Here is a 70,105-nt window from a genome sequence, read left to right on the forward strand (position 1 = left end):
AACAGATAGGAAACCCACTGATTAGACATGAGCTTTTGTAACAATCTAGGTTCCAGCAACCATTCCCTGAGGAATGCAAAATTGTGGGGATTCAGTGATGAGTATGATGGGGATTTTATAGCCCGAAATTGTCAACTACAAACGCACAGAATTCACGCAAAAGTTTGACCCCAGGGCAATAAAAGAAAAAGGCTCCGGCTAGATGGGAATGTGTTGTGTGTTCTGTCTGGGGGCCAGATAAGCCCTACTCTCTCCATAAAAGCCAATTAAATAGCAAACAAGAAGAAGGAAGACACCCAATAGCAACACTAAGAACTCAAACCTTACACAGAAGATAACATGCTCAATTTTCAACTTGCCATAATATACATTATGTTTTACAGTATTTAAGCCAGTTTATATTTCAACGGTTTATTTTATTTAGCATTTTTTTATTGCTAATTTAATATAATTGATAACTTTAAGTCGTATTAGTAGAACTCTTAGTGTGATAGTTATGGGTTTGACACTATGATATCAACTTCCAGCGCATTTGGTAATATCCAATCGATTGCAAAGGCCATGACATCTGTATAAATATTGGCGTCGGAATTATTATGGCTTAAAATTCCTTTTTGAAAAAAAATTTCCTCTGTAATTGTTGTGTTGGGGCTACCAATGAGCCCAAAAGGTGATTCGTCGGTGTTTGGGCTAGAGCACCAATAGAGACAAAGCCACCATCGTTTTTTTTCAGACTCTTGAATTTTTGGATGGCTTATCCGAAAAGTAGATTGATACAATTTTTTTTGCGCATTTACCTCAATGCATATCGGTTGTATATGGGGCTTATATACAACATCCTCTTGCAATCTAAGTAGACCTATATTATTCTGATGATTTTTTTGGAAATAGGACCTGTGTATAATGGCCCCCCTCACTTTTATATCTTCATATATGTAATTGTGATTGCTATTCTTTTTATATCCATCGAACTCTCCCAAGCGAACGATACTGTTAAAGTAAGATTAAAATATTGTTATTATAACGAGATGATGTGCTACTATGACTTACAGTTTGCCTTGGTTGTATATGCAGCTAGCAGCCGTCAAAACAAATCCTAAAAAACAAAAGCACTTTATTTAATAGGATGAACAATAATTTCTATTTTGAGAACTAACGTTCGTTTATAAGGCTGCCAGCGCAAAAAAATTCGGAATATGTTTCAGTTCGAATTTTAGCCAGCCAAGGAGAGGAGAATAAGGGATTTTGAAGTCGGCCACAATTTTGCTCCAAGGTAACAAATGATCCATATGATATCCCAAGTATTAGCAGAATGCAAAAAGCTACGTTCCGTGCAGTGGTCATCATTCCAAACGTAGAGACACTGTTCAACTGATTTCAACTCAAATACATTATGAAAGAGCGAACCTTATCAGAGATTAATTTTAAAAGTGAATCACCATCAAAACAAAAACTGTGAAGCGATTCAGATTTGTTTCGAGAGCTTAAGAATCTCCCTTATCGGCATCGGCTGTCTTATAAAGCTTGAATAACAGTTGCAGATAAGACTATCAGCTTTATATGGTCCCACAAATTTCGGATGGACAATGTAGGTATTACCCATTATAATTATTTTTTTAAACCAAAAAATATTAGATTTAGCTATCCGTTTTTAAACTATCAATACAAGCGTCACCGAAAATATAAGTATATATTCTAATCTGTTCAAAGATCATATACAAATGTGTGCGACGTGCCGAAAATAAATACCAAACAAATTTGTATTTTTGGTTGTTTTTTCTTTAAAGAATTACTCTATTTAAAATGTATATCCACTTACAACCGTTGTTCTAACCTAAAATTACTTGTTTTCCTTAATATATAAAATTAAATTTAGAAAGTGCTTTAGATGAGTTCAGACTAATAAAATTATTTGCGCCAAATAATCTATGAAGCTCTTAATATTTTAAACATGCTCCTATTACAGTCTAGATTAATAAAAAAAAGCACACCTATATTTTGTATTGTGTATTCGACGAGCTCTGAGCATTATCAGAACTGTTAAGCTTATTTGAATACAAAAATTTAATTGGAAGCCAGCTTGAAATCAGTTCGACTGAGTCTTTTGATTTGGAATGATGCCATCCGCACGATGGATAGCTCTATGCACCTTGCTGCTGTTCCAAAATGGGTTAGCTATATTTTTGGAACAGAATTGTGGCAAAGTTTTCTCCAACCGAACATCAGGAAGTCGCGAACCTTGGCTGGCTAAAATTCTTACTAAAAAGGAACGCAAATTCATCTGCAGTGGCACGCTTATAAACAGACGTAAGTATCTGAAATATAGTTTGATTATTATAACTTATTAACAGTATTCTTCTTCTTAGATTACGTACTGACAACTGCGACTTGCTTAGAAAATCAACTAGAGCTGTAAGTCATTCTTACATAGTTAATTTTTAAAAAAAATAAGCATTAAACACTTGATTTCTTTCAACAGCAACGTGTGCCTGGGAAATTGCGACGCAAATGTTGATGGAGAAACCGAAGTTACGACTCGCATCACCCACAAATCATATTCGGCAAACAGCCATGTAAACGATATAGGTTTAATCAACTTGGTACCGGACGTTGAGTACAAGGCAAATATAAAACCGATATGCATTTTGTTGCATCCCGAACAGATTTGGCCTAAATCAAACTTCGATAGCACTTTATGGTCTGGCATTGAATATAAGCCAAATTTTGTAAACTCTACCTGTTCTGGCCCACCATGCAAAGCTATTGGTAAGGCCTTAAGCATACCAAATGATAATGGACTCTTCGTACTTCAAGGAATCCTAAGTTTTCGAGACCACAGAACTAATGCTTACGTTTATACCAATGTTTTCGCCTTTAGCGAGTGGTTGGTAGCAAATGTTCTAGATGTTGATATATTTTTAAGCTAACCGGCAGGAAATGAAACCATTAAAATTGATCGCTAAAAACGTTTTTAATCTTTTTTTGCCTTGTCTGTGCCGTAAAACAATTCAATAGTTTAACTTCAAGATACAGTTGAGGTGTATTTTCTATAGAGGAGTAGGAGTAATGTAACAAAGAGAGAGAAAATCGAAATATAATTATTATAATATTATTTGGTAAACACACATTTTCTCAACACTGTAAATAAGAATATTTAATGAGCTTGATGACTCAAAAGGCCTGCAATTTTTTATATAAAAAGTTTTGTTAATTGAATAATACATATTTATTGGTATATAAAAGATACATTCCTTGCTTCAATTAATAATTAAATCTGTCTTGGAGAATTCCATTGGTTCGTTCGGAATTCGGTATTGCTTCAACTTCCAATACTTGTGCTACAATCCAATCGGCATAGGCGAAAACATTGGTATACACATCAGCATATGTTTCACGATCTCTATAGCTCAGAACTCCGTGTTGTGTATAGCGCAGTAGGGGTCCAGTAGTGATTGTTTTGTTCCAGGGACTCCCAATGAGAATAGAGGCCAAGTATTCCTCTTTTTTTTCGTCAGCACAAGAACTACCAAAAAATGCACCTATTCCGCACCAAAAGTCTTTTTTGTACTTCTCGTTTGGTATTTCAAAGGTGAGCGAATCAGTTTTGAGTTCGGAATTTTCCACTATGCATATTGGTTTTATATGGCGTTTATATTGCACCGACGATGGCATCTTAAGCACACCTATATTATGCCTTTTTGTGTCTGCCGAATATGACTTGTGAATGATGGCCTTTGTTACGTAGTATTCCTCATAGGTTTGGTCAGATGTACCATCATCTTCAAAATTGCTTTTCGATCCGTCAAACTTGCCCAAGCGAACGATGCTGTTAAAAAACAAGACAGATGTACATTTTTCGTGTTATCGTAAAAAAGTTTTTTTTTTGTCATAACTTACAGTTGGTTTTGGTTAGCTATGCAACTCGCGGCTGTCAAGACATATTCTAAAAAAATATTTGATACTAAAGAAGTCCGAAGGTATAAATTCTTTATATATACATACGTTCGTTAATAAGGGTGCCAGCGCAGATTATTTTAGATTTCGTTCGAATTTGAGCCAGCCAAGGAGTGGTAAGAGGCCTCTTAAGCCCGACATAGGGATTAAAAATGCCACATTGCTCCTCTAGAAATTGAGCCGATCCCTGGTTAATCAGCAAAAGTGTGCACAAAGCTAGCCATAGCACACTCATCTTTCCAAGCGAAAAATCAATAAAGAACTGATCTGAAAGTCGCGCGCTGAGTTTGATTTCCATCTTCTGTAGAGAACTAAGGTTATCAGCCCCTTTATTTACGAGTTCAGATCAAGCTGTGTTTCGGAATTCCCAAGTTTTCTGTGTTGTCATATGTTTTCTATGTGCAGCATGGCAATTCAAGAATCAGAATCAGCTCAAAGACAAAGTCAACGCAATGAATTATCACTTTAATTTCAATTTCAGTCTGGGCCCAGCATATGTGTCGTCCGCTTTATATCCCCCACCCTCCCTCTATATCTTTCTCTCCTTGTTTTTCTCAGTCCGTCTCTGTTTCTCCGGCGAACCACCTGCCAGAAAGCATTGGCCATAATTCTAAAGTCAGAGACGGATCATAAATTTGAAACTTTTCTGCCAAACGGCAGCGGAAGAAACAACAACAAGCGTTCGAGATGAGCGACATAAGATGAATCCATGGGAACCATTGACGGTCAATGACGAAAGCATCAAACGCAAAAACCGATTGCCATCATATTGAAAATATTGAGTTCAACACTGGAGAAGGTTGAGAGTTGACAATGACAAATCCCAAATGCTCTGTTTGAATTTATGGTTTGAAAACAGCAAGTTTAAAAACAAGATTATTTAGAAATTTTAAATGGTGTCATTTATGCCTAAAATGTAAATAAGGAGAAAATTCAATTTCTCACAAATTCAGTTATAATTTGTTATCAATTTTTCAGACTGTCGTTTACAAGAAGTTAATACATATAAAAATAATCTTTTAGCTTCACAAAGGTTAACATTATACAAGCGCAAATTTCTGAAAACGATAAGAGATATTGCAAGCGTACATTAAAACACACACACTAGGAATTTCTATAAGAAATGCATGGAACTGTCAAACCAAACACCATTTATTAATGCATAAAAATACTTATTATTTTTGAACTTTTGCGTTATATTTATAAAATTTTGTGAAACATGTATCACTGAGGAATGATGAGTAAAATAGTTTGGAATCTTGATTTTCTAATTGTCCATGATGATTTCTCAGGAACAAGGACCTTCGTTTCAAAAGGGTATGCCAGAAGAGCGGTTGTCAGCAAAAGAATAACAACGACAGGCAAAGCAACTGCAAATTACACTTAAATGGAACACAGAGAGCAATTGGGAAAATGGGAAAATCCAGGGCGGAAAGCGACCAGAGCAAAAGGTAAACGACAAGAATACGATTGGAAAACGATTTTCATTTCTGCAGCTAATATGAGCGACAAATCTAACTGAAGTGGGGTGAAGTGGGCGTGGCTATTACATATACACACACACTCACAAACACACACACCATACTCCCAAACACACCATGCAAAGGGACAATTTCGAAATCAATATTTATGACTGCCCCAGCAGATTTATTGCAACTAGCGAAGAGGGTTTTGAATTTTGCCTCGTTCTAGTTGAATACTTTTCTCTATTTTTATGTTTTACTTTTTTCCTCATTGCTTCTTCTGTTGCTTTTTGCCGAGCTCACAAAATAATAATATGCCGTGTTTGATTTTCGTATGCAAACGCATATCTATTTATTGTCTGTGTGTATTTGTGCATTGCTTCGTTTACTGCACTGACACTGCAGCATTTGATGATTTATGCATTTTAACAAAATGTCAGCAAATGGACGTATATAAAGGAGCTGCAATTCTTTTCATTCGTATATTTTTCGTTCGTTCTCCAGCAAAGTGATCAAAGAAATTCCAGTTGCCGAAGCATTTTGATGCTATACTACTGCAATTGCAACTACATTCAATTAACACACATACACGCAGTACGCCTTCAGCGAACCTTTCTGCTGAAGCATCAGTGCACAGAAAGAAATTAACTTTCACTTCATTAAATAATTATAATATTTCTAAACGATCTTTTCTTTCAGTTTTAAAACAAATCAGTTGGTGGGAAAATATAATATTACAACTAGCTTTGATTAACTAATCCCAAAAGAGTGAAAAATCTTAATTTGGTAGAATTATTAAATTTATTAATTAATTAAATTAATTTTTCCAGATCCTAAACATCAATGTTGGCGTGAAATAAAAAATATATATTTATTCACCAAATATCATTATTTCCTATTGTGTAGTTGTGTAATTCCATTTGTTGGTCTCGGGTTTTGTTGTTGCTGCCAGCCAAGCACAACTTCAATTGAATTATGAATTTCAAATCTCAAATCTACTACTTCGGCTGCAACGGCAACAATAAGAAATGCATAAGCAAACAGTAATTGCTACCTAACCAAAGTGAGGGAAAGGCCTCAAAGCGCTTTTGTTTGTTCACTCCATCGTCCGTTTGGTTTGGTTTTTGGTTTGGTTTAGTTTGGTTCTGGCCCAACAGACGTTGAAATGTAAAACTACCCACCTACCGCTCGGTCAGCCTAATGTCCATCAAGGTTTTAAGCTGTTTGTCAGCCACAAACACACTGACGGCCAGACAAACACACGGACGCAGGGATTTAGGCTCATAAAAAGGTCTAAACATTGCATCGATTCATCAAAGGGGAAGATTGCAACGAAGCAGACTTCACTCCGACATCTGTCATCGGCAGAAGGCAGAGGGGTGTGGCATGGGGACTGAGGCTGGGGACTGGGAATGGGCAAGGGGCCCCTGATCAACATAGTCGATTTCAATTAGGAAATCTGAACTCAGATTTTGGCCGGACTTTGAATGGTTTCTGTCTGCATTTCAGGGTGGCCCACTATATGAAATGAAATATATGCAGTGTTAATCCATATGCCTCCATTTTTAAATTAAGTTTTATAAGTGCTCAACACAAGTCTAAGTGCAAGTAAATTAAATTTCATTTATACAGAAAAATTGATTGTTCAATAAAAATGTCACTGCCATTCTGTTAACATTAAATCTAAAATATATTGCAAAGTCTTTGTTAAATTTTACTTTTATTGGTTAGGAAATTAATAACACATGTTTATAAACGGCATCAATATATTTATTTATTAATGTTTTTAAAAAGGCATTTCTAAAGGATTTATATTGGTCTTAAATTGATAAATAATTAACTCTTACAATTTACAATTCACCAAAAAAGTTTCACCCTATTCAACACTACACGTTGCTTTCGTGTGTGTCAGAGATTCTGATTACGCTTCTGTTTTTGTTTAATTTCGAGTATAATATTTGATATGATTGCTACTTTCCGATTTCGATATATACTGTACAAACACAAAACCATATTAATTTGATGGCTCTACATACAATGGACGTAGAACATACGGAGTTGCCATGGAGATGAGTAGGGGAGTGTAAGCTCAGCCTCTTGATGCTGCAGTTGTGTTCAGAGCCTGTGAGTTCTGACCCGGCCTAATGAGCCGCATTTAATGAGCCGCAAACACGATAAACATGCAACAGAAACAGCGGCAGTTTGATGTACGGCATCCTGGCCCCCATAAACCCATCCAAGGTAAAAACATACTGGAGCATACACTAACATCCGTATTTGACTCGCGGCGCTTTTATCAAGTTTCGCGAACAACCGCACAAACACACACACGTGAAATAGGCGAGGACCTCGCTCAGGATTCGACATTTCATTAAGAGGACACAGCCTGGAACAGAAAACGCCAGAGGCCTTTCCTGGTAGTTAACGCTAACAATGTGGCTTGATGTGGCTAACTTTGAATGTTTGTCGACGGAGAAGAGACATGAAACGTGTACAAAGCGCCCACAGTTGAAGTTTAAAGTGGAGTGGAAGGGCATTTACTATAATTCGTGATTGAAAGTTATAAGGTTTCCGGCACAAAATGCAGGTAAATACGGTAAAGGCTTATCCCCTTTAAAGGGTGAGTTGTGCATAAATATAAGTTTTGAGACTTTTAATGTTGTTAGAAAATTTATTTGGCTTACTTATTTAATTAAATGGATAGATTGCATACTGCTGAAAACATAAATGAAACAAATTAGATTGAAATAGATTTGAAGACAACTATTGAAATTATGGAAATTCAAATAAATGTTAGTATTATTACTTTTAAACGACATACCAATATGTAATAAGATTTGTGAATGAAAGTTATTAAGTATCCGGCAGAAAATGCTATTAAATACGGTAAGCTAAGAAACAACTATTAGATTTGAAATGAGTTTTGAAAGTCTTTTAATTTTGTAAAAAATGTATTTAAATTAATAAAAGGTACCGAAAATCTTAAGAGTACTTTACTTTACCACAAATGAAATTAAATATTATAGATTAGACAACATAATTTCAATAATAGATTTTGAAAGTATGCAAAATCATACAATATTACTACTAGCCTGGTTTATAATTCTAAAACGACCATCCTTAACATACTTTTTATATCAAAAGTTTACATTCGTGGAAGCACTTCCATTATGTAAAGACCCTTTTGAGGAGAACTTTTTAATTTTTGCCACAATCAGCTTATGCATTTAACTATGCTCAATTAGGGCACCTAATCAGGATTCCAGAACCCTGTGGTGAAGGTCAAAGGCAACTTTCAGTCCGGTTGTGCGAGAAACCCTCAAGTGAAGAGTCAAAAGCGCAGCTCTCTGTGAAGAAGTATGGCACGAATAATTGTTTTATTGCCCACACAGCCAAATATTTGTGCCTAATTGGGTGCCAATTAGGCACTGCCGGCCACCACTTTGTGTAGATCCTCTTCACAACACCCTAAACACCCTAAACACCCTAAACACCCTAACCACCCTACCAACCCTTCATCCCCCAGTTCTGAGAGCATTTTGTTTAAACTTTTTATTTTACGGAAAAGTTTGGCGTCGACCAAAGCGAAGACAAACGAGGGACGAAAAGCGAAAACTTAATTAAACTGTCAATTGGTTTCTAATGAATGAATGCAAAGATGAATGAGTAATGAAGCTAATTATGCCCGGCAAATACGTCAAAGTAGCCATAACCCACTCGTACACACACACACATACATTAAAATATACAAAGGATCGGCGGGGTGAATGTTGTGTATTTTATGTGCTGGTATTATAATTAATTCATGACCAGATTGTCGGCACATGGCAGGTTCTTAATAGACAGGCGGAGAATCTATTCAACTCTTTCGACAGATCAAAGTACTGGATGGACTAATTGATAGCACGCGTCTTTAATATCTTAAGTTTCAGGTTGGCATTCCCTTTATTACATTTTTGGTGCCAACAAAATAATACCAAATAAAGAACAATCGATTTTATGCAGAACATTGTAGAAATATTACAAACAAACAAAGAAAATAGAAGTGAAATTGTTTTTTTTTTACACTGAAATTTTATATTAATGCAGTAATGGAGGTTTAAAAATTAGTAGAACTTTGAATTCTCTTATGAAGTAAAAAAATAAGTTTTTCTCATACAATAAATCCATTCAAATTTAGTGTTTAAAATATATTTTTGCAATGGTGATTTCTGTAGCTACGACAAGAAACTATTTGGCATTGTGAATCACAATAAATAAGTTTAAAATGGAGAACCATTTCGGCGAACTTTTTTATTATTAAATAAAACCTTGCTAAAAAGTGCGCTCCCATAGTTGCTTTGCTTTGCCTGCTATTTATTTTTGGGTAACAATTGACATTTTGACATCTTAATCGCAGCATGTGTAAAATTAAAAAACTTTTTTCATTTCGTGAGGCAATTCCGTTTGACGTGACTCCGGCGCCGGAATGCAAATGTGCAGCAGACGAAGCAGCAGCAGTAGCTTGGATGCTGGCTGGAAATTTAATGAAAATGCAGTAGATGGGTTGGGGCAAGGAAGGCAGAGAGGGCAGGTTAAGGAAGAGCAGGTGGCTGCAGCAGGTAAATCACCTTGCGCAGCATGCAAATTGATTAGCCTAGGCTCGAGCACGAACTGCAATCCGGACACCTGGCAACGGCACAATAGCCAAAAGCAATGGCCGAAGAATTGGTAGTAGGAGCAGCAGCAGAATCAGAAGCAGAAGCAGAAGCAGAAGCAGGAGCAGGAGCTGAAAGTCCACTCGCCAGCTTGTTGTTATCCCAATGCAATTTGCAAACAAGTGCAAGGCATTAGGCCTAAGTACAACGGCAGCCGCATCGAGTGCAGAAGGATGCTTAGGATGCGAAGAAGCAGAAGGACGATCCCAATTGACAGGACTCAGAGCAACTTAGGCCCAGTTTGAGGCTTTTCTCTCGGGAAGCGCATATCAATGGCTCGAGCAGCCCCCCTACAACTTAAATCTCTGCTTGCAGGTTACACCAGAAAAAAAATATATTAAGACATCCTAGCTGGAATTCTTTAAATTGTTTTTCAAATACATATGCCATTTATACTTACAAAAACCATATTTGCATAAAAGATATTGCAACAAATTCAGTTATCTGATTTTAGGCAGCTACAATATATTAAATTCAAAAAGCAGAGATGAACAGCTTTAAGAAAAATAAAGGAATTCCTTTTTCCAAACTAAGAAAATTTTAAAAACTATATTTAATATGACTTTTACCAATATTTGGATACACAGTTATATTTTAATCAGCAATCAAGAGCAGTAAAAAACTAATCAAGTTTTAAAATCCAAATTTGTTAAAAATTAATTAATATTACGGTATACAGATATTTTTTATAAGAAACCAAAAGCAGTAAAAATTATAATCTTATCCAATTTTAATAATATTTAAAGTTTAAAATTTGTATTGATTTAAGACATTGCACATATTTTTAATTTTCTTCGCTGTAAATATAACCGCAGAGCATAGTAACAAAAAATTTAAAAAGGGGAACAAAATATACCTCTGCCGATGCTATTATTTAGGGTGAAGGTATTTCGGCAGTGTGAGTGCTTAATTACTAACGAGCCCATGGCCACGCCCATTTCGCACACAAACACACACCGAAACAGGCGCACATGCACAGACGAACACGCACACCAACACAGCCACCACTCGGCCAAGATTAAAATGCCGGCTTAGTGAAGACTTTTGCATGTGAAATTAGTAGCTTAAACTGTGCAGCAGGCCTTGTGTTGCTTATGCTGCTGCTGCAGCTTGTTGTGGCCAGGACTTTACATGCCTTTACCCTGTTTTAGCTTTTGTTTTTGTTTTTGTTGCTGCTGCATGCGTATGATAAAATAATTCACTCGACTGCAACTCATAAATTCTCTAAGGTAGCGCATAAATTCTCAACAAATCTCGACAAAATACCGCAAAGCAGGCGCAAACCTCAGACTGGGCTATATGGGATTGGATCTCACCCTCGTTGGCGCCACATACTTAGCTGTTTTGGCTGTTAAGTCTAGCTGTTGGCAAACATGGCCACATATATTAGTTTCAGCCAATTAGATGAATGGTGCCTATGGCCTTGTCTTTCTGACCTAAAACCTAATCGAAAATGTTGCCATGTTTACATTGGCAAAAACCAAATAGAGGAGAAACAAGCAAATAACCGTATTTTACAAATGAATGCATCTAAAAGTAAATATCAAATAAAATAAATTAAATTTCATTTTAACTACGCACTTAGCATGATATTCAAGTGCAATTTTAAATAAAATGTATATGATGGATGGATTATAAAACAGTGAGATGGTTTAAACACAAATTTTAATTCTTAAAAAGTAAGTAGGTATATTTAACAAAAGGCTAACCACCACATAATGTATTCACCATCCACAATAGCAAAGTTTTAAAACGTATAAATATTTATAGCAAATTTGGCGAAAAAAAAATAAATTGGAAATGTATAAAAAAAACCTTAAGCGCTGTTTACGACACCTGCAACGTTATTGAATAATCACCAAAAAAAACATAAAAGGATAGGAAAACCCGCATTTTACAGCGAAAAAATGTCCGCATAACTAACTTTGTTTAACATGATGCAGCACAATGATTTTATGCCCGCGCATAAATTGCACACAAAACTAATGTAAATCGCCGGAGATATCAAAAAAGGCGGCCGCCCATTGAAAAGGCCGCCCACCGATGCACTTACCATATTTTATTGCCCCATGCGGCGGCCATGTCAACATTTTTGATTTTTTCACTTGATAAAATCAATGCATTTTTATGCGGACAATGGCAAAACAACAGCAGGAGCATCAGCTACAATAACGAATAATGGAAAAGCGCTTTCCATGTAATGTGCTCTATGCGGTAACAACACGAGAGAAAAGCTGGAAAATCGAGGAAAATAAGGGAAACGGCGACGAAAAGAGAAGGGCGAAAAAATTACCATTTAAAAAAATGCCGAAAAATTGATGCTGTTGCATTTTGTTCGCATCATTGGGACTCAATGGAGTGTGCACACACTGATACAAAATGTCGGCGTGTCGTTCCCTCAATGTGTGTGTAAGTGAACGGTGTGTGTGTGTGTGTGTGTTTGTGTGAGTGTGTGTGTTCGCATGGCCATAAAACAAAAAGTTTGCAAAAGCTCAATTCGCATCGTCTTCGATTTGTATTTTGTTTGCGAATTGCCAATTGTTTGTTTCTTTGGAGGAAACGTGCCGCGGCCTCTAAGTAAATCAAAAGGTTTTCTTTCCTACACACACATACACTCATACCAAACAAGGACTTACACTCAGAAGGACATACACACTCGCACACACTCTCACGGTCTAATAAACGGAAACGGAAAAGCGAGCATGCAACTTTTGCTGGCTGCCAAAAGTGCGAAAGAAAAACTGGCTGCAACTTTTCTGCGCCGCCAAACAAGTCACATAAATTGCAAGCATTCGCAGGCTGGGCATTTAAAACTCAGTCTATTGCAAATGAACAGGGAGAAAAAAATAAACTAAATATTCGAATTAATTAATAATAACATTATGGTTATTTTTAATATTTTCTTTGTCAAATTTATGCAATATTTAATACTTAATTTTCGGTTAATGAATTGGTATACCTTTTCAAATCCTTACATTTTTTTCATTGAGGATTGGCTTTTTCTTTGTTTATTTTGCTTTAACCTAATGAATAAGAATTTTATTTTTATTTCCTAAACTTACTGTTACAAAAAGTGGGTATTTATATAGATTACTCTTTATATGTATATAAAATGGTAGTTTTAAAGACTAGTTTATCTCAGTGAACGCAATTGGCTTCGGCATCACTTGCAAGGACGAAGGCCAAAAAGGCACTATTGATTAAGTCGGCAGCGATGGCAATCCCTTAAGATTCTAATTTATATCATCGGCAAAACTTATTTCCTATTTCCGCGCGCGCGCTTCTGAAAATGTCGTACGTGATTCAATTATAAATGCGGTCTCTCAAATCGTTGCAAAATTTATGTATTTCATTTTATTTTCCCACATCGGACATCCTGAGGCCTCCTTGCCGACTGTCTGTGTGTTAGTGAGAATGTTAGAGTGTGTCTGTTGCGACACATGTGGTCCCATTTTAATGGACCTGCCTCGTAAAATGGCACAAAAAGTGTCACAAATTTATGCGCGCCCATTCATAAAAGGCCGCAAAATGTTTAACAAAAATGCCTTAAGCAATAAGACCCTGAAGGAATGTAAGAGACAGGACTAGCACCAAAGAAAAGTACAGACAATAATGTGTTTGAGGTGTAATTTTCCCCACATAAAAATAACTTATTTCTTTTATTAAAAAAATACAAAAATAAATAAGGAGAACAACTAGAACTAGGCACAACAAGTCTCAGAAAAAAGGAAAATTTTTAGGAAATTAAAAATAACAATTTTCATATAGCACACTAAAAAAAAGGTATATTATTCTTCCCCTACATTTGTTAAATTCGAGTATATACAAGTAATATGTTATAGGCTCCCAAAATGCGTCCACATTTTCGGTCAAACTAAGCAATTCCACTAGAGAAGAAATTTATAATAAATAACTGTACAATAACTATTTTTAAAGCTCCAATCGCCTTAACTCACCTAACACCTTTTTGGTTGTACAACATTGCTCTTACTTCCGCTCGAGTGGAGTGCAGCTGCCTTCAAATTGGCAAATTAATTATGCAGCATTCGATTGGATCTCGGAGGAAAGCCGCTTGTGGCATTGGCATTGTTTTAGGCCAACTGCATTGGCGGCTAATTGAGCAATTGGCGCTGCGGTGCCGCAGCTAAGATGCCTATCAATTTGCGCACTAAATTGGTGATTAACCTCAGGATCCCGATGGTAATGCCCTTGCGTTGATGGGTAATATCCTTGAAGGAGAATGCTACTATTATGGCGATTTTATGAATATGTTCGCCACGGCACAAGAAGTGACAGGCGGTTTGCGATTCCCTGACATTTGTTTGTCCTGCCGTCACTCACGCTGGCACACAAAAGTCATAAATCGCGATGCGTGGATTATGCAATTTTCATGTTTGCATTGCATTCGCCCGGAGAAAAAGTAGCGCGTCCAAAAGGATGTGGCACGCGCTGCCGCTGACAACAATAACAATGCGTTATGGTTAGAAGGAGCGGGAGCAATAAAATTACACAAAAAAGCGCTGGGGAATGCTAAATGTATTCCTGGGGAGTGGAAATAGGGATGCGTATGTGCTTGTGACAACAAGAGGAGCTGCCACAATGGCAACGAATACGGCAACAGGAAGCGCTTCAGCCAAAAAGGAAGCTTAAGTAGCAAGGATATGCGGCAGCAGCAGCAGCGGAAGCCATCAAACAATGACGCGAAAATGCAATTCCATGTGCAAATATGCCACAAGATGTCAGGCGAAACAGACACAAAGCATTATGGTTAATAGTAAAAAATACACAAGCTGAGCGGCACGCCAAAAAACCATCTCCGCGAGTAGTTTACATTCTCGTAAATAAAACATATTACAAAAAATCGCGCTGCTGAAACCTTGATCGCAAGTCATCATAACATAACGTACCTACGTTTATAATTTATATTTGTTTAAATACGTACACAAATCTGTATTAAAACAGTCTATTTCTTGCAATGGGCATTTACTGATCTTAAATGACAGACTTTTTATTATTAAACGACAGTTTTGCTTAATAATACACCGTTCCGAATTCTGACCTCTTATTTTAGATTTACTTAAACATTTAATTGCCTTATATCGATCCTGTGGTAGCGATATGATATCGTTTTACAATTTCAATAAAATTAAAAGCGCAATTCTGAACAGTCAAATTATTAATAAGTCATAAAAAATAGAAAAGTTACATTACAACTCTATGTTATAGTCGTCCGATGTTGATGAAATATTAACCGTTATTCTAAAACATTTAATCATTACTATATGTTAAAGAACTTACAATTTTTATTTTGTCTCCTTCACTGCGTTGCAAACTTCTGATTGAAATTACAATACCCTCTAAACGGGTATAAAGAAGGGCAAGGCTTATAACAAGGAGATCTAAAGCTAATTTTAAAATTAAATTGAATAGCTTATTTGATTTTGTAAGCTTTGTAAGCACGTGTTGCTTTAAGAAAACGATTTTTGTATAGAACTGCAGCTTCCGGTATTTGCGCTCATCCAGCCAAAATTAATAAGTAACCGAGTTGCACCTGACAAAATCCACAAAAGCCACTCGCTTACTCGCTGAATCCGGCTGCCGGTCAGAAATGCAGCGTTAAGCCAACAAAAAATCTTATTAAAAACCCCAGGCATTCCCCCGGCGCAAACAGCCACACCCACACCCACACAAAGTTTCTTGTTCCGAACTCATCCATGCAAAATTGCTAATCATAATGAACGCACCGTCAAAAGCTTTTGGCCGTGTGATCCCCCCAACAGAGTTGCGTATGTATAGTACATATATTTTCCAAGGGGTTTGGGAAAAACCAGCAGCGCATTTTCAACGCAAATCAAGCGCTGAAAAGTGCACACCAAAAGATCCAAATGAAAGGCGAATGGCGGGGAGATATCCGGGTGGTTTTCCAACGAGGGTAGACAAAATCAAATTTCACTGCAAGAGCAGTGGGAGGCTGCTACGCAGGCGACGACCGGTTGGTCGGCAACCAACTGCCATGTGTGAAAATTTTTAATACATCAACTCAAAGGCAACTGGCAACGCAACCCGACAGACAACCCCCGCCCAAAAACCATACCCGTTCCCAAAGTTACCTCCCAGCAGACCCAAATGAAATGCATAAATAAAGTTCACGCGGAGTCTGGTCTGGACACGGATAGTGTCTCGGTGGTACACTCTGGAAAAAGTGTAAGTTAGAAGTTGCAACCTTTAATTTTAGTGGAATAACTATGAATTTTTTCCTTTATGGTATTAATTCATATAGTTTTTTACTTGCTTTAAATATTAACAATAAATATTTGGAAGTAGTAAAAATCAAGAACGCTACAAAAGGTTGACATTTAATAAAAAGATATTTACTGAACTAAATTTTAATACTAATTTATGATTCTGTCTTTATTAGTGTACCCAGTATCTTAATAGGAATCATACACCTTGACATTTGGTAAATCAATTTTTACTGAATTAAAATATTTATATAATTCCGTCAATAATAATTTATAATTTTTTCTGCTTTAAATGTACCTAGAAGCTCATTATTTAAAGAATAATCATACTTGCAATGCATACGTAAAGGTTATTAAAACAATATACTGTTATTAAAAAAAGGTTGTTATTAACTCTTCTCTGACATTCAAAGAATACAATTTTACTGAACTTAAGTATATACATATTACTTTCGACAATAATTTCCTTTTTTACTGTGTACGCAAGGCTCAAACCACTTTTTCGACAGAGTCAAAGGCTGCCGCTGCCACATAATCACGGCCATGAAAACCGAGGATTCACTGTGGGCGTCGGATTCGAATGGGGTAAAGAGGGTGGGAGGTATCGTGGCTACGGGTTGAGAGTGTGTTTGTGCCCTCGGCAAATAGACATGCGAAACTTAAAGGCAACAACGAGTGCAGCAACCAAAACAATTTAAATATAAATAATTCGGTTACTCGTGTTCATGCTCATTGTGCGGCCTCTTCCTGTTGCTTCTGTCATTATTGTTGTTGCTGCTGCTTTTGTTGCTGTTGCTGTTGCTGCTGCTGCTGATTCTGGTGCAGACTCATGCATTATAAAGTGTCTGGGGCAATCATTTGAAGCCCGGCCATGTCAGTGAGTTTTTGGCCAGCTGCCGACTCGACTGGCCAGTTGCATCGTGGTCGCACTCGCGCATCGGACTACTTGCCTCTGCTTTCCGGCCACACAACTAAATAATTTAGTTGCACAAAGGCCAGAGATTGGGGCCAAAAACCAGATGCTCCTGACCATCTGTGGTTGACCATTCGACCGACGACCGCCCACCCGCCGACGATTCACTGCAGGTCCATGTAAACGTTAAATGTTAAATGCAAAACGTTAATACGAATGCAGAGACTTAAAACCCTTTCGAATTCTCAGTAACTGAAAACCAGTGAACAAACTAATAAACGAAGCTTTACTTTTTGTTCGACAAATAAGAGTATTTACCCCACAACATACAAAACTGAGTTTGGCCAAAAACTCAAATTATTAGTTGGACCACATTAAATATTTTGAAACTTAGTAATCATAAATGCATTTATATTTACTTAATTGTATTGCAGACTATAAAATTAGACAAGTTTTCTAAAACAAAAATATTTTATAAGTTTGGTTTAGTTAGTTAAAATTAACAAGATACAATATACTCTTTACAAAGGTTTTTAAATTCTAGACATACTAAATATTAAATTTAGTAAATATGGTTACCACTTTATTGAGAAGATAATTTAGCGACTGAAAGTTCTTGATTTAAGAATTCTTAAATAATGAATTCACTAACCATTCCAATATTAAATTATTTGGAAGTTACTAAACTTAAATGCTTTTAAATTTAATTACTTTTATTAGAGTCTATATAAATAAAACAAGTTTTCTAAAACAAAAATGTTTAGTTAAAGATTTGTATAAATAAATGATTCTAGAGTGAAGTAAAAGATTAATAGGTAGCTTTAAATGAACCAGAATAGAAATTATATTTCAAAATGCTTACAAAATATTAAAACACTAAATAATTAATTTAGTATGGATAATTAGGTATGATAGTCTTTGGGTCTCAAACGTGTATAGGCAAACCATTCCACTATCAAAATATTTACGAATAGTCCTCATTATACAATTGCTTTTCGGAGGTTTGTGGTTTTGTATGAAACCTTTCATTAAAATTTGAATTTCGATTCAATAGAATAGCCCTGGGCATTTCCTTTATGTTCAAGTATCCAATAGATGGCTTGCAATTGCCCTTTTAATAACAACCGCAAATAGTCTGGGAAAAGCGTCAAAAGGTTCTTCGATTGCCTAATTTTGCTACTCCTTCTCCATTTCCATCTAAACATTGCCCTGTGTGACAAGTAATTGAAAATTAATTTGATCTCATCGGCGAGAGAGTGTCAAGCCATTTTTGTTTATTATTAATTTGCATTTTGATTGAAATTCGACACTGTCAATGGACTGACAGCTCTGCTCGACATGTGAAATAAACAAAATTACATTCGCCGTCTCCTTGAGATGCCAGAAACCGACACTGACGGACGCTTCCGGCGATTTGTTCAACATTAACATTTCGCAAGCCCTTTTTAAAAATTATTTTGCCATCAGTTAATAGCCGATAGTCAGTTGTTGTTTGTAGCTGTCTTTATTTGTTGTTGTTGTTTTCAGCCGAAAGCAGAGCAGTAAATTGTTTGCAATAATTGATTAATGAAGGCGTGGGAAGCCATTCCCCGATTTTTCTTATCATTGGCAGTCGTCTCGTTTGCCACTGAAGGCGGGGGAAAAGTTTTACCATTTAGTTTCGGTTGGCAGCAGCCTTGGCGCACATAATTAACATGGCAGCCAAGTGGAAACTGCGAGCGGGAAAAGCGGGAAAACTGGAAAACTTGGTGGCCCCAACGCCGCGGGCACATTGCGTTTTGTGTTGTGCCGCGCTGAGCTAATTTAAATTAATTGAATATGCTTTGATAGCATTTCAATTAACTTTTGTGCCGGCACACGGCCTTGTGCCACATATTTTTCCCCCATTTCTCCATTTTTTTTTTCCTTTTCTCCATGAATTTCAATGCATTTCAAGTGAACCGGGGGGCTGTATCTATCCGTGGTTGTACCACTGCCTCGCAGGCATTTCAGCCATGCAATATAAATGAGACGAGCTCCATCATGACATGTCCAACCCATTTGGGCGCCTTTTTAGCCCCCGGTCATCATCCGTCGGTCCATGTGCGGCATTTTGCATAATAAGTAGGCACACTGCGAAAAAATATCACCTTAACTTTTGGACCTCAATCAGGAATTCAGAATTCAGTTAAGAATTTTTGAAATAGTCCGCATGGGTTTTAAATTTTCTCTTTTTCTTCACAGTTTTTTTTCTATTTTTCACATTATTTATTAAAAAAGAAATACTTTTTAGTTGTCTACAGACTTTAACAATCTTAGTAAAACTGTGTTTAAAAAGAAATTAAAAAGAAATGTTTCAAGGCGTTACAAAAATAAACACATTTTTTCCTTTCCTCATTAATATAAGCAACTGAAAAAAAATGTGTCAAACAAATTAAGCTGTTCTCAATATATAATTTACTTTACAATTCTTTCAATACCTTTTTTGATAGTTTTAAATTGGCTGCAGACATTATGTTTATGAATATGTAATATAAGGCGTCACAAAAAATAAGCCTTTTTTACTACAAATTTGTATTTCCTTTTTTTTATTCTAAGCCTAACACAGTTTTTGCTTTCTCTGTATATGACACAGCCGTAGACGTTCGCTACTCGGCTCATGCCATTTGGCGAGCCAACTAAATCACCAGAAATCAGTTATAAATTCGTTGGCCGTTGGATCCTGGTTCTGGGCACTGAACACTGTGGCACTGGGGTCTCCGCTCTGGTTTCCAGTCTTCGTTCTGTTTCGGCTGCGGTGTGCTACAGGACATTAGATTGGGAAATACATATGCATAATTCCCTTTGCCGTAAAGCATTGCGACTGCTGACAGCCAGACAGTCCTCGATCTGTGAGTGTATGCGCCTTTTAATTATTCAAATAATTTGACTTCGGTCAAATTGCTGGCAGGACTCCATACACATTTGGTTTCGTAGAGTTGTGAGTTGAACAGGTAGAAAATATATTATATTATCAGTTTAAGGGCTGGTATTGTAGCCAGCTTACAAAGATAATTTTATTTTCTATATTATAACAAGTAGCAAAGTCTGTACATATTTCTACATTTACTGATTACATGAAAGAAAACCAATTTAACGAATATTTTAAGAAATGTACTGTTTATTTTCACAAAGATTCACAAACATATAAAGCACAAAACCATCAAACATCAGAAGCAATTATTTGAAACTTAATTAGCATATGTCTCCCAGAAACGGGAAAATTTACTACATGTGCCTTGCAGTTTCTATATTACAGACTTTAAATCCAATATGGCTCCAATAAAGTAATAAATTTCTAAGCATTAATGCTATAATTTTCATCATCTCTCTTATCAAAACAAAAAGCAATTGAATTTCGGAAAGGTCAGTTAACGAATTCAATGTCTTCCACCTCAAACATCCCCTCTTTAACAATCTAATTAATTGTGCACATTAAACACCGATTAAGAGGTATTACAACTAATAACATATCCGAAAGAAATCAACGCTCTAGTCATCTTCCATACGTGCTGATGGATGTAGAAAAAGTCAATTTGATTGATAACACCAGAAAAGCAAGAGCAGCTAGCAGCTTTACCTAGTGGTTGATGGTTTTTCTGGTGGTTCTGGTGGTGGTGCTGGGACTGGTGATGTCGACCACTCTGTCAAGTGCCAATTAAACTAAAGCAGGGCAACAAGCGAGAGCAACAGGACGCATGACGCAGGACTCAGGACATCGAGCGTATGGGGGCCCGATAAAAATGCCAGATATTTTTTTCACGACTTGCGGGCGAACAAGTTTTTTGCCGCCACTTTTTCCAAACTAATGACACACGGCCCGGCCGTGACCGCGTTGACGTTGATAGGCCACAACAATTTTCATTGGACAGCCATTTACAATAAACGTCAGCGAAGGGTAGCTAGGCGAAAAAAAACGAAAAATAGCATCTACGACCGAAGTTTAGAATACCCTTGCTTATGAACTAGTTCTGAGCCAGCTTAAGGTTATGCTTGTCAGAAAGTCTCAAGTTCAGTTAAAATTAGTAATAATTTTAACGAGATATATGTCAAACCAAAAAGAACTAAGTCTTTAAAAATTAAAAAAGAAATTAAAATTTAGCATAAATACAAACAATTAATAATATTTTTAGCATAAACAGTTAAAAAGGTTTAAAAATAAAACGTTTAAACTAATTTAATTCAAATGTATTTAATTCATAATCTGCTAAGACTTAAATTTTTCTGACTCGCAAATTGCAGACAAAAATTTTACTATCCCTTAATAGAGTATAAAAAGACGCCGTAGTTTATGGCGAAAATCAAACAGCCATTGAGTGGCGGGACAGATCTGTCTGTGCCGTTTGATAAGCGCTAATGAATGGTTTTCTTATACGCTCCATTGGGCCGAGGCTGTTACCGTAGCCTCGTGGTGAAGAAAATCCGAGAAGGGTGGTAGTTATTGGAGGGGAAGGAAACACTGGGCACGGCCACTTGTCGCGGTTTTGGGCAATTTAAGCGGCGGTTGCCGTTGTCATTGTCACGACGTCGAATGCGGTTGCCACTGACGCAAATGTTTGGCTTTGAGGCAATTAACGAGGCCAGAAAACGACATGGCAAAAGGGGGGTGGTGTGGGGTGGTGTGGTGGTTTGTGTAAAAAAAGCGCTGCAGAGAACTAAAGTGAGGCGGTTCGATGCATTTTTCTTTCCTCGCTTTTTTGCAGCTCTGTTTTCCGGCTTGTAATAAAATGGCAAACGTATGCCCGGGCAATCAATAAGCCCCCGCCCCGAAAAGCATGCTACGGTTTTTTTAAGAGCTCACCGAAAAAACCACAACACTACAAGGACATGCTGCAAAGGAGCGACCAACCAACAAGCGACTTAATACTGGCCAACTTGATGAAGATACAAGACAGATGGATAACGGCAGGTGAGCCGGGCATACAAATAAGAAATTTTCCCCTTTTCTTTTTGTGAGAAATTGGGGGCAACTTCAGCCGGAAGATCTGCAAAGGGACAAAACTTTTAAACAAGATTCGACACTCGATACAGACACACACAATAGCACACACACACACACACAAACAGACTCGGACTCAGCCTCTTTTATCCTTGCCCATTGTCCAATACAAATCGTTACCAATTTTCAGCCCCGAATCGGGGGGCGGGCCAGCGAGAGAGCGGCGTGGTCGGTGGCAGGCCATAAGCAATGGTCAACTATATATGGACAAACAGGAGGCGCACACCTTTCATTTATTGCTCGTGTCCGCTCTCTTTTCTCTCTTTGTTCCTTTCTGTAGCTGGTGGCGTATACGTAACGTGAGGCATGCTCATATGGAAACATATGCACAGGCAGAAACATAGTACGAAATTGGTGCATTGGTGCTGAAATACAATGTTTTTTTATTGAGGTAATTTTAATAAAAATAAGTTTAAATACAATAAATTTGTAATATTAAAACTCTTTTGACTCTAAAGCAATAAAAGAATAAACACATTTATGATTTTTATATTCACAGCTTTCCCTATACTAACTAAAAGATTTTACCTGTGCTTTTAGCGAAAAAAATAAAACGCCATTTAGTTTATTTATTAAATGCTAATCTCAGCAAATCCCTTATTATTAATATGTTCTTTGTTCTGTAATTTAAATGCAAATCCGTAAAGATAAATTCTTATATATTAAATTTAAGTCTTGAACAAGGAAATGTTCTTATAGGACCAAATTTTCTGTTTGACATTTAATTGAAATTCGAGAAATAATTCTCAAATATCCAATTCTAAAAGAATCCCAATATATATTTATTTAAAGTTCTTAATGGTACCGAATCGCTATCTTTAATGTTGAAATGAACAATGCAGATATATTTGATTTTAAGCTGAACCACAATAAACACGTCGCCCAAGAGGTTAATTAAGAAATGCCATTTCTATGCTCATTTTTCTTCGTGTACGCTTCCAACTTGCAGGTGGCTGAGGTGGTGGTGCTGGTGGTGCTGGCGGAGTGGTGCAGTTGGTGGTGCATCGGCTTTATGTTGTGTATATGTCTGGTCGGGGTCTTTACGTTGGCTTGATTGGATTTGCCGATGCAAATGAAGAATCCAATTTTTAAAGTTTGTTTTTCGTTATCGTTACGTCTCCTGTTAGTGGTGGAAAACCTCCGACTGGTGTCTCCGCTTTTCCTTTCCTTTCCATTCCTTCCGTTTTCCCATTTTTCTCATGCAGCTCACGACACACAGTGGGTCTTGGCCATTCTGCGCACTTTTTTTTCTGGTCGCCGTCGTCCACCACCACGTTTGTTTTATATTTTCATTTTTTGTTTTTATGTTTTTATACGCCCTGCTCGTCCCGTTTTGTTGGTCACATCGGCACACTGGACTCAGGACGTCAGGAGAAACAGCCAACAATAACCAGGGACAATTCAAACAAACCGACATGGGAGGCACCAAAAATTTGTTTGCCGTACAGAACAAAACGAAACGAAACGAAAAAAAAGTGTTGGGAACAGAAAAAATTTGAAAAAGAAAAGTTTTTGCTTTTTGGTTTGGCACGCCATTTGTTTGTGTCCCGATGCCTTTTGCCTTACCACAAAATCGAATTTTCACTTTTAAACAATTGACGTTACCGCATACGGGGATACACCTGCATGTGTGCCACTGAACGGGTACATTTTCTTCTCATTTTTTTTTTTTGAACTTTTTATTGTGATCAACTTTTTGTGTGTTCGTTTATTTTTCCTTTTCTCATTTCATGCCTTTCAATTTGTTGTTTACTCTTTGTTTTTGCCTCGGTCAGCTTAATTCAGCTCTGGCCAAGTGCCTCTCATCGTTGCCACTGGCTTTTGTGTGCAGTTTATTTGGCAAATAAATTTACCAACTATTTCTGCTAAACTGACGAGGCGGTGGTGTGCGATGGGTTTTTTTTGATTGGTTTTTGTTTTCGAAATCAACCAAAATGCTTTTCGGCAAATTGAAAGCGAAAAGATTCATTTTAATCATCGCTTGGACAAATTGTGTTTGCATTAAAAACACCACACGATACGTGTCAAATCGAGTTGTGTGCGCTATGTTATAAGCACATCCGATCATCTGTAATAATCAATTAAGCCGCAGGGGCTGGCAAATCGCCGAATATAACGAAAACATGGCATTTGCAATTTGTTTATTTGCAATTATTAGAATTAACAATGCATCGATGATTGATGCGAAATTATCGCTGGCCAAACATTAACGACGTGCAGCCATGGCAACGCGATATTCGAGTACGCTAAATGGCAATTAGTGGGAATGAAACTTGATAGCTCAATAGTTGGCAGTTGAGCGGGCTTATTAAATAATTGAGCACCGATTGCCGGCAATTTATCACAAATGATTTGTTGGAGGGCTGGCGAAAAAAGCGAAGACCACGCCATCCCGCTGAACGCTTGTATAAATCTCCGGGAATACGATCCCCTGACAGGCAGCTACAATTACACCCGACAATCGCCGGAGTATCGATAAATTAATCAACATCTTGTTGTCGGGGCAAACGCTTGCCCAGCTGCCATTAAATCGCCAGATGCTATTTTAAGCAGCATTCCAAGTTTACCGACCACATTCTGCTATTAATGTTTTACTGGCCAATGGCATGGTCAGCGGCACTGAAAATTAGCCCAAAACGCATATGCCATAAATCCTGACCCGAGAGCTGAGAGCTGAGAGCCAGACAACCGCTCAAACTATGAAACGAAACTTTATTGACCCACAAATAACGTGCAGATAATTACAAAAACAAAGGCAACTGCCCCCAGGAAAACAAATGTGTCCGTTGTGGGGGATGGAAAAAAGGCAGACAAAAAAGGCAGGAAGTGAGGACTAAGTGACTGGACTAAAAAAGTACCCAGTAAATATGTTTAAAGTTCAGTATTTATTTAATTTGATAATATAACCTTTACTGAAACCTTTTTTTTTTTTTAATAAATTTCCATTAGTAAACATAATATTTATGTTTCACCTTGCACAGACAAAAACAAATGGAATTGTAAAAATAGATAAATATGGCTAATTCATTTAAAATTTTCTATTTATTTGTCAATTTCAAATTATAATATTAAATGCAATGCATATTAAATTACATTGATTTTGTCTTAACTTATTTGCATTAATATAGAAAACATTAGATTGAAAATTACAAATTTTAAAGTTAATTATTTAATTATTTAATATGACTTAAACTTATATTTGAAATTATTTTAGATATTATTTCGAAAACAGTCAAATTAAATATTGAACATTTAAATATTTTCTTATTTAAAATAAATAAAACTAGCAATGAATGCAAATCAAAGCTGATAATATTTAACAACAACTTAATCACTAGGTTTTTCATCAGTGTGACATAACAAAACGTACATGCCATTTTCTAAGGGTCATAACCCTGAGGTTCCGAGGTGTTCATGCTGATGGACGAAAATAAGTGATTAGATCGATTAATATAGAAGAATTTAAGTACCAAACAAGATAAAAAGAGATACAATTTAATATACTCTAGCACCCAGAGAGTACCAGGTATTGAGGAAAAGAAAAGAAAATACCATGGCAAAGTGGAAAAACTACTTACAAGTATGTTAACATGCGCAATTGTTGCCGTTGTCCAGCTCCAGGACCTCCGGGCAAGCTCAAGCCAAGGAGCAGCAGCAACAATGCCACGGAAATCTTTTCTTTTCCGGCCAGAGTTTTCCCCCTCCTCTGCGCTGCGCCGCTGTGGGTTTTTCCCAAAGATGTTCAAGTTTATTTGTTGTGGTCATGGCAGAAAGTAATCCAAAAGATAAAATACAATAAAATAAAAGGCCAGGGCGGTGAGTTATGTCCGAAGTTGTTGTTTCTGTTGCTGCTGTTGCTGTTGTTGCTGTTGTTGCTGTTGCTGGAGCTGCATTGGTGGGCAGGTCTCGCATAGACAATACCTTAAAGCAACCCATGTGTTGTCGTCTGTCGAGCGAGTGTGCATAATTTATATGGCGAGCTTCAGCCATGTTTTTGGCTAAATTATTTCCCTGGCCCCGAAGCACGTGCTGCCACCGGCCACGCGGCCTTCAGGTCAACCGTTTGGGCCATAAATTTAGACGCCTGCCCTGCGACACGCTCTATGACATTATTGAACTTGAAAGGGATATGGCCGGGCAGCAAAACAATAAGCAAAATCGGAAGACGAGGTGCAGGATCAGAGGGCCAAGAACACAAAATTCACTGAATTGACCTTGTTAACTCCTGGCAACACAATATTTTAGAGGGCTATGTTTAATTCTGGTCTTTGTAGGGCCAAACCCATCTATTTAAGAGCATAAGCCGGTGTAATTTACTGAAACAAAAACAAGGTTCAAACTCACTTATAAAGCTGTAAATCCAACTTATATACACTAATAAAAAGATGGAATAGAAAAATATATAATATTTAAATGAAATATTAAATCATAATATAAAATACAATGTATATTAAATGCATGACTTAATATTCAAATATTTTAAGTTAGATAAGATTTAAATTGGTATTAAACTTTCAAATACTTAAATAAATTCCGAAAATAATCAAATGACGAATTTTAAGAACTTAGGGTCAAAATATTTGGATTAACTATTTTTTTTAGCCAGTGTACTTATATACCTAATCAGGGAATGTTTTTTTGCTTAGTTTTTTTTTAACTTTAATAAAATTAGTTATAATTTCTTCTAAATAGAATTTGAAATTTGCACAAACTCTTCATATTCTATGTGCTGAATAATTTGTTCCCAGTCCAAAAAAATTCGTTAAATGTATAGTTGATCTGTAATCCAAGCAATTAAACTGATAACATTTTGCGTTAATTTGAATTCTGAGTACAAATGCTGATAAGAAAGAGGTTTTATGTCGGAAATGCCCCTCTATATAAGAAATATTTTTCTCAGTGCCGGTGATGATAAGCATTCAGCTTATCTGTCAATGGGATATAACATTAAACACAGCTCGCTTTTGCTCTAGTAGATGCGAATCGTTTTGTTTGGAATGATGATTGCTGCTGCTTGCTTTTTTCTATTCGCATTGCTGATTCATCAAGAATCAGCTCAGCTTTTGGATTGGAATTGTGTAAAAGACCCACCGGATCACAACGAACGCGTTCCTTGGCTGGCATTTATAATGACGCCCTCAAAGAACTGCTCGGGAGCGCTTATAAGCAAACGTTGGTATTATTGCTTGTGATTTCAACACACTTACCAAAACAATTATTAAATTTCAGAATTTGTCATAACCGCTGCGAACTGCGTGGTTGCTGAAAAGGAAAGGTGAGTCGACTTCATAAACTATATATTCGGTTTCAAACCAATTACCTTTAATCAGCTCAGTTCGTTTGAACTCCGAAGTTTACCCCGTCCAATATACCTACTTAACTTCCAATGACAGTTTTACGATGGATATAGCTCTGCTAAAGCTTAAAGAGCCTGTAATCTATAAACCCTATGTGAGGCCAATATGCATTTTGTTGAGCGATCTTGTGCTAAAAACCGGCAGGATTTTAAAAGACACCCGTTGGGGCTTAACTGGATCGCCTGCAACGAAAACAATTACTAAATTTAAGAATGCAAAGTGCTATAGCTCCTTCGGAAAGCGGCTCAATGAATTCCAGATCTGTGCTGGCTACAGCAACAACGATCAATGCGAGGAAATGGGAAGTCCATTGGGAATTGATGCAAATAGTCAGAATGCAAATATTTACATACTAGCCGGAATTCAGAGCTATGGCGCTTTAGGAACTTGTGTCTACTCCAATATCTTAAGGTACATCGGTTGGATAGTAGGAGTCGTCCTAGAGGTCGATGTCTTTGTTCACCATTAAAATTATATGTAATAAAGCAAACTTGTGTATCCGAACAACTAAACAGATAACCACATATTTTAAAGAACCTACGAAGCATAATTTCCCATACAAAATTTCGGTCAAGTTTTTGCTAGACGTGTTTTAAAAAAGGAAGCCAATTTGTAGCATTTTTTTCTTAAAACTATTTTTTATTTTCCTTATGGAACATATTTCCTTGAGTCTTAAATCCAACAATAAATTTATGAATGTTCCATCGGAGTCTCAATGTTAAAGCTATGAAACTGATAAGGAAGTGAATTTGCTGATAACATTTTGGAAGCAAAGTAATTAGAGTTTTTTTTATAATTTCTAGAAAATTCACCAAAATCCCAATCTAATTTTAGATTTTAGATGGTTTCTGATGAACATTATATTGAAACTCAAAACAAGTAACCTTAAAATTGCTTGGCTTTTCCTACTTAAATTACTAATGATTACTAATAAAACATCCGAAATAAACAATTCTAATCCAAAGTAAATAATCTAATAAAAAAATACAAAATTTCTGAGAAAGATTTTTTTCTTTCAGTACTGATAAGGCCCAAGTTTTGTTATTGAACACACGTCGCTAGTGTTTCAGTTGTGGAAAAGCATTTGGTCTGGAACGATGACTTTCTTTGTTTTTGGTGTTTTGTTCTCATGTCTGCTGCTTCATCAGGGATCGGCCCAGCTTCTGGATTTAAATTGTGCCGACATATCCAAAAATTCGATATCAAAAAGTCCATGGATGGCATTGGTTCAACTGCCCGATAAAAATTGCAGTGGCACCCTGATTCACAAACGTTTGTATAAAGATAAGGCTCTTATTAGAAAATTTAAACATAAAAGATTTTTGTTTTAGAATTTGTGGTAGCATCAACAAATTGTGTGTTTAATCAAAGCGAACTGTAAGTCTGCTGAGCTTTATGAAGCTTTTTAACGTTAACTAAGTTGTTTCCTTTCAACAGCACCGTTCTTTTGGGCGTTTTCAACAGTAAACTACACAAAAAGCATTACGACATGTATCCCACCATGCAAATTTCTGTCCAAAACGTCTTCATTCACAATAAATTTGACAGAGACAACTATAAAAATGATTTAGCTCTGCTCCAACTAGAACAACCTGTGCCCTATAAAGAAAACATACGGCCCATATGCATTTGGTTAAACAGAAAGAAAATCCAAAACGAAAAAAAAATTATGAAAACAACACTTTGGGACGTAACTAAGAAAATGGTGTTTCCAATTCCACAAACCAGAAACGTAACTCTCTTTTCACCAATCGAGTGTAAGCATGTCTTGGATGTTTCTCCCGATGAATCGCATATTTGTGCTGGTTACAAGTTTAATGCCTCGTGCGTGGAAGCTGGAAGTCCTTTGTTTCAAAAGTTGAACATTTGGAATACAAATCGTACCACACTTATTGGAATTCAGAGTTATGGCGTTTCGGGAACTTGTCTATTTACGAGTATCTCTAGCTATATTGATTGGATAGTTGGGATCGTGATGGAGGTAGATGTTATAGTTTCGAATTGAGAAGATATAAATTAACGAAAAATAAATTTTCTAAATAAACTATATGAAACAAAAATAATACTTGAGAACGTCTAAGTCATGGAAAAACTATGGGTGTCTTAAATCATAAATTATTCTTCATACCCTGTTCAAAATGCTAATTTCTTTCTGTTAAGACATTAATTAAAAATGTATCTACTGCTTGTGAGTTTAGAAGCTTTGTGTAGAAATTCTTTTTTAGCAGTTTATTTTATTAAGTAGATTTTGATTTGGATTTTCACAATTTTATTATAAACATGCACTTCCAAAAAAATGCTAATTTCTTACTGTTACGATTTAAATTTAAATTTATCTTCAGTTTGTGAGTTTAGAAATTCTGATTTCTTAGCAGCCAGTTTGATTGGCCTGGCCTTAAAGCCAAAAGCTGCTGCCTTGCCGCTATTTATGTTGTTGTGGCTGCAATTGCTTTGGGACCGTTTAGCATTTTTCAAGTAACCACATGGGGTTGAGACCGACAGCAGATAGGTCCCGAACCTTAATAGCAGCAAAGCGGGGGCGTTGAAGTATTACAAAACTCTAACAGGCGCAAAAAGTTTGGCCAAAGAAAATGTTCTTAATTTGATTTCTTCAACGCCCCTGGAGTGCAGTATTTGCGGCCAGGGAGACGTCTAAATGTGCCTGTATTTTATAAAATATATACTATATATTCCAACATACAGCATGGTATATAAGCCATTGGCAGACAAGGTCTAATAAAAAGGCTTGGGCACAAAAGTTTTTAATAAAGTTTTTATGCCCCAGCTACAAGCATAAAGCTCAGGCAACAGAAAAGGAAATGGAAATAATTGAGGCAATTTGTTACGCAGGGAATAAAGGTAGGAGGGTTAAGGGAACTCCAACTTCACATTTTATTCGCTTTCCTTTTTGTTTAAACCTTGAAATAGCCAAATAATCGCTTTGATCCTGCCCACAAAGATGTCAACTTTCTACTTGGAATTTGTTAAAACCAGAAAACGTATGAAACACGCTTCAAGTTTCGAGGTCGCAGAGTGCACGCACAGAACAATATGCACCGTTTCGCAATGCAGTTTGAATTTCATTTCAAAACAATTTGTAACAGTCTTTCCAATATAACACACACACTAACACACAGGCGCGCGGCAATCGAAGTTTGGTTTGGCAGCTAAGCAAATTTGCTGCAAGTCTGCCGCTGCCACTGCCGAGTCAGCAGTGCATCCTCCATCCTGCGTTCTGCGTCCTCCATTCGACCAGATCCGCTTACCATGCACTCTGGGAAATATTTCATAACATTACAAAAAAATATTGCAATTTTCCTTCATAGAAAAATTAAATCTAGATCTATGGCATTTAATGCTTAACCTACTTATTAATATTATTAGGGTTAGTGGCACCACAAAACATAAGCAAATTAGTTTTATTTGTATTGTTTTGTTGAAATATGTTTGAAATTTCATTTCAATGCCAAACCAAAACGACAATATATAGGGGCATATTTTAAAGAAGCATCAACAAGTAAATAACTTTGAACATAAAATCAAGTTTTTAAAGCTTTAGAATTATGTAATACAATGCGAATTTTTTATTACCTATTTTTATTATTTTATTTTATGAAAACAATTCAAGAGTTACATTGCTTAATATATTACGCTGCGTACTTATATATAAGTTAACGTATTTATTTATTTACTAAATATATTTTGTTTGTTTAAATTAACTTATGTATTTGCTTTGAGCGCATGTAAGTAGATTAGCAAAGTGATAAGTTTTGTTAAAAAACGGAAATTTAAAGTTTATCACTCATACGCACTGTTGCCTTTAAGCTCTAATCTTAACGAAAGTCAAAGAGGTTTTTAAATATTTATTTAAATAGATTTGCAAGTTAAAAGGCCCTTTTTAAATCATTTTAAAATCAGACTTTCTTGAAGTGTTCGATGCGTGTGCATGTCAATAATTTTGCGCGTTCGCTGGCGCTCTTCGCTGCCTTTTTCTTTTTGATGAATTGACAGGCAATGCTATTTGTCAGCAGTCAATGTGTTTGTTACATTTTATTGCCAGCTGGTTGCTGTTGCTGATGTGGCTGCTTCTAATGTTGCTGCTGTTGCCGTTGCTGCTGCATTGTTAATGTCAGGCGTTAGGGCATACGCTAAACATGCGGAGCAAGTTATTTGTCTGCATTTTATATGCAATTTCTCTATGCATCTCGCTGTTCGACAGACGGCCTGACAGGACAAAAGGACGAAAGGACGAGAAGGACGAAGAGGGGCACTAGTAGCAGCAAATTGTGTTGTATTGTGCTCGCATGCATCCGACAGTCGACAGTCGACAGCTGAGATGGCTATAGCTTCTTCGATTTGCATGGTCGCTGTTTGAAATAGATTACGCATCCGGCGTGCCAATTGCCCCTTGAACTTTGATCAGCGGACGGAGCGGAAGCGGAGGTCACTGCTGTCAATCAAAGGAATCGTTCTGCCTTTCAATTGATTGAATGCAATCAACTTGTTTTCAATGATAGTGCAAATTTCATAACTCGCAATTTCCGATGCAGGTGAAGCAGTTGCCCCTGGTAACGCTTTTAATCAAATTTTGTCGAGGAAAAAAAATATGTATTGCAAGGAATTTAATTAGTTAATACACCTCAGCCTACCCTTATTTAATCTTAAGAATTTTTCACCCCTTTCCGTCAGGTGCTGATTTTTCTTTCATCACATTTCGCAGATCTGTCTCGAATTGCATTGAAATTTATTTACGGAAAAGTAAACGAGAAACCATTTCGCTCGACTCCACTTACACGAATCCTTTGGCACTGTCAATTCAATGGAATCGGTTTGAGTTTTTTTCATTTTTTTACGTTTAAAGTTTGCAAATCTTTAAATCAACTTTTGATAAAAGGAAAATATTTTTCTTTGTAATAGCTCTGGCGAATAGCCCTTTATACAATGCACTTCACAGTTTTCACATGTACACCTAACACAACGACTGACGTCAGAATACTCGACCCAAAAATAAGTGAAAAATCAGCGGCAGTCTGGTTTCATTTGTAGTTTCCGGTTAAAATGTTACGGTTGCGTTTTAATAATAAGTGCATGTCAACATAAATTAAAATACTCCCGGTTGATTAATAATGCACAACGAAAATGTCACAAGGAAATATGATTGTGCGACGGTTCCGTCACTTAATTCCCTCTACTTCTACAGCAGCTCACTGAAAAGTAACCTGAACGAAACATCAACAAGGCAACTGGAACAAAGGATGTTGCAAAATAGGGAAACTAATTTTCGAAATGCCCTTAAAATTGTTAAAGGTTTTTTGTAATATTCTATAAAGAAATTAAATGTTTTTTATCGAAATTGTCAAATGAAACAAAATAAAACACATACATAACTACATTTATTTTATGAATTCTTCTTTTTTAAAGCTTTTTTTTTTGTTTTTATTAATTTTTTGGGTTTTAACAAAGTTTTTAAAATTCATTTAAATAAAACGTTACCACTATTAATGTTTAAAGTAGTAATTTATTTTAAATTGGTCTTTTGAGAAATCTTTTAATACAAAGTACCAACCATAGTCACTGAACTCCACTCAGTTGTAAGGGAGTGAATACATTTTATGCCAGCACAAAAATAAAGTCATTAAAATTGTAAATATGTATACAAGTGGCAGCCAAGAAAGGAGGAGTTTTGCGGGGGACGAGGGAGCAGGAAAAAGAAGGACGAGATGACGCAGCCATCCTGTGTGCGTGCAAGAAATGGAAATGCGGTTAATTTCCGTAAAGTATGCAATAATTTCTGGCACTGAGCATAAGCAAGTCCACCCAGTGTATTTTTGTGTGCGAGTGCGATTGCATGTGGATATGCGAGCATATGTATGTATGTGCCTGTGCGAGTGCAGCACAACAAAAGGCAAAGAGTTAAATAACTGCCACGCCTCCCCGCCACTTGCAAGTAAATCTCTTTGGCAGACTGCGAAGACGGAACTAACGAACAAACGGACATTCATCAATATAAATCAACCGACGGCCACAAGCCAGGCCCAGTTGCAAGGATTCGGGAGGAATTGGCGGTAGTTCACATTTAGTGATGACAACAGGACCGATAAAATAGTGGTATAGCAAAAATAGATAGTCTACAATCAAAAAAGAAATATGTATCGATTTTAGGAATAATTATAATTAAAAACTCATATAATAAAATAAAAGATGCCTTATAAATTAAGAAAAACATAACCTAATAATGGCTTAAGGTAGGAGAATTGATGGTTTGCTCGTTCTAAAGAGTTCTTTAAGAGCCATAACATTTAAACGAAAGTTCAATAACATTTTGCTAAGACAAATATTTTATTTATTTGTTTTAAGGCGGTTATCTTAAAAAATATGAATGGTCCCAAGTGATATGGCATAATAAAATTTGAGTGCTTTTCGAATAAGTAAGTATTGAAGAAGGTATTAATTAATAAAATCTCGTAAGCTTACTCAAGATGTATCACAGTATAATTTTGTAAATGATTATTTAATTTACATTTTTTAAACTCCCTAAATTCCAATATTTAAATGTTTGTATTAAATATTTGAGAGTCATATTAAAGTCGATATATGTTACTTGAAAATTTTCCACTCGATAAGCATCTCTACCGAATCAGAAAAAGAAACCGAGGCTGGAGGAAGAGGCAGGCCCAGCGGAATAAATAAAAACATTTTTTTGTATAAAAGTTCCTGCGAATTGGTTGGCAAGCGGGGTCAGTGTGGAAGTGAAAGGAAGAGAAAATGGAAGGGGCCAGGCTGCTGTAAAAATGTTGGCCAAAGAAATATTTTCACATTTTTATTTATTTTTTCTTATTTGGAAAATGGCAAGCGGACGGCTTCGGCTGGTCCCTGGTTTTCGGCACTCGGTCCTTGGTCCTGAATGTCCTTGCAGCTGCTGGTACTGCTGCTGCTGCTGCAGCCACAATAGCATTTTCGTTTCATTATGTTCCGCGTGCCTAAAGGATTGAAATATATATTTGAATTTTTTTTTTTGCTACCGCTGACTGAATCGTTTGCATGTTGCTAGTGGAAAATGCTTTTCCCCTTGCACTGGCACATCGGCATGCTTTACAATACCCAGAAACGTTGAGGCCACGCATTTTGACTTCGGTATTTGCGGCTTTTTATGTAATTCATGGTCATTCCCCATATGCATGTGCCCAGCAAATTTACTGCCTGGCGAAATAAAAAAAAAAAGAAAATATATGCACGGATTTGGGCCGAAACAAGCCTTCCCGAAAATCATGTAATTTATGCGTTTTTTTCGTGCAGTGGCAGCCGAGATGATACAATCAAAGTAAAAATCATGGCAGAACAAATCAAAAAGTCTTGTTAATCCCTTAAAAAAAGGAAAGATATGTTTACATTAAAAAGTAAAAATAATTTACATGTAAATAAGTTTAAAAACATGTGTTTGAACTGCAATTTTCTTTTATATAAGAAATGTTTACCCAAATGACTCATTTGTGATTACTTCATATAAGAATTCTTTATGACAATTCTTTATTGCACTTATTTTTTAAGTCAAATACCTTTTGGTACATGTTTTCAAATTTTAAAAAGCTGGCAGTTAATTTACTAATATTTCAAATAAATATTCTTACCTGTGTTTTTTCTCGGTGTATTTGATAGGCGGTGCCTTTTATTTGTCATTTCCGGTTTGTGCCGGAAGTTGAAATTATTGAAATCAAACGGAAATGCATCGCAGCAAATTCAAAAAAAACCGGGAGCCGAAAAAGCTGTTTAACCCATTTCATATAATGAGTTGAACTTAAGTTGCTGTTCAGACATTAAATAAAAAAGTTAAGTTAAAATGAAATACATGTAGCCATAAATTTATAAATTCAAGTACACTTTGCCAAGAAGCCAAAATTAAAATAAATAAATAAAAATATCATTCAAATATGTTTAAAAAATACCATTGATGCGCCACAAAATGGGTTAAAGCACGACTCCGATCGGTCAATGATCCATCTGTCTAGTTTGTATTTTCCTTCGCGTATAAATAAATATATAAATTTAAATAAATGCTGCCACAATACCCGCACACTCACAGTTTCTTTGTCAATAAATCAGAATACTTATCAACGTCAAACGACCGCAAAGAGTCTACGCAAACAACATAAGCGACCGAGGACCAAAATGTGTGTGCGTAGCAGGTTCTGCAGCGGTTTATTACGCGCCATTAAATTTATTAAAGAAGGCGAAAGGAAAGCTGGGAAAACCAATAGAAAATAGTTTTTGCGATGTGGCTTACCTAAATTGGCCTAAATCAAGAAACGCACTCTAAAATAACTTTTAATTTGTTTTGAAAATATTAAGAATACTAAATACTACAATTTTTTTAGTTAATCAATAAACTGATAGAAAGCAGTACCTATTCTAGATGTGGTTATTCTAAAATGGTCTAAGTCAAAAGAAATATATTGATTTAAATAGTTATATATTACTAAGCAATATACTATATATTCCTAATTGTGTAGCTAAATCATCCAGCACTTGCAGCCTTATTTTATATAAGAATTAAGTTTAAACAACTTAAAAATAATACTTAAATTTAAAATGGAATAAAATACTATTAAAAGTATTACGGTTTTACATATTCAATATATATTAATATTTGTACAATTTAAAAGAACTATAGCGAATGCTACTGTTTCTCTATTTAATATTAAGAGCAATTTTATACAACTACACATTATTCTACGGAAAATCAAATGTTAAATGACGTATCTGTTTTGTTTCATTTTCTTACAGTGCATTTAAAAAGAAAACATCCGACCACTGGCACTTGCTGCTCTATCTATCCTCCAAGCAGGCATTTTGTCTGCCAATTTATGCCCAGTCTTTGCTTATTATGTCTCCACCAAAAACAGTCCAAAACCCCCAAAAACCTTCCAAACCCACATATAGCAACACTGTTTTAGGGCCTAGTCCCGAACTAAGTCCGCTAATTGCGCCGCCTTAGCCGGGCCATCTTCCCCGTCCATAATTATGCGAAATGTGCGCCGTTTCTTCGGACTGTTGCCTGTTATTGTTTGCATTATTAGCTGACAATTTCGGTGGCACTGTGATGCCAAGTGGCGGCTCTGTGATTAGACAGGGTCTTTGGGCCTAGAAATTGTGGGATTAGCAGGGCGCTTTGTCTGTGGCTGGGAACTTGGGCGGAGGAGGAACAGCCGCCTGTCGCTCGATAAGCGCCCTTAAGGCAAGTTGCTGCCAAGAAGTTGATGTTTTTCTTGCATAATTACGGCCATAAGCCAAAGGCTTGTTATTACAGGCCAAGGAACCGGGCGGATTCCTAGAACCAAATCGATTAAATCAATGTTGCTCTTAAAAGGGCTAAATTAAGACATTTATTGTACTAAATGTTCAGAGCAAGCATATTTTTTGCAAGCTTATAAATACAAATTCCCAGAAACCCATAAAATTAACTACTTTTAGAAACACTGCTGCGATTAGAGTGATTAAGGTTTAGTTTTGTATGATACTTTAGAATACTTAAATTGAATTGAACTAATTAATAGCAACTTAATTTATTTTAAGTTAATTTTTTTTAAGCTAAAAACAGATAATATAAGCTCTTTATTGGAAAAAAACAAATAAATAAAGAATAAAATTATGTTGAAAACAATAAAATAATAAGTTTGAAACTATTTTAATGCTTCGTTACGACTAAATTTGATATTCCTGCTTTTTATATAACGGATTATTTTTATTATGTAAAAAGCAATTTCGTTTTCAGTTAAGAGTAAACGTTGAAAGCTATTTAAATGTATATTCATTGGAGTTAAGCTCATTTCTTAATAACACTAATTTAAATATCATAAGTTTTATTTATTTGTAAACAGGATTTCAAAACTCAAAACAGGACGTTTAAACTATTTCGCATTATTCAAAGGAAAGTGTCGATTTTGTTTTTTAAATTTAAATTAAATTTCCTCTTATCTGAAACAAAACCGCTCCCGAACACCCATCGTACAGTTTCCGTTGTCTCTTCATTTGTCTTTAAAGTGAGGTAAATATTTTAGAATTTACCTGAATCGCATGCAAAAGCCTTTGTCAACATCGATGGACCGCTGTGACCAGGCTCATTGTTTTAGTTTTTTGCGAATGCACAATTGTTCAGTGTCGCCATGGTTGTGGCATGCACAAAGCGCTGATTGCACAGCCCATCCACGCACTAAAGCTTTCAGTACCAACTCTTTTTTTTTCCTTTTTTGGCGCTGACATGTCCAGGCGATGGTCAAAAAAAGCAAACCCCATACCCATATATGTATATTCAATAGGCCCACGCTTGCCAGAGAGTGTTTTCCGACGTTTTTCTGTAATTCGTTGTAGTTTTTTCCAAGTTGGCTTTCAGCAAGGGAGCTGGAAAAAAGCGGCCTGCCTACATAAAGGCGCTAGCATATTAAAGGCTTAAACCCACTCAACGGCAGATGCCATATTGTTGAAATATATGCAGATACGTCGCGCATACGTCATGTGGAGATGGAATCCGGTTCGCAAAATACATTCCATTCAAGGAGCTTGCAGCGATTTTTCACTGCGAGCGTTTAAGCAATCAAATGCTGCCAGACAAAGCATATTTTACAATTAAAATTCTAAAGGATTTTTACAGCGAGCTTTGAGCTTTGCAAGTCATTTTTATGTAATTTAAAGAAAAGAATTTGAAATTTTATTTCTACTAGAAAAGCTAAAAATTCAATATGTTTTTAATTCTTTAAATATAATTTTGAATAATAAAGCAAGGTTGTGATTAAAAATAACACTCAAATTTGAATTTGAAAATATAATATTTCTCTTAAATTTTAAAATCAATCAATTAACAGGTAGCATAAATTATAATTAGTTATCTATAACAAAAGCTACGAATTCAAGTTGTTTTATTGAGTCTGACCCTAAACCAAATCAAAGTACTCAGTTTGCTGTATATCGATCGAAGCCGGCCTGGAACCTTTCGCAGTGCTGTCGTCGTGCCGTTAGATCTCATTCAGTTTATACTTTCGCTCCGAACAACTTCCAAATTGTACAGCAAAAATTGGTAAAAAAAAAACAAACAAAAAAAATTTACTATTTTTCTATATAAATTTCGTATTTCGGAAAATGTGTTCGCCGTGCGGTCCCTGCAGCCCCTGTGATCCTTGCTGCGGTCCCTTCGAGTGCTCGCCCAAGTGCTACAATGCGGCCCAGTTGGAGGCACTGCCGCAATGTGCTCCACGCATTCCACCACCATTTCCCAAATGCATTACTGTGCAGCAGCCACCGCGAATGATCTGCAAGAAGCGAGTGGTTTTCACGGAGAAGATAGTGCCGGAACCAATGGTGGTGAACAGATGTAGGCAGATCACCATACCCAAAGTTGTGGATGCCACAAGGGTCATCAAGGTTCCCAAGTTGATTTGGGTGTCTCAGATGGTGCGAGAGCCCAGGGTCATTTACTATCCATCGATGATACCCGACCCCTATGTGGTGTGCTATCCCAAGCGGGTGTGCGAGCCCCGGGAGGTGTGCCAGTCGATCCTGTGCCAGCCGAAGCCCCAGACCATCGATATCCCGCCTCCAAGAGAGTACTGTTGCTACCCCAATGGACCCATCAACTACAAGCCCAGTGCCGCCTGTCCACCCTGCCCCATTGGACCTTGTGCTCCTGGAGGACCCTGCTGTCCACTGCCCTGCTTTTCCACCAATCAGTACCCCGTGGCCGAGGGCAGATGTGGACCCTGCGGACCCTGCGGACCTCGATGTGGACCTTGTGGACCCGGCGCCTGTGGTCCTTGTGGACCCTGTGGCCCGAGATGCGGTCCCTGTGGACCCTGTGCCGTGCCAAACTGCGGACCCTGTGGACTCACGATGCCGTCGGGTCCGTTTGTGCCGTCGCCATTGGGACCCTGCGCCCCCGGCAACTCCTGCGGCCCCTTCGGCAACAGTCCCGCCGGTCCCTGCGGACCCTGTGGCCCCTGCTCGCCCCCGTGTCCCTACGAGTCTCCGGAGTGCGGACCCTGCTATCCCTGCGCCCCCACACCCTGGAACACGCACTGCGGTCCTGTGGGTCCCTGCGGTCCCCAAGTTCCTTGCGGTCCTGGAGGACCTTGCTAGGATCGTATCGTATCAGATCGGATCGGATCGGATCGCCCTTTGTCAGAAATCAGTGCCCTGTAATACAGATCATCATTACGTTATCGCTGTCCTGCCACAAACCACACTCCCAAAAGTCTATAGTTCACTTTGCTATGTCAGCGCATTGACGACTCATTGGCTGTAAATATAAATCGGAAATAAGCGAATCTCACTTGGTTTCCCTACTCTACTCGGGTAAATCGGGAACTATTTTTTGAGGGGAGATTTTTGGTGTTGCTGAGTTTTATTGTATTTATACAATGGGCATTTCACGCACTCATTTCATGCTCTCTTCATGTAATTGGAAAGTAAAACATTTAATGTACTTGCTTAAATACTATGAATTCAAACCAATTGCGTGAAATGGTGAGTCGCAGCCAACTTTGTTCGATATACAAAAGGTGGTAACGCCGGACGTAAAAGTACAACATTGAAATTAATTTCCTCTTGCTCTCTCCTCTTTATTACTTTAGTCTTCACACTGCTTTTTTGATAATTAGTTGTCCTGTCGCTTTGGCGATGGAAAAAGTGTTAATAATTAGCTACATTAACAATACTAGCAGAGATGCCAGACATGTAAATTTAATAGCGACTTATGTCTGGAGTCTCTGCTAATATTATTTCATGCATTCGTCTGTATCGCATAAACAGGGTCTACTTTGATTTCATGTATTTAAGAATTCATGAAATTTAAAGTATTAACATAGTATTCGTCATTTTAGACGTCATGTGTGTTTAAGTATAGCTGCCATTTCGAAACCAGTTTCGCTTCGATACGCTTCCAAATTTCTCTGATCAAATTTTGTATAAAATAAAATATAAAAATTTATTTTTCAGCTCCAACTTTGGTTAGTTTTTTGTAGAATCAAACCATGTGTTCGCCGTGCGGTCCCTGCAGTCCCTGTGATCCTTGCTGCGGTCCCTTCGAGTGCTCGCCCAAGTGCTACAATGCGGCCCAGTTGGAGGCACTGCCGCAATGTGCTCCACGCATTCCACCACCATTTCCCAAATGCATTACTGTGCAGCAGCCACCGCGAATGATCTGCAAGAAGCGAGTGGTTTTCACGGAGAAGATAGTGCCGGAGCCAATGGTGGTGAACAGATGTAGGCAGATCACCATACCCAAAGTTGTGGATGCCACGAGAGTCATCAAGGTTCCCAAGTTGATTTGGGTGTCTCAAATGGTGCGAGAGCCCAGGGTCATTTACTATCCATCGATGATACCCGACCCCTATGTGGTGTGCTATCCCAAGCGGGTGTGCGAGCCCCGGGAGGTGTGCCAGTCGATCCTGTGCCAGCCGAAGCCCCAGACCATTGACATTCCACCGCCGAGGGAGTACTGTTGCTACCCCAATGGACCCATCAACTACAAACCCAGTGCCGCCTGTCCACCCTGCCCCATTGGCCCTTGTGCTCCTGGAGGACCCTGCTGTCCACTGCCCTGCTTCTCCACCAATCAGTACCCCGTGGCCGAGGGCAGATGTGGACCCTGCGGACCTTGCGGACCTGGATGTGGACCTTGTGGACCTGGTTGCGGACCATGTGGACCTTGTGGACCTGGTTGCGGACCTTGTGGGCCCGGATACGGACCTTGCGGACCCTGTGGACCTTACGCCTGCGGTCCATGTGGACCAGGAAATTGTGGCTTTGGTCCTTGTGGACCTTGCTAAAGCGAGCAGCAAAAAAACATCTTGTGACGCCTCTACGTTTTGGAAGTTCGCACCCAAATTTATGCCAGTCCCTAATAGACTCTGCTAGTCTCGTTAAATAAAGAAGTGCGTTTGAAACCATATTATATACTAGTATATATTTTTGGGGGAAACATAAATTAGTGATCCAGGATAGGTCCAAGGTAGCGAAAACGACGGCTCAACCCATCAAATAAATATGTACACTTGCATAGCTCATTTCTTAACGAAACACCTATCGGTTCTATTTTTTTTTTACATTATATGTGTAGGGTTGTCAACGCCGGCCAATTTAATTTCAACATTTAAGATTAATAACTTATGATTAACGGAGAACAAAAAGTTTACAATAATTTATTATTGCAAGAAAAGGAGCAGCAAGTGATTACGACTTAGCAAAGGAAGGTCATGTGCCTTTCAATAAAGATATAAACAGTTTAAAGTAAGAAAACCAGAGTTTATTAAAAACTAAATTATTTTTTTTTTCAACCAAATTTAACAAAAAAAAGCCTTTCACACATATACAATATTTTACAAAGACAACTCTGTAAAAAACCAACCGGATACGAAATTTCTAGTTTTTTTTTGACAATCCATATATGGTCACTACAAAAAGTGAACACCTCAAAAAATTAAACAATTGTGTCACTGAGTAAATTATCAGCTTTTTTTCTAACCAGTGGTAGTACCTAAAATACAAGCCAGAAACTTTATAAATTTGTTCTGAAGTAAATCATGCCGAACTATATGGCCAGAGTGGGTCCAGCGGTTTTCTCCAAATTGGGTAAATGGGCCTACAACATGTCCGGATTCAATCAGTACGGCCTGTATCGCGACGACTGTCTGCATGAAAACGAGGATGTGGCAGAGGCAGTGCGTCGTCTGCCCCGCAAAATATACGATGAGCGCAACTACCGCATCTTGAGGGCACTCCACCTGTCCATGACCAAGACCATTCTGCCCAAGGAGCAATGGACCAAATACGAGGCGGACATTAAGTATCTGGAACCCTATCTGAATGAAGTGGTTAAGGAGCGCGAAGAACGTGAGGAGTGGAACAAAACTCATTAATTTTTGAAGCTTAGTGAAGCTATCAACCTGAAACTAATAATAAAATATACAACTCAAAATCGAGGTACTAATAATTAAAGTTCCTTATTTTGTTGTACAATAATAAAACAAATTAGTCCACAAAATTAATTTAAATTTAATTTAAATAAAATATCACATTGATAACAAAACATCTAAATATCAGCTTATTCCCAGCTCTATTTTAACCCATCTCATGATATGTACAGCAGATTTCAAATACTTTTCAATCCCCTGGAATGTCAACACAAATAATTTTCGCATTAAGTGCATTGGCATAAATGCAATATATGAAATTCATTAACAGCGAAAACAATACAAATTAGTGCGAGGGGGCGTGACCCGGCCAATGAACACGTGTATGCCACCGCCCTCCCAAAATTAAAATGGCAGCGGCAAACAAAATGCATGTGCATGGCCCGTACATCCTGTCAATCCTCGTACACTTATGCGCATCCTGTTTAAAATGCAACAAACAGCAAACAGCAACAATGCAGTTGCAGTTGCAGATGCAGATGCATATTCGCAACATATATATCTCCACCTCTGCCGCTGTCTGATTGTTCTGGCGCTGCCATTGGACCGGAAGAAATTATTGTTATTCGAATTGATCTGCCATAGCTTCGATGTTGTCCAGTGCGATAGGCACTGCTGCCAGAGGAGCGATATCGCTGCGTCTGCGGCCAGTAACTGCCGGAGTTCTGATAACGTCAACGCAGGAGAATGCAGCAAATGATATTGGTTCCCTGTAACTATAGCAGCAGGGTATATGGTGTTTAAAAAAAAATTTCAACAAAATTTGTAGACCTCGGAAGAGGAGCAGAAATAAATTGGGTTTTAAATCGCTGATAAAAGCTGTACAAAATAATGAATTTAAAAAGATGACTCATTTTGGTATAAAAACATGTTGATGCATACTTCTAGACACCTTTGTAAATGCTTTCAAAACTCTAGTGATTTCTGAAGCAACCCCTTATTCGCAATATTAATACTAAACTTTCTGTAAAGCTACTTGCTTTTGGATTAAAAACATATTGTTGCATACTTTTAGACACATTTGTAAATGTTTTCAAAACTATTGATTTCTATAGCAATACTCGTAAACTATCGGAAGAAGATGTCTTAAATAATGAAGTGACTAAAACGAAACCTTTTGCAAAACTCCAAATATATTGATGCATACTCTTGGACACCTTTTTAAGCATTTGCAAAAATTTCTATAGATCTGTACCACACATATATTCGTATTATTTACAGAACTTTTATGGCAAATGGGATTTCTAGAAAGCAAGTGCAGTAACTTATTAAAAGGCAAAAGTAAAGTATTGAATAAAATTAAAAAAAAAAAAATCTTCCGTTATTATAATTCCCAAGCTTTTACTTGGTCGTATTGCACGACCCAAAAGGATTTTGATAAAAACAAAAATAACATGTTAATAAGGGAGTAATTATTAGTCTGATCCGTCGTTTATGGACCTTTTTCGTGCTTTTTTTTCCATGCAACCATCGCCAGCGTTATTTATTTGCGCTCACATATGCATAAATAATGGGTAGGAATACCTCCCAAACACCCACCCATCACACAGTTGCCCAACTGCCGCTTGTACAATAAATTGCGAAAATATTATTTTATCAACAATAATTAATTAAATGCACTTAATTGCGTGCCGCAGTCGCAGTTGCTGTTGCAGTTTTGTTGCTGGGTTTTCATTTTTTGTATTTTGTATTTTTGTTGCCTTATTTTTGTGTATATTTTCAGCTTGTCCCCTGTTCGACCTTGTTTTTATGCAGCTGCTACTGATGTGGGTGGTGTGGTGATGGGGTGACTTGGATGCTGGATGGGCGGTAGCTGAAACATGGTCATCTGCATGCATATGCTTGAGCAGCGTTGTAAGTAGCCATGTAACTGGACAAGTGGCCAGCCGTTCTCGTTCTCGTTCCCATTCTCCTTTTTCCCTTTCGACCGAAACTCTTTCTGCGATTTATGCGTATTTTTAAGTGGCATTAAGTGCGCGTTAACATCTTATGAAGCCGGCAACGGCAACAATAAATTATTGCAACAGCAACAGCAGCAACAGCAACATCTGGATTGCCATTAAAAGCCCCGAAGCAAATGCTAATTGACGAGTGCCAGAAAGTGTGCTTTAAAAAAAGGCGGTAAGCTTAATGAGTTGTGCAGCTAATTGGGGCAATGCAACTACAGCAGCAACAGCAGCAGCAGCAGAAGTTGCAGCTGCAACCTGCAACATCTCGAGCTGTTTCATTTGCATTGTTATTGCGGCAAGTTGGTGGGCTTGCTGCATTTTTGGGTTTCGGTTTTGGTTACGCTTTTGTTAATGAAGTTTGTCGGCCGACATGCGGCAGGGAGAAATATTATGCATACGCCATGTTGACCAAAAGTTTTACAAATCCTGTCCTGTCCTGTTCCTTCGTTTCCTTTCCTTTTCCCAACCATGGACGTTGCACGTTCTTTGGACATATTTAGTCTGTGTGTTTAAGTGTGTGTGTGTGTATGGTAATTTACAATCCCCTGCTCATGCAATGTACACATGCTTGCACATGTATAAGTAAATTGTTAAATTTATACACAAAAGCAACGCGCTGCGCTGCAACTGCCAAAGTAATTTGCGATAAGTGCGTCAGATTCTTTGGGGAATTTTCGACCAGCAACCACAGAAGCAGCAGCAGAATCACCATCGCCGAAAACAACAATAATAATGCAACCACAACAACAAAAGTGGAGTAAAAAGTGAATATTTATTCGGTTTTGCAAGGGGTCCTTCCATAAACGAAACTGCAATGCACTGCGATCTGGCATTACGATTAAAGCCTTCTCGCTTTGGGGAAAATTAAGTTTAGCTGCATTTTGATTAAAGAACCTCATTTGGGGTGTTTTTAAGTTCACTGTTCTGCAATTACCTTTAGAAAAGGGGAAACGAAATGATGCGTTCTACAGTACGTTTCAAAATGTCTTGTGTGCCAAAGATAAATGCTTAATAAAATACTACTTTTATGTTAATTCAGTTCCTAAATTATTACTATTAGACACAGTTTAATTACTTATAATCCTTTATAAAAAATCATTAAGTTTTTTAACGACGATTTTGTAAAACGAACTGCCTATAAATAAATTTATTAAAATCCACAAAGCACTTTTAAAAATAATCATTTTCATAAAAAAATAATGTTTTACATAAAATTTTAGTTACTGAAATCTTAACAAATGAAAAACGTATATGTATGTATATGTATAAACAATTTATTGAAATGCGTAAAGGGTTTTTAGAAAATTGTAATAAATATAAGAAATCAATCAATAATACTAAAGAGTAAGACACATTAAATATCTTAAACTTCTATAATGTACTGCTTTTAAAAATATTTATATATATATATATATATATATATTTATATATTATTGTATATATTTATATATAATTATATATATTTATATATTTATAAAAATGTCCAAAGGGACATTATTGCCCATGGCAACTTCATGCCGAAGAAAGATGGAAGGACGCTCAAAAATCCAACGTACATTTCATTTGCGGCTTGTCCTGTTCACCACAACTCCACATGGGTGTGTGTTGGCCAAAATATCTGTGTGCGTTTCCCTTCTGTAAATAAGTCACAAGTGTATGCATATATACTTAAATATATATGTTTGTAAAAAAAAGGCAATTTGTATTTCAGCGTGTGCTTTTTTTCAGCGCTCCCCACAATGCTGTAATAATAAATTGCATAAAAGTATGCAATGAAAATAAAAATGCCAGTGCGTAATTAATGAGTCAAGGTGGTGTCATATGGTGCTTACCCACACACAAACGCACACACTCAAAAGGAGATGGAGAAATGCGACTTTGCTGTACATTGCGTGTTAAGTCGCGTATTTCATGGCGTTTATTTATTATGCACAAAGTGCCACCAGGAGTGGAGCAGGAGAATAACTCCCCGCCCAGTCAAGGGCTCAGCAAAATTATTGACTCAATTTGTAAGCTTGCACAGCAACACACACAGATAGCGTGGCAATCACACACACATACACCTGGTCCTAAGCTAATAAGGACATCATCCCAACAAAAAAATATTCATTTTTGTGAAAGCTTTTCGATCTTTTATACTTCAATTTAATAGTTCAACATTTAGTTTTAAAGTAATAAATAGCTTAAGCTCAAGTCATTTAAACTCGATTTTTAAATTATTTAAATAGAAACTCCTTTTCAAATAAAGAAAAAAATTTGTTTTCCGACTACAAATAACCTAGGCATATACCTTAAATAGTGTTAATAGGTGTGGTAAGCCTTTAATTATTTATTATTCAATTGTCACTTTAAAATACAAAATTGAAGGATAATAGGAAAAAAGCTTCAAGCTACCATTTTGAATTAAATAATATAATCTATTGGATGATAAATAAGTTATTTAAATTTAAAGGAAAATAGCATATTGAGAGTTGAACTCAAAATCCTTGAGCAGGATAGTCTGGATGCTATTTTTTCGACCACCTCTGTGCTCACACTCGCACACTTGGAGGCGTACGTGTGTAAGCCCCGCAGGCGCGTTAATTGCTTATGGGGCGCACATTATTCAGCTGTCATTCCGCAAATGGTAAGCGCAATTTCCTATCCCGCGCGATTCTCTTGGCCGAGAAGAAGAAATGGCCAAAGTTGCGGCTTTGGCAAACAATTAGGCAGCTAATTTGCAGCGGCTAAAAGGACTGGGCGCGACCTAATCCTGCCTTTTTGGACTGATGGCAGATGGGAAACAGGAGAGTCAGGGACGCTGTCAGTCAGAGAGACTCGGAATTTGGTATGAAATTTGGGCCAGCAGCTAAATCACTGCCAAATCCTTTTGACAAATACGCACACAAGGACGCCGAGACACAACTAAGCTGTAAGCCGGGCGCCACTGACTGCTGCTGCCTGCTGAGCTGAAAGGAAACGGAAACACGCTAATATGGCAAGTTATTCAAAAGGCATTCCAGATCGAGATAAATGCACTTGCCGCTCTCTGAACTTGAGCTGATGTTGCACAGGGAAAAAGGGCTAAAACAAAATCGTCTAATAATTTGTTAGCAACAACTATATTATGTTAGTAAATCCCATAAAAAATATACAAAACTATGCCTAATTATCCCAGAAACCTTTTGAACATTTTACCATATAGACCATAAGCTATTTTAATTTTATATAAATTTTGTGCTCAGTGTGGAAATGTGACTAGCAGAGCTGCCAGCGATGCGTTGTCAACTGAGTGCTCGGCTGTCAACACACCGAAAACTAAAAAGGTGACAAGGACAAAGCGCTCCCTATGCTGCTGTGGTTAACTGCGAGGATTGGAGGTTGTGAGGATGTAAGGATGTCAGGATACTGGGATAGTCGGATACTAGGATGCCAGCACATGGCAGCTGTCATGCGTGCAATGGAATGGCTCCGATTACTGGAGCCGGGGATCCGCGACTTACGGCTAAGTGGCGAAAGTTGCACCGCTGCACGCACAGAAAACAATTTTTATCAAGGCAATACTGGCTAGTTTATAATTTTAATTTTAACCATAATGTTGTTTAACTACGGTTTATTATCCTTAAACAAACAAATATTAAATTCAGATGATTACAATACTTGAGCTCATTTTTAATATACTGAAAAACTATTCTATTTTTTTTTTAAGTGGCCTGGGTTAGAGCCTCGTCCTGGTCCTTATTCGCATCCACATCAGATGAAGCCGTCTCTTGTCAGCCGTAATTTACGCGCATTCACGGTAGCTATGCTCGCAAATGGCAAACAAAAGACTTAGACACACGACGGGGTGACAGGAACCTCAAATCGTTTTGATTTTCCACACACGTGACTGACTCACCGAAGGAATACCCGCAAAAGATGATGCCAAGTTGCGCGAAAATAGTAAATGAAGCCTGACGACGAAGTTTGAATGCGAATAATGAAGAGTTGAATTTGCAAATGATTGCATAGAATGCCGTTTACGAAGGTTAGGGTTTTATCAAATTTGCAAAATCAAAATTTTGGCAAAATCATTTTAATTAGTCAGCTTTCTCTTCACCAAAATTATTTGGATAGATAATCAAATAAAATAAAAAGTTAAACGAAAGTGAAGACTAAAAACTTATTTGAGTTGCAATCATGTAACTAGGAATAACTGAGCCCTGCCTAAATCAAACAATTGAAATGATACAATTAAATTTTTTAAAAATTTTAAAATTTTTCTGTTGTATTTTGTACTAATACCTAGTGAAGAGAGCTCTTACACTAATAACAAATTACATTTAATATTTAATCTTATAAAATAATAATAATTGCAATGCAATCCAAATAAATAATAAATGGAAATGTTAACAACCATTTTATAATTGTCAAATGAGCAATTTTGTAAAGACAAAACCCCCTTGTTATAAATTGATGATTTTTGACTTTAATAAGTTAAAGTTAGCTTGAATCAAAAGATTAAAATTCTTTTTTCCAAATTATCTCTATAATTTCCCACAATAAGCTAATTACATTGTTTGAACAATAATTTTATTCGAGAGCCAACACATTGAAACAGTCAAAATACAAATCTCATTTGGTCTGCCATTTGTAATGATAACAATTTAATTCAATAGAAAATAGTTTTGTGAGCTTACGGATAGCCATGGAACATGACGTGCCTGGATAGCAGAATCAATTCCTTCGCACACACAAATAAAGTCGGGGGGTGCGTGGGTGTAGATGTGCCAAACAGGTGATCATTAGATTTGGCAAGTCGCAAACGATTCGCAACGTATTTACTACATTGAATCGACATTATTACGGAATGGCTGGCTGAATTGAATTGAATTATTATAACAGTTTCTGTTGTCATCGCTGCCAAACAGTGTTGGTGTGTGTGGGTGCTACTATCTGTGTGTTCGCGCGTCAATAATGTGCCTTTATGTATCTCTGTATCTGTGGCTGGCAAGTACGTGACAGACGCGGTTTGGCACGATTAAATTACGTTTATGATTATATTTTTGTTACAAACACAATTCCGCAACACACACACGCTCACATAGTGTCATAAACAAACGACACGCACACACATACACAGACTCAATCAAGAGGGCCATGTCACATTGTATTGAAGTGAAAATGGTTAACAATTGCGGCGGGAACAACAACAATACACCATTGATGCATGTTCGTGATGGATTTTCCTATTAAACGTTCACCGCGCCCAACTAAACAAAAGCCTTAATTGAATTTTAATTTAATAAAGAAGAGGTTGCACTGCAGGAAAGACACGAACTAAAATCTATCAAAATAATAGAATTAATTTTAAGTCGATTAAAAACCATTAAACCACTTCTGTATTCTTAGAGCATATATGTGATTGATCAGTAGAGTTTTGCTAAGGCAATATAAAGAGAATAGAAAGAATATCTCAGCAATTATAATGTATTTTTTAGGTGCCTTTTTTTCGACCAGATAATAACAAAACATACATTAAATAAAATTTTTATATTTCAAGAACTAATTTTGTTAAGCAAATATTTTTTATTTGGTAAAATTTTTTTTTTAAATTCCATATTTTTCTCAGTACATTCATTTAATATGATTGACGTTTTTCCCTTGTTTTTCACAAAGCATTAATAAATTGCTAATAAACGTATGTATTCTGTAATAAAATTAGGCTTTAATCATATTTTCAAAGTAAAAATCAACAACTCTCTGTTTTATGGTCAACGTTTATGACCTATTTTTTGAATATCCATAACCAATTATTCCTTATTTCTGCTGTCTTCATTTTCTTCTCTTTGCTTTTTCTTTGTGCAAGCTTTATTTTTGCCCTCCACTTCGACATTCACGAGATTAAACGCACTTTATGCAAATGGGCTCAAACACTTCTGGCAATCTCAACACTTTTGAGCTCCAAGGAGCCACTTGAACTGCACCTCGAAGTTAACCTCTCGATGCTCTCGTCTCATCTTCACTACGGAATCCTGGCCTCCTGTCCTCCTGGCATTAAATATCATTCCGGCTGACGCTTATTGCTTATTGCAAGCCGAGAAGACCGAAGCAACAAAGGATATCGCAGTGGTGCTTACACATAATATGAAATTAATAACAATCATACGCCACGTTGCCCGCCAGCGAGCCCGTTTGCCAAAGCCATTGCCATTTGCCACTGACAGGCGCATTTGGGTTCATAAGTTCTGTTCGCGAAGATTTCTAAAACTGTCAGAAATTGCAGTGAAATTACACAGGACATCGGAGAGGGTAAAAACAGGAGGCCGTGGAGCGCAGCTGCCAGAATGCTTATTAAAATATAAATATGCTAAAACAAAAAGCGCGTGCGGACGCCAAATGGACGAAGGGCTTTTTTCGCCCAGCGAGAAGAAGGGAAAACAAAACACCAAGACACGGAGAGCAGCGTACCGGGCAAAGTTAAAAAACTAAAGTTTTATACTATAAAATAATTTCAACTACTGAAATAAGCACGCGCGCCGAGTGCGAAGAGGGAAATCTCGAACTGCAAAAAATAAAAATAAAAACGGAAAAAAAAGAAACAAAAAGCGAAAACAAAAATTTACTACACAACACAACTAAAGTGGAAATTTCATGCGCGCTATGGAAACTTTAGCACTTTCGCCCACCGCCCGGAAAACTCCATCCCCCGGGAAACTCTGACAACCAACAACAACTACTATACTACCGTTCGTACTAACCATGCCAAGTAGCCAAGGCAGAAAGCAAAGTTGTTCCTTGCAAACAATGCGCAGTTATTCTTTTGTCGAATTTCGGACCAAGGTTATTTCGATATGTATTATGCAGAACTCTGCGCCCGAGCTAAGGAATCTGCGTTAAGAAAAATATTTAAAAACAAACTATAGCAGCAACAGTAGCAGCAATCCATAGACTTGGCTAATACATTTTTGATGGACTGCAGGGCAGTTCGGTGGGCATACCCACAGTTATCATTCGATTTTCATTAGTGAATGCACACAAAGAATACCAACCAACTTCGGAACGAGCGATTGCAATTAAGTAAACATTCTGGGGCCGAGCCTGCTTCGAAAAGAGATTTTGCACTCCAACCACTCCAACAATCAATCAATTAGCCAATTAGTCGACAGACCCATCACGCTCATCAATTCCCATGCAAAACTAACTAATTTGCGCACACAGCTAATCAAATTTAATTAAGACATCCAGTAAACATCGTGGCGAGCCGAGAACCAAAGGCTTTACGCATACGCCTCCATTTACCTGGGCAACAATTGAGGCAATAAAGGTAGTAATAGTTCAACTATCTAAGAACTCAAAAGGAATTTGGGAGATTTGGGAATTTGCAGATTTGGGAATTTGCAGATTTTGGCATTATAAAATTGATATTATATAAAAACAAAACATATTTATAAATATAACTGGCAAGGGAATAATCAATTTGGAAAATATACTACTTACATGTTAGTCCTAAAAGCTTTGAAGTTTTAATAATAAAATTCAATAAATTATAAAAAATCATCAAATTATAAAAATTTGCAGGAAAAGGTTCAACTTTTTGTCGCGTCTGATTTACTTAATAGACTTCCCTAATTTATTTATTATTAGTATAGACCGCATCTTCTCTATTAAGTATTTACATAATTTATAATAGAAAAGACAAATGTACAAGTTGGTTTAAATTGTTATAAACTTACATTTGACAAAACGTATAATGTACTATGTAAAGCCTTACAAACTAATTTCTTATATTATGCTAAATTCTGCATATTGTTTTAAGGCCTACTTACACCATATCAACCGCAACTGTACCGAATGCAATCTACGGGACTTGAAGCCCATTGTCTGTTTGATTTACTGGTGAAATATGGTCTTTGTACACGAAAGCAGGCCAACGAAACTAAACTCGTTTCAAGTCCTAACATTTTCGGTTATCAATGCAAATGCGTTGCGTTGTTGTTCGTTGTTCGGCGTTGGTGTTGCCGTTCAAAAAGTGGGCTCCACCGCAAAAAGGCTTACCTGCAGACAATGCGTTCCACGCCCCCGCGGCTTTCATCGGCATTCATCGGTGGTATATATAGGATACTCCCTGGCCATGGCAGTTGTGCTTTTGTTCGAAACTTTGAGCCCCGGTGTTACCTACCACTGCCTGCAGTTGCGTGTGGGTAAATAAATGGGTTGAAATTCCCCCAAATCGGTCGGACCTTGGGCAATTTTAGAGTTCTTTTATTACCAACTTGTTAGCTGTTTATTTGGCGCATTATTGACTCAACCGCTGCTCGCGGCCGAAAAACCCCAAGCAATTCCAGGACTACGCCTAGTGTGCCCCGGATATGGATACGGAGTCGTGCGTTTAGATAATCAACTAAGCACTTCATTATTCTGTTCCGGGGGAAAAGGGGGGTGCAAATTGCTCTTCCACTTTTAGCGAAATGTGGGGAAATGTGCGAAAATCCTCTGGCTTATTTCGCACATTACCCATGCACGCTTTTTCCGCTGCTTTCCACCCCATTTTTCCCTGATTTTCCTTTTTTTTTAATTGAATGATAAAACATCGCTGCACAGCCTATTCCGATTCGCAGTGAGAGGCATTAATTTAGATTAGCCAAACGAAAAGTGCGAGTTGAATGTTCTCAACAGGCTTTCTGTGTGTAAATAGTTGTTGAAAGCCCTGAATCAGATTGCATGCATTGAGTACTGGCAAACAGACGTATGAAGGTGCTGAGTGAAAGGTTGCCTAATAGGTTAGGATGCCATTACATTTTAAATAACATTAAAAGATTGCGATAAGAGTGTAATGGAGATGTGGAAGGGACTAGGTAAAACGGAAGAATATAATAGGTTATTGGAGGGCATTGATATTAAATCTAAGCATTTGCTTTATTTAGTTTACACTTCAGTTACCAAAAATAGTTCCCACCGGAAAGATGATGATTTTGCGATGGCCATTTATGAGCAGCGTTTCATAGTGATACCCCCGTTTCATACAGGCACTATATTTGCGCAACTCGAATGCCCGTTTGATGGGCTCCATGTCGACCCTAAAACAGTTGACCTTAAAAGTATCGAAGACATTCATCATGCCCACCACTTCATAGACGCTGGACACCCTTTCGTTCCAAATGCTAACCGATGCGATGGGCAGGGGATATTCCTTTCGATAGATCCGAGTGGCCTCAAAGGGGGTACGAAAGATGTGCATGGTAATAATGCCAGTGGGTCCTTCGCCCAAAAATTTATGTGGAATATCCCGCACCAAAATGGGCGTGGCATCGGGCATTATCATATCAGAGGGACCTACTATTGTTTTCGGTTTCAGTTCAGCAATCTTGAGAAGAGAACGTTTGTAGCAAGGATGATTTGACACCCTGCTATCCAAGGGTTTCATTAGAGTCACCACTCGACATTCGAGTTCTTCCATTAGACTTTCCTGTACCAAAAGTACTGCCACCGCATCCAGGGCAAAAGGATCCTGCAGAGATTCTACAAGATAATGAAGCGCACAATTGAGATCGCCATCCGAGAAAATAACCATCATGCATGGTGCATTCCAGGCGTACTTTTCATCGACATTTTCAGACTCCTCTGGTTGGTCCTCATCTTCTAACTCAGCTTCCATCTCGGACTGCTCCTGTTCACGTCCTTCGGACTCTATTGTTTCATCAGTTTTAACCTCTTGTTTTAGGTCAGCCCCTACGATATCTGGCAATGTTATTGTATTCACTGCAACACTGGGTAAAATTTGAACCATTTCTCGAGTTATTACCGGCTTGTACAATAAATCATCGGTCGACATAATTTATTCTGATATTTAATGTTTTCGAAAGTTTTAACTTCCAAATATTTAATTTGTTATTTGGTTCTGATATGAAATTGAAAGTATACTGGATGTATATTCATCTAAAATCCAATCATTTTTTTAAATTTTCGAAAAAAGCTGTTCTTTTTTTTTTTTAATTAAAAATCGCCCAAGGAAGTGACTAATTTTGAATAATTGATACAAAGTACAATGCAAGTTAAACCAAAACTATTCATAAAATAAAAGAGAAATTCTAAAATGTTTGTCTTGTGTCCCGGATAAGTATGTGTCGAATAAATATAAAAAATCGTTTGATGTTTGCTAAATATAAACCTTGATTATCCAGAGATTTTCCGCTTTGAGTTTGCTATTTGGCATATGAATTTGCGATTTTTCGACAATAACTGGCCAGTGGCAGTAAGCAAATCACTTGCTAAGCTCGCATGTATGACATGGCTTTGGGGCCTTTGCCAAATAAATATTAATGAAATGCATTTCATCAACGATACCAAATTACAAAATGTGAGCAGAAGCAGACCTGAGGCCATGTTAATTCTTGACCGGGCTTCACAAAATCTTAAATGCAATTACGCACAGCATTTGTCGAACCTGCTTTGGGCTGCAGGAGCAGTTAAGCTCAAGTTGACCCATTGTCAACTAATTGACAAATGAATGACTTGACTTGCTTGACAGCATTTGATTCGATGTTGGAACCGAAATCGCAGCCAAGATCTGAAAACTGAGAATGAGAACGAGAATAAGCCTGAGCCAGGACATCAGCATTTTACACTCATTAAGTTTAATTACACATTTTGCAGGGCCGGTTCGGGCATTCGAAACTAAAGCTCCTGCAGATGAATAAAGATTACCTCACTTGAGTGGAACAATGGAGCTCCTTTGTGTCGGACTAAATTCAAATCTTAATCAACCCTCAACACTTTTGCAGAGTGGCATTAGAATATAAGAATGAACAGTTGAGCGGATATACATTGTTTACCCCTAAGAACTTCAGCAATTCTTTTAGCAATTAAGTTTTCAAGCTCTTAAACTATTAATCATATGAAATAATTTACATATAAATTATGTATTGCGATTAAATATTTCTCAGAAGGCTTTCCAAATTCGTTTATATGCATAAATTGTTGTTATCATTTATGTTATTATGTGTGACTGCATTAATTATGTTTGGAAATGATCGATTGTCTGGTTAATATTCACTGCAACTCCCATCAATGTAACCCCTTTAATGAGTAGCTCTTTAGGCGTATAAAACCAACCCATATAACAAATCATTAAACGTTCATTTTGTTTAACGTTTGGCAACACGAAAGGGAATCGGAGTTCCTTCTGGTTACAACAACCTTTACAACCAAAATTTTTGCGCTTCGATGTCAGGCAGTAGGATCGTAAAAACGATGCTCGTTAGAGGCAAAGTTTTATGCGTTTTATTACACAACCCAAGGAGGTATGTTGCGACCTCAATGTCGCCTTTTGAAAGCAGGTTCAGTGTTGCCAAGTTGGCTATCATTTTTAGAAAAATAAGCTTAAAGAAAATGTCAGAAGAAATCTTTATTGTTGGAAAAGTTTCTAGTTTCAAAGGGTTTTTAAAAATTCATTTTAAACAAGAAAACACATATTCAAAAAAAATTAATATTAAATCGAACAAAGTAAATATTATATAATTTTATATAAAATTGAATTTATTTTAAATTTGCCTATTTTTGTAATGCGTTTTCTACCATTTTTGTCAGCACTAAGCAGGCCCCCCAAAGTCTCTCGACGCACGTAAAACCAAATCAGGCGAATGGACAAAACACAAGGGGGGGTGTGCTATCGCTAGTAGATTTTATCCAGTCCAAGCTGCATGATTGCATTTTATGTTTGTCTTAATTTTTTATGTCTACTTTGCGAGTGCGAGGCCATAAATAAAGCAACAATCAATTTTCATACGCACTCTTGTGCGACATCGCACGCAACTCGAGTCGTAAAAATGGCAAGGAAACCGAGAATTGTAATCGTATATTTTAACATAATATTATTGCACACCCAGATGTGGACAAAACTGGCATTTTCTCACACCCCTCTTTCCTCCCATTCAGCCCACTCACTTAAACATCATTAAATATGAAAATTCATCTGCAATTTATCAATTATTTATTTATGGCAATGCTCCTCTTGCATTTTACGCATGTGTTAATGAATAATTTTCTCGTTCTGCCCGTTGCTTGGTCTTTTCCCTGCCCCCTGCTCTTAACCATTTTGCGTGCCTGAATGTAAGTATGTGTTCTGTCCAATTCAGTTCAATCAATTCACATTCGCTTTTGCATTTTTATTGCACTTTGCCGGTATACAAAATAAAATAAGAAAAATTGGCAGTAATTCGACTAAAAAATACCTGGTATTTAGAATTGTTTTTAAAAGTTTTTGCATAATATATATGCACAGTAGTTAAATTTAATATAATTTTATTTGAGTGAATTGTACGATATCAAAAATAAACTTTACTTAAAATGCAAAGTAAAAATACCCATAAATAAAGTATATCTATGACATAAAAATTGTCAAAAATTAAAATTTGTTTTGTTAATTATCGTATAAAAGATTCGTATTATAAAAGACTTTAATCTTCCTGTTCCAGAAAAGATAATATATCAAATACAGTAATAAATGTAAAAGAATATACTTTATGGATGAAAATCAGGCTGAGTTCGAGTGCCCAGGTCCCATTTCTCAAATGTCGCACATTAATGCGCATGAAATTTTCGTTGTTGTGCGTTATTTTTATTGCACAAAAGAGCAGCAAATTGCATGCGGGCGAATGTGTGAAGACAGCAGCTGCCAACGAACTCGACCATTGCTGTATCGTACTTTTCCAGCTCCAGCTCCACCTACAGCTCTCCATCAGTCAGTCAGTGTATTTGTGCACTGGGGATGGGTCGTCAACGTGGCATTTTTCAATCAAAATACACACAATTTGCAATTTAAATGTTGATTCCGTTAATGCGGCGAATAACAATGAAATGAACACATATGGGCACTGCTTTGGGCTTTGGCACCGGTTTTTTTATTGAACTGAAATAAATAGTTTATGTAGAGTTCGCACTTGAGGGTCTGCGGGTTAAGTTTTGTATGGTTTTGGTTTTGAGGATTCGCATTGGATATGTGACGCGAAATTCCCTGCCTGGCTGCGTTTTATAACGAAGATGAATTGTAAATTGCATAGCAAATTAAATCAATTTTAATGGACATTGCTTATGTATTCGACAAATGCTTATTAAGCATTCATTATAAGCGAACCGCACTTTTATGTGTGCAAGCGCGCATCGGAGCCATAAATTGTGAGAAAAGTATGGCCAGTTAAGCGGCTTATCAATGTTTGCAGATGCGTTGGCCATGGTAATTGAGTGCTGTTAAATCCGTTCAAATCCATGTCAACTTAAAATGAATTAAAGCAGGCCTTGATGAAGTTTCCAATTTTTGCCTCTCTTTATTTCGATTTTTGAATTGAAATTGAATTCCTATTCCTAAATCGTGATTTAAAATTTGCAATCTAAAGGGTTGCTTTGAAGGTTTTTAAAAAGTATATATAAGTATTTAACTAGTTAACACTTTTTCATTTTTTTTTGGGAAAAAAGGCAATCATTATTGCATTTTTTTGATTTCTTTTTATTATTAAAATTTGTAAAATCAGAAATGTACGTTTTTGCCAACAGCACCACTAAACAATTTTAAAATTGTATGGTATCTTGAAAGCAGGAAGGGTAACCGTTCATAATAGTCAAACCATTAAAGTTCATTGTTAAAACAATAAACACTTTTCTGGGAAATGTTGAAATACAGACTAATGCAATGCGGTTAAGATACTATTGAGTCTTAGACACCCTTAAAACGACAAAGAATATATTATTCTACGCCTGTATTCGCATGTTCTGAGGGATCTATTTGGACAGAGTGCTCCAGCTGCACGCTTCCGCAGTTATTAGTCAGTAGGATCCTTTCGCTGTTTCATCAGCCATCACACACCATTTGACAACTTGCTCAACACTTTCCATCGCAGCGGCGCAACTTGACGTGTGGGCAAGTGAGTGGGTGACTGGATGACTGGCTGACGGGATGACTGAGTGGTGCTGTGAGTGGTGCGGTGAGAGGTGCAGTGAGTAAGCCCGGGAGCTGGCCATGTCTTCTTCGTCGTCAGCTAGCAGTCAGCAGCCATCAGCCAGTCAGGCAGCAAATGAGCAAAGGGAAAATTACATTTGGGACGCCGGCGTGTCGCCTCCATTGGCACGCAGCAGCAGCCAGCCAATGCACAAGTTTTTTCCGCTCTCCCACTGCCAGCCATCGAGTGCAAATTAAACCGAGCAGCGCACGGGGTTAATTTCACATGCATTTCACTGGCAATCAGTGCGTGCTCCACTCAACGGGTAATGCTACACGGGGAGAAAACACTTGAACTAGCTATTCGAAATCTGTCACACGCAGTCATTAGATTTCAAAGATTAAAGTTTTATTAAGTCAATTGGTTCTTTAAACTATTGAGTTATTGGTTTTGATTTGTCATGATTTTTACGATTTGTAATGACATTAGACGGTTATACCGTTAAATTTCCATACTTACTATGTGCAATGATTTTTATTATAATTACCATCTTATGAAAAACATTTTAAATTAATACTAATATTTTAAATATTTTCGATCTTTTTACGAAAATCCATTTATATTTAAATGAAAAAATATTAAAAAAGAAATAATATATATAAAAATTCCATTTGATTTGAGATGTAAGGAAGTTTTTGGCTTTCTTCTTAAGGACAAGTATTATACAAATAACATCAATGTGAGACGTAAATATTTAAGGCTAATATTTCTCCCAGTGTAGAACTAGTATTGGTGGTGCCTGCCCTGGGTGCCAATAGCTGTGCTGTTGGAGGCACTTAGCCCAAGCTACTTACACTGCGCTTTGACTGCCTGATGACTGGCGAGGGGCAAATGGTGATGGTGGGGTCGTGCTCTAATCCGAAACTCATTTTCCACCCCGCCGTCACACTCTATCGAAGGGACAGGCTCTATGAACTGGGGACTGGGTACTGGGGACCCAAAGTGCAGTCCGCCCGAAGTTTCTTCTTGGCCCGTGGTTGAGATAATTGCGTGTAACAGGTGTGAAAGACGGAATTTACAATGGAGATAGTGCTCGAGAGATCTTGAGAGGTTTTCAGCAGCTTCACAAATTAACTTCAAGCTCTCGCATTTCTTTGGGAGCGTTACACAGTGGGAAAACAAGTAGAACTTGTATAAGATGTGATTATAGACAGAAATTTATCTTCCAAGATATGTTCACTAGATTGTGTTGGTATCAAATAAAGAATAATTACTTCAAAGGTTTCTTTTCCACTTTAAAGGGTGTGTTACTACATGTAAATATAGTGCAATCACTTTTTAAAAAAGCTGCCTATAAGTATGCAATAAAAAATACTACTTCGTAATGAACCCATCGGACTTTCGGACTTAAACAAAATGTTGCATAATTTTCGACACCATTTTTAAGTGATTTCAAAACCCAAGTGATTTCTGTGGCACCCCCAATAAATTCATAACCATTATCGTCTCAGTGGAGGTGAGGTTGCCCAAAAGCCATCAAAGGGCACAGCAAGTTTTGGAGGACAATCTTAATGGAAATTATTATTCATGCACATTACGCGACAAACGCTATCTGGACTCGCCCAGGATTCGTTCATCTACATATCTACAATTCATTTTGCAGCAGCACCTCGAGGGCCGCAAATTCCGTTTGTGTCATGAGTTTTGCCTTTTAATTAACACCGCGCCGCAGTCGTAGTAAAACAAAAACAACAAGGCGTTCCGGCGGAACTCAAAAAGTTCGTAGCTTATGCGTTTTTAGTGTCCTTTTGCCGTCTGACTGGATGGCTTTAGCTGGTGTCCTGGCACTACATTCTCATTAGGCGCTAGGTGAAACGAAGAAAAATTGCCCTAGACTCTCCCTTTTGGTTGACATGGCCCCCTTTTTCATTTCGTATCTTGTGGATACACGCAGTGCGCATGGTCCAATTAAATTATTGCCAGTGCTGTCGGCTAATAGAATAAGAAATCTTCTCGGTGCCAGCGCCACGCAAAAAGCATATGTTAATTTGCTACCAGAGGTATGGGGCGTGGGTTTTTGGGTGGAGGTTGGGGGGTCAATAAGGTTGGGGCTCATTAGGATGCCCTTGCCACGACACTTGAAAGGGAATTTTTAATCCAAGCGTGTGAGTAATCTCCGTAGAAAGCGAGCCTGGCACGGGGACAAAGTTTGCCATTAGGTAAATGTGCATTGCCGCTCCAACAAATCGAAACAACTGCTAATGTTAATTATATTATATTCTCCATAGCCCTCTCAGCACACACTTTCACAGAGCAACCTTGTACCGGTTAAAACTCTAGAGCCCTTTTATAATGATCTTGCAGCCGAAGCTTCCAGTCAGAACAAATAAAAAGGGCACAACATTTTCTCAGCACCTGACCCGCAGGAAAATTGCAGAGAAATCTGAAAGGAGAGACCACGTCATTGTGTTCAACAAGGCCACAGTAAGAAACATTAAAAACTACAAAAAAACATAGACTTTATCAAGCTATCCAAAATGGTTTTCGGTTTGTATAATTCATCATTTTCATTGACTTTTCCATCAAATTTAATTTCAAGCCATAAGTTCGGACGAAAAGTTGCGATTAAAGTTATTGAAGTATAAATAAAAAACTAATTTTTATAAATACTTACTACCGATATATAAAGTTTTCTCAAGTAATTCCAACATAAAACCAAATTGGTTAAACATGTAGCTTTTTCTCCATAATTTTTCATAGCAAAGATAACGCAAGGCATCTATGGTTAATCATAAGTTGGAATTTGTGTCCCGAAGAAACCTTCAACCTGCATCATTACGGACATGCAGTTTCGACTTGGTTAAATGCACAGAAAGGCGTGCCACATTTGCATGCAACGTTGGGATGCAAATGGAACATAATGAAATTGTAAAAGTTAGTTCCAGCGAAAGATAAAATTTACATTTATCAAGAAAAGGAGAGGGATCAGGGGATGTTAGTTCCGTCACCGGGCGTTTGCCAAAACTTTGACATTTTTATGTGGTTTGCATTGCATTTGGTGCGATTTGCTTAGAAATTGTCGTTAGCGTTGCGTACTTGACATTTAAACGTGTGACAAACATTTCGGGGGACAAGTTTACCGAGGTCAGGGCGAAAAGGGAAATTCAGGGGGCGGAGGCTGAAGGCAGCGAAAAACTTTTGTATTTGTAAATGCAAATACGCAGTGACAGTTTGAGAGGCACTGGAGCATGTGGTGGACGGAAGCGAAGCGTGAGAGCTCCGGAATATTTAGCGGAGACATCCACGGGAAATGAAGAACGTGTTCGGAATGAGTTGATCCAACAATGTACGAGCTAACCAAGTTTTTGACTTACAAGTAAGAAAAAACTGCTTCAAGAATAAGCGATTTATGCTAACAACTTTATAAATAAGTTGTGAACATATATTTGTTTGTTTCCAAATTAAAGCTATGTAGAGTAGTTAAAAAAAAGAACTAGTTTAGGTAATACAATGCAAACTTAAATAAAGAGAAAATGAAATAACTAACTAAATATTCACCAAGAAGCAGCAGTATCACTTTTCAAAGCTTCCAAAGGATTGTGTTTATTAAAACTAAATTATATTTATTTTTAATGAGAAGTAATGGGGTGTATCATAGAATTAAAAACAAAATTATTAAATGAGATTTAACTATAAAAGAATTAAATAATTTCAGAGGAAAATATACCTTATGAACTTTAATTGAGAAGCATATCTTTTAATCAATAAAATCGAAAGATATTTTTTGCAGGTACAACTTTATATAGCCTTCATAAAGAATCAATAATTAGGGTTTCCAAGCTTTTGTAAGGTTGTGCTTATGATTGAGATATTCATTTAAATTGCAATTCCAACCGAAAAGCATAATAAAACTCGCCATATATCCAAATAGCCTCTATTCGTTTGTTGAATTTACATAACAGATAGACGTTTATTGGCTTTCCACGCCATTTGGCAAGTTAATTCACGGTTTCCTGAATTCTGTAAACTATATTAAAAAATTAATATGTTCCCGTTAGAAGCGCGCTGATGATGAAAATGTTTGCATGAAAAGGAAAATGCGTAAAATTTGTTAATTGCGAAAAACATAATAATATTTAAGGCTCAACAGCAAGAGGATATGTCGGAAAATGATTGAATGTGTCCGAATGCAAATTTAACACTTTTTAGCCGTGGGCCGTGAATCGTCGTGAATTGGCTACATTGCTTAATATCCGTTTCAACTCCGAGGCTGCACTTTATTCAGTATTATGGCGCATAAATAAAATCACAGCAAGAGGCCAAAAATGTCGGATGTCGACACGGACTGAAACTGACCTCAGATACAGAGAAAATACAGTACAACGAAATACAGTGCGAAAAATTGTGCACATAATTTTTAGCAGTTGCACAATTTATTGTCGCATGCAATTAGGCGAACTCGTAAATTCTCCGAGACTGTCGCAACGCACAGGAAAATAAATAAAATTAAAGAACAGCTAACGGAAAAGCGGAGCACAAGAAATTTATTTAAAGGAAACTATAATTCATAATTTGCTGCTGGGCAAGCCATGGTGTTTCTGCTGTTGGCTATTTATGAGCAATTGCCGGGACGTGGCAAAGATTCACGAAAGGATTCTTAAGATCCGCCAGCAATAAACATTGTCCAATAAATAAATACACTTTCGCACACCCCCCCCCCCCCCAAAGTGCGAATATCAAGAGGCAAAATGTGTAAATATGCTTATTGTTAGCCCGAGCATGTTTGAAAATCTTAAAGTATCCAACATTATATGGCGTGATGTGGCTTGGTAAATGGTGCCCCCAAGAATGCACCACTCAGGGTTTCAATTGGGGATCTAAGTCGGTGTGTTTGTGGGGCTAGTTTACCTCTTCAGCACGGCATCAGACGAGAATCTTGCATTAGCGAAACAGTTTTGTGGCATAAAGAAAACTCCCCCCTCCACATATGTGTGTAGTGGGTATCAAAGCACCCGACACAAACAACAAAACGGCCATTAGGTTGCACAATAAAAATGTTTAAAATACTATATGTGTGTGGAAAATTCTGCTTGTGTATGGAGAAAATGAATCCACGTTAAGTTAAATCAGGAATTTAAAGACGATTGGCAAATGTTCTTTCAGTTTTGTGCCCAATTGTTTGCGAATTCATTGACTTAAGGTAAATTCATTACTTTTTTAAAGAAAACATCCCGTTAAAGGGTTGTGTAATTTACTCATGCATGAATTATAAAGATAGATATGTATCATTTTTTCACGATTTAGCCAAATAAAAATATATAAAAATAAAAACGTTTCAAGTAGTACTTATAGAAAAGTTCAAAAGTGTACCTATTATTATGATCTTACTTAAATCTAAAATACTAAAACACTATTATTATATGTATAAATATGAAAATATTAATATTAATATTTATTATAATTAATAATGCAAGCTTTATTATAGTGTATCCGTCAAGTCAAGTGAACCGAAGTTCCATTTTTTTTTGCCGGCAATAATTCGTGGCATTTGTGTGCATAAATAGCCAGACTGTTTGCACTTTGAGACGCCCGGTACGTGTCTTGTGGCATGCCTCGTCGGCTTAAAGCCCGCCTCAAGCTGTCGAGTCAGGTTAAAGCGGCTTTAATGCGGCCACGTTGCGTATACGCAACACGCGAACAGAGTGCCCCAAGTCGGCGCATCTATTCTGCATTGCCGTCAATATAGACGCGCCATCGTTGAAAGCCTGCCATCGCAGCTACACATTTATGACAGGCGGCTCTTTTTCTGCCATTAACCAAATGCGACGCTGATGAGCGGGACACAACAAAAAAAATACAACAGCGGAGAGGCACTGCACTTGGAGGCAGCGCACTTAGCGGAAGTACACTGACAAAAAACACAGGAAAATATGGTATGATGATACATTAAAATTTAAAGTTCATGTGCTCTCACATACAATACACTTTTATGTTTATTAATTTATAATATAAAAGGATTGCAAAACGAAGAGTGTGTTTTGCCTGCAAAATTATTTGAATTTGTAAATGTAATGACGCTTATTCATAATATTTTAAGTGTTTTAATCACAGTATTCCTGCTAACAGAACTCATTCAATTTATTTGTAAATTTTACTTTATTTCAACAAAATCATACGAATTTTAAAGTCTGTTATCTCAATTATTTTTTTTTCACAACTCATGTAATTTATTTATTATTTATTTATTTAAGATTTAAAATTTGCAGTTAAATTAATTAAATCATAATATTTATGTAATTTTGGGCTTTAAATTCGTAACTATTAGAATACATTTAGATAAGAGCGAGCAACAAGTAATATTTTCTTAATTTTTAAATTTATTAGACCTTTTACTTTACCAAAAACGTACATTTACTTGCAACAATTATTTTATTTTTTAATTGCAAATATATTTTAATTTCTCCGCAACTAGTTTACTGAATAAACGCAAATTAATGTCTAAGTCTCTTGATATTTTCTAGCGGTGCTCGAGGGCCAGAAGACTAGAATGGCTGCACGGCTGGATGGCAGGCAAACCAATGAGTGTCCTTTGCTGGCAGGATGGCTGGATGGCCGGATGGCTTGCTGGCATAGCAATTGAAGTTGAGTTTGAAGTAGCATCTCGTTGGGCTATCAACGCCATCATTGCCATCATCATCAACGCCAGGACGAAGCCGCTGTCGCCGTGGCAAAGGGCAGGCCAGTTGGGATGGATCCTTGTTGTTGCCAGTGACTCTTTTGCCTTTCGCCTTTGGTCCTGCCGATGCAGCTGCTGTTTTTATTATTGTTATGGGCCCATAACTGTCAGCGCAATAAATTTTCCATTTTCCTCAAGCACCACTCTCATTACAAATGCATCGTTGTCGTTCGTTGTTGTTGCTCTTCCTATTGCTGTTGCTATTGCTATTGCTGCTCCAGCTGAAGGATGTTCAAGGAGCTGGCTGGCAAATCAGTTGGCCACGCAGCGGGCGTGATAATGTCCTTCAGCCAAGGCCAAGGGTTAATTAAAATGCGCCAAATCAGCGCCATTAGCGCCTTCAATTTGCTGGCCCGTCTCAGTCAAGTCCAGATTCTGCTTTGAACTTCATTTAGTCATATTTTCGGAGAGGAAAGGTGTTGGGGTAAGCCCTTGCCCGGCAGCCATTTTAATTTAATTGCATACTGACAGCGGAAGTGGGCGGGGTGCGGGTGGGTCGTGGGCATGAAAGGGTCCAAACGGAAATGCTCGCAGCGCTGCAGCTTTTGTGTATTTAATTGCAGCGGCTGTTGCTCTTAACAAACCCACAAGCTAGGGATGAGCATTGCACTATACCAAAATATAGGTAGGTAAAAGTCTTCGTACGAAAAAAATGTTTCACAATAGGTTAACTTTAAAATGGTTTAAGTCTTAAACTTTTCTAAATATTGTTATTGTTACTTTTAGGATATGAACTGTTTGGTACAAAAATAAATGTAAACTCACAAAAAAAATGTATAAAGAAAAATTGTAATTTAAATTACTGTATTTATTCCAGCAATGTTAATTAACGAATAAGAATTTTAAGTAAGAAGTACGTATATATTTATATTCTTAGGAATGTGTTAAGTAAAAATATTGAATCACGCAGAAAAATAGTTGGAAATATACACCTGTGAATTGGATAATACAACTATTTTAAATAGGTGCTGGGGAGCGATCCAATTTGTTGGTTGGATTATCTAGTTTTCTTGGATCCACAGGAATTGGATATATTCACCAACTGAGAGAGTTCGACAAAACAAGCGCTTGTTTGCTTGATCCAACTTTTTTGTATATGGTTGCTATTTAGTTGGTTCATAAAACCATCTACCAGTGATATTATATCTATTTTAATTGCTTAAAAAAATTTTCAATAAGTTCTTTATTTTCAAATAAATTGTAATTGAATGAATTTGACGACAAATAGCCTTTTTTCTAGTAGGAGTAACTCTTAAGGAATGGAGGCGATAATCGGAAGTCCTACTCCACCGCTCAGTAGCCTCAACCTCGGGTTCGAGGCATCGTCTTAACCACTCCAGGTCTTCCTTCACTTCACTCTGTTCATCTCTCTTTACTCCATCGTCATGAACAGTTGTTGGCTGTTAAGAGAAAAAAGTTAAAAAAGAAACTTTATAGAAATGGAAAGGGACATTTCTCATGACATACCTGTTCGGACTCTTTCGACCGTAATCCTGAAGCACGCAAATCTTTTATTATACAGGTATATTTATCATATAATTTACCCCTGGGCTGCTTCGCGCCTACCAAATTAGTTTTCGGCTGCCTTGGTACGTAGTACGTTGCCTAGAAAACAAAAAAGAAAAATAAATTCAGGCATCAATTAATGAGCATGAGAGAACTTACCTTTAAAAAGAACAATCAAAAATTCTGCGTTCTCGGGATCCACATTTTCCAAAAACTCCAAACTTTTTTCAGCGAGCAGCCGAAAAGAACAGAAAAGAGTAGGGATGAAAAATGCAAAGCCAATGATAGTCGAGAGTTGATTGTCGATTATTGTAAAATAATCGATGTTATCGATTTTTGTAGGCTTAAAAATTGACAAAAATTGAACACTTTATTTGAATGATTAATTGCCGTTTGTTTTTATTTTCACGTATACGTGTTAAATAATCGTTTGTATGTACTTTTGTGATATTATTTTGGTATATTTAAGTATTGATGATGAATTTTCTCGAATTGAAAAAATTTATTTTCATAAAAAATTTAACTCTTAACCTATAAATTCAACAGAATTTTCGAGGATTGAATAAAGTCAGTCGAATACGATTTTCAACTACGATTAATCGAGTTCTTTTCTGCCTTTCAAAAAAGTTGACTCATTAATCGAAATTCGAATTCCAGTATAAGTCATCATTTCCAACAAAGTTGGCAGTCTTATCCAATTCAAAGCATATAAAAACCAATCGGAGGTATCATTTTTAAATTGCTAAAATAACCATCACCGTTATTTGATCTTTCATTTTAAATAGGTACAACATCCAATTTTTTCTCACCCAATAAAAATTGGATGCTCTTTCTAACCATTTTTCTGCGTGATCGAACTCCTTCCGAAATCTTTATCCAATAATTATTATTATGTTTGAAATATTAAACGCTAGTTTTTGTTTAAATAAATGTTTGTCACTCTAAAAGCCCCAGTCACGCTTTCATCTTTAAGGGAATATTTTTTTGATCCCCGACTTCCTTTTTTATACAGCTGCTTTTGATCCTGCTGCTGCTGCAGTTGTTGTTGTTGTTTTGCCAGAATTCGCATTCAACCGTGGAAATACATGTAGCTTTTAGTTTTGGTCCAGCCGTGTTGTTTGCTCTCATTTTGGCCGCTGGTCAAATGTACCACCCATCCGATCATCCACCCACCCAACTAACCATCTCTTTTCCACTGGCCAGCGGCATTTGGCATCCGAGCAAAACATGTTTGCTTGCACAGGTGCAAATGTGTGTGTGTGTTTGGTGGCGGCATGTTTTTTGGCCAAACACACACCCGCACACATACTCGTATACTCGCACACACATATAGATGGAGAAGCGGCACATCTAAAATTCATTGTTCGTAAGACATGAACGCATTTTGCATGGCCCAACGCATTCCCGTGTCGCCTGCAGGTGTCTCTCCGGCCACGCCCCCTGCCCCCGAAAATCCCCCGGCATTCCAGACGGAGTCTGTTGTACTTTTGCCGTATTCCGGCTGTGCTTTAACGGTGTGTGTGTGTGTGTATTTACCCACCAACTCACACAAAATGGCGTCACTTGGCTGCAGGCGCATTAATTAATGTTTTGAGCCGCAACAACATCAGCATCAGCAAACAACAACAGCCGGTACGGATAACAATTTAAAACAGCGTTAGTTAACACAAACACAACAAATACACTTTAAAAATATTGGGGTAAATAACAACTCAAATGCTGTCTTTAATTTCGGTAAGGTTAAGACTGTTAAAGTTATATAAATCAAATCAAACTTCCCTGACTTGAATTTTCCAAAAAGTAAAAGTAGAAAGTAGAAACTTGTCTCCTTTTTCTAAAAATCTAACACTAAGTGAAGTAACAATAAGTAAATTTATTACTCAAAATAAAACAAACAAAATGTATGTCCTCAATTTCAATCCTTTTTGTGTTAAGGTGGTGCTCTTAGTTATGATGTTAAGCTACAATATAATTTTGATAGCATTTACACTAGCTTTTTGAAATATCTTAATAAATATCTTTACTTATTCAAGATCGTATTTTTTGAAAACTATTTGTTTCCGTAACTTATTGGAAAATAACTGTGGTTTTCTAGCACAAGATAATAATTAAATTCACTGTTTATTCACTAAAAACTTTAATGACTTATGTAGTTGCACTTTATAGTATAACTTTAATACACTAGCATTTAACATCTTTAAAAATTCAAGCTAGACTGCCTTTGTATTTTGCGAAATCTCATTGTTTTAGTTTAACTCCAGTAAAACTCCAGTGAAACTCAAAGGATCTCACATGGCATCCTAATTGCCAGCTTAAGTGAGACATGGAGTTGGCCACAACTCACCGGAGCGATTTCCATCAGATACATTATACAGAACACCCCACACACACACACACACACGATAGAAGGCTTTCAATTTAATTGCCACAGGTGAACAAGGCAACCGATTGGAGTTGCCAATGTCTTCGACACTCAGTCAGGAGGTCCTTGTGGTTGGTCCTCTACCCAATACCCATTTCCCACTCCCCGATTGCAATCGCAAAATGCTGTCTCATGCCTGCGGAGCAAAGTCGCAGGATAAGACCCGACGAACGCACACAATATTTCTTCATCAACAGCTTAAGGCGGCGGGCAGGCAATAAATTTTGCGCTGTTAATTTGTCACATGATTTTAGTTGGCCAATTACAACTATCGGACAACAACAGTGTGCGCTCCTTTGACAGGACGCACACACAAAGGATGGCTGGCCGGTGGCCACAATGCCAGCTTAACTGACTGGCCCAGGAAAGATTCCGGTGGAGTCAGGGGTCAGGGGTCAGAAAGTGTACAAAAATGCCAACGGGGCAGAAAAAAAAAAGGGAAAAAAACCAGCAGACGACAGGAGCTAGTGGCTGTGCGTGGGTTGGTATTTATCTAATTGTCCCTTACCCACACACACTCACACTCTGTTTTGCAGGTCTTTAAGGACATTTTTAGCTCGCTCAATTCCTCGGCTAGATAAATGTGTGTGCGTTCATAAAAATGCGAATCTAATGCGCCGTTTGTACGACAAGTCTAATTGCACAAAATCTTTGTATGTGTTTATGTCTCGGGGCAATTGATCCTGGCCATCCTGACATTTAATAAATATCCGACTAGTAGTCAGTACCGCTGACGCACTTCCGTTTCCTGTTTATTGGCCCAAAACTCAACGGACGACATTTTCTATACCCAAATTATGTGACATTGATGTTCGGTAGTGTTGTCTATTTGGATGCTTTCAAGTTTTAATAAACTAAATTTAATGAATTATATTTAAATTTCATATATTTACTTATTACTAAATCATTGCAGTATATACATCTCTTTAATCTTGAAAAACATAAGAATATTCATTCAACTATTTTTTTGAAAAAAGAGAAGGTGGTTAAAAATAAGTCA

General features: G+C 37.2%; 8 protein-coding genes and 1 long non-coding RNA gene across 19 annotated transcripts; 5 read left to right on the forward strand and 4 right to left on the reverse strand.

Moving 5' to 3' along the window:
• Positions 1-395: 395 nt before the first annotated feature.
• LOC108148511 (venom protease-like) lies at positions 396-1,387 on the reverse strand. The gene is made up of 3 exons (XM_017275549.2): positions 1,158-1,387; positions 1,051-1,096; positions 396-990 (listed from the first exon to the last, which is right to left on the reverse strand). Exons 1-3 carry the CDS (start codon positions 1,345-1,347, stop codon positions 495-497), a joined length of 732 nt encoding a protein of 243 aa, XP_017131038.1. The 5' UTR covers positions 1,348-1,387; the 3' UTR covers positions 396-494.
• Positions 1,388-2,080: 693 nt separating this feature from the next.
• On the forward strand, positions 2,081-2,970 carry LOC108149011 (transmembrane protease serine 11G-like). 2 transcript variants are annotated; one of them, XM_017276356.2, is made up of 3 exons: positions 2,081-2,307; positions 2,352-2,412; positions 2,480-2,970. In XM_017276356.2, exons 1-3 carry the CDS (start codon positions 2,115-2,117, stop codon positions 2,925-2,927), a joined length of 702 nt encoding a protein of 233 aa, XP_017131845.1. In that variant the 5' UTR covers positions 2,081-2,114; the 3' UTR covers positions 2,928-2,970. The 2 variants fall into 2 exon arrangements, with proteins under 2 accessions (XP_017131845.1, XP_017131846.1); XM_017276357.2 differs by having other exon boundaries at positions 2,367-2,412.
• A 241-nt stretch (positions 2,971-3,211) lies between these two features.
• Positions 3,212-4,220, reverse strand: LOC108149010 (phenoloxidase-activating enzyme 1-like). Its single transcript, XM_017276354.2, has 3 exons — positions 4,003-4,220; positions 3,898-3,943; positions 3,212-3,826 (listed from the first exon to the last, which is right to left on the reverse strand). The coding sequence occupies exons 1-3, from the start codon at positions 4,187-4,189 to the stop codon at positions 3,262-3,264; spliced, it is 798 nt and encodes a 265-aa protein (XP_017131843.1). The 5' UTR covers positions 4,190-4,220; the 3' UTR covers positions 3,212-3,261.
• Positions 4,221-27,277: 23,057 nt separating this feature from the next.
• On the forward strand, positions 27,278-29,690 carry LOC108148489 (chymotrypsinogen B2-like). Of its 7 annotated transcripts, none has more exons than XM_041709625.1 (6): positions 27,278-27,458; positions 27,516-27,561; positions 27,617-28,054; positions 28,663-28,915; positions 28,975-29,020; positions 29,081-29,690. In XM_041709625.1, the coding sequence occupies exons 4-6, from the start codon at positions 28,741-28,743 to the stop codon at positions 29,646-29,648; spliced, it is 789 nt and encodes a 262-aa protein (XP_041565559.1). In that variant the 5' UTR covers positions 27,278-27,458; positions 27,516-27,561; positions 27,617-28,054; positions 28,663-28,740; the 3' UTR covers positions 29,649-29,690. The 7 variants fall into 6 exon arrangements, 6 of the variants coding, with proteins under 6 accessions (XP_041565559.1, XP_041565560.1, XP_041565561.1 ...); XM_041709626.1 differs by having other exon boundaries at positions 27,622-28,054; XM_041709627.1 differs by having other exon boundaries at positions 27,680-28,054.
• An 8,971-nt stretch (positions 29,691-38,661) lies between these two features.
• Positions 38,662-39,954, forward strand: LOC108149017 (DBF4-type zinc finger-containing protein 2 homolog). Its single transcript, XM_017276364.2, has one exon. It carries the CDS (start codon positions 38,774-38,776, stop codon positions 39,764-39,766), a length of 993 nt encoding a protein of 330 aa, XP_017131853.1. The 5' UTR covers positions 38,662-38,773; the 3' UTR covers positions 39,767-39,954.
• Positions 39,955-40,532: 578 nt separating this feature from the next.
• Positions 40,533-41,579, forward strand: LOC108148464 (DBF4-type zinc finger-containing protein 2 homolog). The gene has a single exon (XM_041709548.1). It carries the CDS (start codon positions 40,660-40,662, stop codon positions 41,455-41,457), a length of 798 nt encoding a protein of 265 aa, XP_041565482.1. The 5' UTR covers positions 40,533-40,659; the 3' UTR covers positions 41,458-41,579.
• A 486-nt stretch (positions 41,580-42,065) lies between these two features.
• Positions 42,066-42,620, forward strand: LOC108148568 (cytochrome b-c1 complex subunit 7). The gene has a single exon (XM_017275614.2). It carries the CDS (start codon positions 42,211-42,213, stop codon positions 42,544-42,546), a length of 336 nt encoding a protein of 111 aa, XP_017131103.1. The 5' UTR covers positions 42,066-42,210; the 3' UTR covers positions 42,547-42,620.
• A 10,787-nt stretch (positions 42,621-53,407) lies between these two features.
• LOC108148542 lies at positions 53,408-54,407 on the reverse strand. 4 transcript variants are annotated; one of them, XM_017275586.2, is made up of 2 exons: positions 54,313-54,395; positions 53,408-54,239 (listed from the first exon to the last, which is right to left on the reverse strand). In XM_017275586.2, exon 2 carries the CDS (start codon positions 54,163-54,165, stop codon positions 53,443-53,445), a length of 723 nt encoding a protein of 240 aa, XP_017131075.1. In that variant the 5' UTR covers positions 54,166-54,239; positions 54,313-54,395; the 3' UTR covers positions 53,408-53,442. The 4 variants fall into 4 exon arrangements, with proteins under 4 accessions (XP_017131075.1, XP_017131074.1, XP_017131076.1 ...); XM_017275585.2 differs by having other exon boundaries at positions 53,408-54,248; positions 54,313-54,394; XM_017275587.1 differs by lacking the exon at positions 54,313-54,395 and having other exon boundaries at positions 53,408-54,029; positions 54,107-54,216.
• Positions 54,408-66,535: 12,128 nt separating this feature from the next.
• LOC108148607 lies at positions 66,536-66,914 on the reverse strand. Its single transcript, XR_001774564.2, has 3 exons — positions 66,843-66,914; positions 66,645-66,782; positions 66,536-66,577 (listed from the first exon to the last, which is right to left on the reverse strand). It is a non-coding gene; the product is annotated as an uncharacterized LOC108148607 (long non-coding RNA).
• Positions 66,915-70,105: the final 3,191 nt, after the last annotated feature.

This window comes from Drosophila elegans, unplaced genomic scaffold, assembly GCF_018152505.1.
Source record: "Drosophila elegans isolate 14027-0461.03 unplaced genomic scaffold, ASM1815250v1 contig_476, whole genome shotgun sequence".
NCBI lineage: Eukaryota > Metazoa > Arthropoda > Insecta > Diptera > Drosophilidae > Drosophila > Drosophila elegans.

What these genes read in the sequence shown, in the direction of transcription:
- LOC108148511 (XM_017275549.2), bottom strand. Translation starts at nt 1,347, where the DNA reads ATGATGACCACTGCACGGAACGTAGCTTTTTGCATTCTGCTAATACTT. An exon ending in TGGCAGCCTTATAAACGAAC is followed by an intron (nt 1,097 to 1,157) that starts GTTAGTTCTCAA and finishes TTTGTTTTTTAG; the next exon opens with GATTTGTTTTGACGGCTGCT. An exon ending in ATATACAACCAAGGCAAACT is followed by an intron (nt 991 to 1,050) that starts GTAAGTCATAGT and finishes TTACTTTAACAG; the next exon opens with TATCGTTCGCTTGGGAGAGT.
- LOC108149011 (XM_017276356.2), top strand. Translation starts at nt 2,115, where the DNA reads ATGATGCCATCCGCACGATGGATAGCTCTATGCACCTTGCTGCTGTTC. An exon ending in TGGCACGCTTATAAACAGAC is followed by an intron (nt 2,308 to 2,351) that starts GTAAGTATCTGA and finishes ACTTATTAACAG; the next exon opens with TATTCTTCTTCTTAGATTAC. An exon ending in TTAGAAAATCAACTAGAGCT is followed by an intron (nt 2,413 to 2,479) that starts GTAAGTCATTCT and finishes TTCTTTCAACAG; the next exon opens with CAACGTGTGCCTGGGAAATT.
- LOC108149010 (XM_017276354.2), bottom strand. Translation starts at nt 4,189, where the DNA reads ATGAGTGTGCTATGGCTAGCTTTGTGCACACTTTTGCTGATTAACCAG. An exon ending in TGGCACCCTTATTAACGAAC is followed by an intron (nt 3,944 to 4,002) that starts GTATGTATATAT and finishes ATATTTTTTTAG; the next exon opens with AATATGTCTTGACAGCCGCG. An exon ending in ATAGCTAACCAAAACCAACT is followed by an intron (nt 3,827 to 3,897) that starts GTAAGTTATGAC and finishes GTTTTTTAACAG; the next exon opens with CATCGTTCGCTTGGGCAAGT.
- LOC108148489 (XM_041709625.1), top strand. Translation starts at nt 28,741, where the DNA reads ATGACTTTCTTTGTTTTTGGTGTTTTGTTCTCATGTCTGCTGCTTCAT. An exon ending in TGGCACCCTGATTCACAAAC is followed by an intron (nt 28,916 to 28,974) that starts GTTTGTATAAAG and finishes TTTTTGTTTTAG; the next exon opens with AATTTGTGGTAGCATCAACA. An exon ending in GTGTTTAATCAAAGCGAACT is followed by an intron (nt 29,021 to 29,080) that starts GTAAGTCTGCTG and finishes TCCTTTCAACAG; the next exon opens with CACCGTTCTTTTGGGCGTTT.
- LOC108149017 (XM_017276364.2), top strand. Translation starts at nt 38,774, where the DNA reads ATGTGTTCGCCGTGCGGTCCCTGCAGCCCCTGTGATCCTTGCTGCGGT.
- LOC108148464 (XM_041709548.1), top strand. Translation starts at nt 40,660, where the DNA reads ATGTGTTCGCCGTGCGGTCCCTGCAGTCCCTGTGATCCTTGCTGCGGT.
- LOC108148568 (XM_017275614.2), top strand. Translation starts at nt 42,211, where the DNA reads ATGCCGAACTATATGGCCAGAGTGGGTCCAGCGGTTTTCTCCAAATTG.
- LOC108148542 (XM_017275584.2), bottom strand. Translation starts at nt 54,342, where the DNA reads ATGTCGACCGATGATTTATTGTACAAGCCGGTAATAACTCGAGAAATG.